Source organism: Phascolarctos cinereus, unplaced genomic scaffold, assembly GCF_003287225.1.
Source record: "Phascolarctos cinereus isolate Bilbo 61053 unplaced genomic scaffold, phaCin_HiC Scaffold_2;HRSCAF=192, whole genome shotgun sequence".
Taxonomy (NCBI): Eukaryota; Metazoa; Chordata; class Mammalia; order Diprotodontia; family Phascolarctidae; genus Phascolarctos; species Phascolarctos cinereus.
Window position 1 is genome coordinate 117,622,643 of NW_027555625.1, and position 72,089 is coordinate 117,694,731.

Here is a 72,089-nt window from a genome sequence, read left to right on the forward strand (position 1 = left end):
TTTATGGGAAGGATGAAGCAGAGTAATACTGTGTATACAGATGCATGTGATTAAATCCAGGAACCAGAGGGAGGAAAGATAATAGAAAGCCTTTGGATGAAGATGAAGATGAAGATGGGGAGGATGGGGAAGTGAAGAGAAAGAGGGAGAGGGAGAGAGACAGAGACAGGGACAGACAGACAGAAACAATTGTACAATGTGAACAAAAAGAACAATTCAAAACTTTTGAAAGTACACCACAAGCCTGAAGTGTGGTACAACATCATAGCCATGGGGAACTTCAGCTAGATAGATATCTGATGGAGCCCTTCTTTCTGACATGATAATGATAGTTTCCACCTTACGTATAGAAATTAATGAAGGGAACATCTATTGAGGGTTGGATTCTCACCAACAGGAGACTGTTTACTGGAGTTGTACATTTTGGAGTAAAATACCATAGAGTCATAAGAAGAGAGAGGAAACTGGAGCTTATGATACTTACTTTACAGAGCTCTTGTGAAAATCAAATGAGACAATGCATGTAATGTGCTTTGTAACTATAAAATTCAAAATAAATTTAAGGTATTGTCATTGTTGGTGTTGTTGTTGTTATTTTGATAAACTAGAAGGCTCCAAAGAAGTAATTGGAGCTACTTCCTCCAGAAAAAGGAGAGAGGATGAAAGGAGGCAAATGGAATTTAACTTTAAGAAGAAAACTTTAATAACTGCCACAAGTCTGCTTTAACAGCCTCAGAGTATTTGTCTTCCATTAGAAAAGGTATTCACAAATTTTTCTCACAATGAAAATGTAAAACTAGTTATTTAAAATTGCCTTGTGACGGTGATGGTTCTTCTGTGAACTTGACAATTTCATGGCCCTTTGGGACATGTTGATCACTCATTTTATAGGTCAAGCACAAATGCACTTATTAATGTATGCTCTGATCTATCCCACATCTCAAGATTAACTTCACAGTGCATGATCAACGATACCCAAATTAATGACTTCATCAGTGCTGCCCACTGAGACACCCTTGTCATTTATGCCACATTTCTTCCAATTTGTAACCAGTCAGGCAACCTGTCTTGTGAAGTATCAAAAAAGAAACACTCAAAACAGAAGCAAAATACAAATTTAAATCATATCATCTAGAGAGCTTCACTAGAATAAAGCTATAAAAAAATAAAGTCTACAGTCTCTAAAAAAAAAAAAAAAGAAAAAAAGGTATCCACAAGTTAAGCCAGATCTTAACTTCCCCCTCCACCCTGCCCCAAATTGTAGACTCCTTGAAAACTAACCCAGGATCAGCACAGTTTGGGGTTAGCACACACTCAAAATGACAAGTGTATACTTATATATCTTTTTCCCCCCAAAGAAAACAAAAATGAATTTTCAATTTTTAAAAAAATTTTAAATGTTATTGAAATCTTTCATTTTACCTCACCTTTATTTCTGACTATATCACTCCACTTCTGCTACCCAGAGAGCCACCACATGTAGCAAAAAAAAAAAAAAAGAGAGAGAGAGAAAGAGAGAGAGAAAGAAAAAGGAAGAACTTACTTCAGCAATGTTAACCAATGCAGCAACAGAATCTGGTGGTATATGCAATGTTTCACACCCATAACTCTTCACCTCAGCAAAAAAAGGAAGGGCATTGGGAAAGCGAAGGAAAGGAAAGTCTGTTGGCTGAAGAAAAACTTGGATCATTACAAAATGTTCTACTTGTATTGTTTTTGTTGTTCTTTCTATTTACATTGTTGTAATCATTATAGGCATTGTTTTGCAGGTTCTGATTACTTTACTCTTCATTTGCTCGCATCTTTTTCACCGTTCTCTGAATTCTTCATCTTCATTGTTTCTTACACAGTAATATTTCATTATATTCATGTATCATAATTTGTTTATCCATTGCCCAAGTGATTAGAATTACTTTGTTTCGTATTCTTTGTGACCATAAGAACACTGTTACAAATATTTTTTGTCCATATGAGATGTTTCTGTCTTTTACCTCCTTTGGATATATACCTAGCAGTGGTGTCTCTGGAACAAAGGATGTAAACATTTTATATCTCGTATCATTTTATATGCTATATAGATTTTATGAACATTCTTATAAGAATTCCAAATTGCTTTCTAGCATATTTGGACCAATTTCAATTCCACCAACAGAGTTTTACTTTAAATGTTGTTCCAGAGCCCCTCCATCACTGGCTTTCCTATCTTTTGCAATCACTTTCAATTTTCTAGGTGTGAGGTGAAATCTCAAAGCTGTTTTGATTTACATTCTTATGCTATTAGAGATATGGAGCAACGATTTTGATTGCCAAGAGTTTGCAATTCCTATTTGGAGAACTATTCATTCATAAACAATGACTATTTTACATTGAGAAATGGCCCTTGACTTTGTATATTTTTATTTTATTTCACTCTATAACTTGAATAGCAGGCTCTTATTAAAGATATCATTTACAAATTTTTACCCAATTTAAAGCTTCTCTTTTTAAGTTGTATTGATTTTATTAGTACAAAAGTTTTTGAATATACCTACACACTAGCATAGTGCCTGGCACATAGCAGAAGCTAAATAAATATTTGTTGAATGATTGACTTGTTGATTAAGTTAAATGGAATTAATACTATCTATTTTATCATTTGTGATTGCCTCTATTCCTCATTTGGTTAAGAATTCTCTGCCAAGTCAAAGCTGTGAAAGATAATGTCATTTAGCTCTTTTCTAATTTTTATAATAGTATAAGTTTTAATCTCCAGCACATGTATTCATTTCAAGCTTATTGTGGCCATTGGTTTAAGATGCTAGTTTATCTTCTCCCTAGTAAGATGTTAGTTTATCTTCTCCTACACTGCTTTCCAGTTTTCCTAGCAGTACTTGTCAAAAATAAAAATAAAAAAGGTGGGGAGAGAGGTAATTTCTCAAATAATTTCTGTCCCAGAAATTATTTCTGGGTTGATAATCCTTTTTTATGGGAGCAGAGCCAAGATGGCGGAATAAAAGCAGTGACTTGCTTGAGCTCTCCCCCAAATTCCTCCAAATACCTAAAAAAAAGGCTCTAAACAAATTCTAAAGCAGCAGAACCCACAAAAAGACAGAATGAAACAAATTTCTAGCCCACGACAACTTGGATGGTTGATCTGAAAGGTATATAGCACCGGCTGGGAGAGGAGTGCACTGCGGCATGGGCAGGCAGGCTACAGCGAACCTGAAGCAGGCCTCAGAGGACTGAATCTCGGGCAGCTGTGGTGGTTTCTTGACTTCTCAACCAGGAAAGCCTAAGACAACTTAGAAGGTCAGTGGGAAAAGTCTGTCTCTGCAGAGAGAGAAAGAAGCAAGGTGGTTTCAACTCCACTCCCCAAGCTTGCCCTGGGGCAGCAGCTGCCTCCTAAGCTTCTGGCTCACAGACTGAGGGGGAATCCCATGGCTGATCGGGGAGGGTTTCAGGGATCTTTTTGTCAGTGCTAAGGCAGGAATCTCTTGCTTTGCCTATGCTTGGATCTGGGTCACAGTTCTGAGGGGCAGTCCTGGGGTGAGGAGGAGCATTGGCCTGGTGGAGTTGGTAGTGGCAGTAAAGAGTAAATCCTCCTCACAGTTCCAGGGCAGAAAAGAGTGCTTGTGGTCACTAATAGACCAGAGCACAGGCCAGGAAAGGAGTAAACACCTCACTCTTGATCATACCACCTTGGAAGAACTGAAAATTTACAGGTCCCTACAAGTATCTCTGAAAACAGCTGTACAAACCCCTGAAGTTTGGGACAGTACATTCTCTACATTGGAAGCAGACTTCCACCTTAACAAAAAGTTTATAACTCAAGTAATTGGCTGGGATCATGAATAAACCTCAAAAAAAAGAGTCAGACCATAAAATCTTTATTTGGTAACACAGAAGATCAAAACATACAACCAGAAGAAGACAACAAAGTCAAAGCTCCTACATCCAAAGCCTCCAAGAAAAATTTGAATCAGTCCCAGGACTGATCAGCCCCAGGAAGAGCTCAAAAAGGATTTTGAGAAGCAAGTAAGAGAAGTAGAGGAAAAACTGGGAAGAGAAATGAGAGTGATGCAAGAAAATCATGAAAAACAAGTCAACAGCTTGCTAAAGGAAACCCAAAAAAATACTGAAGAAAATAACACCTTAAAAAATAGCCTAATCCAAATGGCAAAAGAGGTCCAAAAAGCCAATGAGGAGAAGAATGCTCTAAAAAGAAAAATTGGCCAAATGGAAAAGGAAGTCCAAAAGATTACTGAAGAAAATACTTCCTTAAAAATTAGAATAGAGCAATTGGAAGACAGTGACTTTATGAGAAATCAAGACACTGTAAAACAAATCCAAAAGAATGAAAAATTAGAAAACAATGTGAAATATCTCATTGGAAAAACAACTGGCCTGGAGAGAGAACTTAAAAATTATTGGACTATCTGAAAGCCATGATCAAAAAAAGAGCCTAGACATTATCTTTCAAGAAATCATCAAGGAAAACTGCCCTGATATTTTAGAACCAGAGGGCAAATTAGAAATTGAAAGAATCCAGCAATATCCTCCTGAAAGAGATCCCCAAAGGAAAACTCCCAGGAATATTGTAGCCAAATTCCAGAGTTCCCAGGTCAAGGAGAAGATATTACAAGCAGCCAGAAAGAAACATTCAAGTATTGTGGAAACACAATCAGGATAACACAAGATTTAGCAGCTTCTACATTAAGGACCACAGGGCATGGAATATAATATTCTGGAGGGAAAGAGATAGGATTACAACCAAGAATCACCTACCAGCAAAACTGAGTATAATCCTTCAGGGGAAAAAATGGTCATTCAGTGAAATAGAGGACTTTCAAGCATTCTTGATGAAAAAGACCAGAGCTGAATAGAAAATTTGACTTTCAAATACAAGACTCAAGTGGAACATGAAGAGGTAAACAGGAAAGAGAAATCATAAGAGACTTATTAAAGTTGAACTGTTTACATTCCTGCATGGAAAGATAATATTTATAACTCATGAGACCTTTGTCAGTATTAGGGTAGTTGGAGGGAAAAAATTATATGTATGTATATACAGATAGATAGATGGCACAGGGTGAGTTGAAGATGAATTGGGGTGATATCTGGAGAATAAAATTAAGTGGTGAGAGATGATTATACTGGGAGGAGAAAGGGAGAGGTAGAATGGGGTAAATTATCTCACAAAAAAACACAGAAAAGAAAAGGCTCTTACAGTGGAGGGGAAACAGGGGAAGGTGAGTGGAAATGAGTGAATCTTATTCTCATCAGATTTTGCTTAAGAAGGGAATAACATACACACTCAATTGGGTATGGAAATCTATCTTACCCTACAGGAAAATAGTGGGGGAAGGGGACAAGAGAGCAGGGAGATGATAGAGGGGAGGGCAGATTGGTAAAGGAGGTAATCAGAAGCAAACACTTCTGAGGATGGACAGGGTCAAAAGAAAGAATAGAATAAATGAGGGGCAGAATAGGATTAAGGGAAATAGAGTTAGTTTTTCACAACATGACTACTATGTTTTGCAGAACTGCACATGTATAACCAGTATTGAGTTGCTTGCCTTTTCAATGAGGGTGGGTGGGGAGGGAGGAAGGGAGAAAATTTGGAATCCAAAGTTTTAAAAGCACATGTTAAAAAACATGTTTTCACATGCAACTGGGAAATAAGAAATATAGGAAATGGGGTATAGAAATCTATCCTGCCCTACAGGAAAATATAAGGTGAAGAGGATGAGAAGGGGGGGAGAGGCAGAAGGGAGGGCAGACTAGGGGAAGGGTTATTCAGAATGCACACCATCTTGGGGTAAAGGGAGGGGGCTAGATGGGATGAAAATTTGGAACTCAAAATCTTGTGCAAGTGAATGTTGAAAACTAAAAATAAATAAAATGTGCTAATAAAAAAAGTTAAAAAGATAATGCTTTTTTATAAAACCTCCAGAGTATATATTATTTTAAAGCTATTACAATTAGACAGCAGAATAAATGAGAAGGAAAATCACCCCCACTATAAACATAAGAATATACTCCATGTGTCATTACACCATGATGAGAAAGGAAACATATAGGAAATACAAGTGGAGAGGCCACATGTGTGGTATAGGCACATGAGTGGAGAGGACACAGAAATGAGAACACATCTGCTCAGTGTAATTCACATTCTTAGGCAATCAAACCCATTAGAGCCCTTCTCTGCCTTTAAAACTGCTGTTTCCTGCTCTCTCCATAGAGCCATTAATGTCATCTATTGGTCCAATGATGCCATTAAGTTACAAGCTGTTGTGTGGAACTGGGTCACCACATGGTCAGAAGCAGCCAGAGATTTTAATATCTCACACCCCCAAATTCTGAGTCACCACATCCCTAGAAGTCCCAGAATTTTCCAAGGAAGCACTGAGTTCATGTACCCTGGGGTAGCTCCTACAATGTAATTAAATCTCTCTTACAAATGTTTAAATTACTACATACCGTGGCTTTTACTACCAGTAGACTATAAGCTACATGAGGCAAGGACAATTTTCACATTATTGTTGTATGCCTAGTATCTAACATATAGTAGCCAAATAAATAACTATTGAATACCAACTAGTCTATAATCCTAGGATACTAAACAAGTAAGCATTTTATCCCAAATTGAAAGTACCAAGTATAATGGCTATGACCAAGCTTTTTTCTTTGTCATGAATAGTCAAGCACAAGCTCCTTCTCAGATCCCTTCCTTTCAGCTTTTCTCCAATTGATCTTAAGACTTGGTTCATTTCTAATATTCCCTGGGGTCATCTCCAGTTGTCCTCATTTGATATCTGGCCACTGGACCCAGATGGCTTGGAGGAGAAAGTGAGGCACAGCCCTCCCTTACTCAAATTAAATTCAAATGCAAGTCATGCAAATCATCTCCCTGAGGTCAAAGTCCTCTTCGAGAACAAAGGACAAACCACAACCTATACTACTGCCTGAGCTCCTTTTGGGGACCCAGCTAGCCAGTTCCAGTTGGGCAACTCAGCTCATCTTTTCCCCTTTCTTCCCCTCCCCTCCTCTTTTCTCCTTTCCTCTCCTCGGGTATCTTGCCCTTACTTGAAGGTATTCTGCCCAAAGGAAGGTAAATTTTGATGGCTGAAACCTACCTAGTTAACTTGGGGCTTACTGGATAGATTTCTTTCTCATAAACCTAGCCTTTAACCCAATTCACCCTAGATCTCATTGAGTAGACCACAATAGGTAGGACCCTGCCCTGCCAAAGCACCACTTAATGGAAATTCCCTGGGACCTCCAGGCTCAGAGAAAATGTAATAGTAACCGTTTCTCTTTTGGCCAGCAACCCTGAGGATCTTCCCCTCCCAGTTTGACTTTTTTTTTTAATTTTTATTAAAGAGATCATCCCTTGACTCACTTCTTAAAGAGGCCTATTCACGGAATGGGCATCCTTCACTCAAACTGAGAACTTGAAAAGTCCTTAGCTTAAAAAGGCCAATGTCTTCCACTGCATTGTGGGCCATTTCCAGTTGTCCTGATGAATAACTGGCCACTAGATCCATCAGTCTCTAGAGGAGAAAGTGAGGCTGGTGACTTTACACAGCCCTCCTTCACTGAAATCAAAGTCAATTGCAAGTCCTGTCATCACTTCCCTGATGTCATGGTCCTCTTCAAGAACAAAGGACAAACCACAACCACACAACCTAATATTCCACTGCTCTAACTTCTGGTTCCCTTCTTACCTCTTATAATCTTCTTTTTTCCATTCCTGAAACATCTTCCTCTTCCCCACCACTCCTTTACCCATTCCCAGCAAATTTAAAAGCAGTGGCCTAAGGGGGTAAAAAAGCAATTGGTAAATGCTGTAGGCTAATTAGTGACCAATGGATTTGAAAGTTAATGCTTTTTAGTTAGTCTCTTTCAAAAAAATTAAACAATCCAGATTATTTTTCTTTTTGAACCATCTTTATTTCTTGCCCTTCTTTTCCCCTCTGAGATTTTACCAGTTGAAGCTCTCTACAGATGCACTGAAAAGAAAAAAGTATATACCACTATGATCCAAGAACCCTTTTCTTAAACGATAGAAATGCCAGAGATGAATGAGTCTATGTAATTTTGCAGCTCTTGACTTTCCCAGTGTTCCTTCTTTATTCTTCTTTAATATTCATCTTTATTAGGCAGCTAAATGGTGTAGTAGATACAGTGCTGGGCCTACAGTCAGAAAGACCTGAGTTCAAATCTAGCATCAAATATTGCTAGCTGTGTTAACTCTAGGCAAGTCACTTAACCACTGTCTGTCTCAGTTTCTTCATCTGTAAAAATGAGGGTGCTAATAGCGCCTTCCTACCAGGGTTTTAATGAGGATCAAATAAGATAATAATGGTAATGCACTTAGCACAGTGCCTGACACAAAGTTGTTGTTTATCCTCCTTTTTCAAAGAGAACCAGTGACATAAGAAGTGATATCTTGACTCACCTGTGAATTGGATTTCAGTGAAGCAGAGTTGTGCAAAGTCATCAGCCTCACTCTTCCAAAGTCATTGAAGTCCAGTGGCAAGACAAAAGTCAAGAAGACTGGTGATGGTCTAGAATGCAGTAGATGACCTTGGCATCTTCAGTGTCTGACCAAGCCCTAAGCACTCCACAGAACTTGCTTCAGCTGCCTTCACAGCTGTTGGAACAAATTTTTCTCATCTGCCCATTCCTCCAAGGGAAGTCTTCACAGGCTTGTGAAGCCTCAACTCACTGTCAGGTTTGAGGCTTGTCGGTTATCCTCAATATGGTTTAGCCCAGCTGCTCAGAGTTTACTGGCCACTGAACATGCTACAGCTTCTTAGAGTCACAGGTGAAAGTTGGGTGAAATGTATATACAAAAGGTGGATAAGCAGCCCTGAAAAAGGCTGAAGGAGCCCTCACACCAGAGGTATTAGTCCTTCTGGAACCTCCCATACAACCCTGGCACAGAGTAAGCACTATATAATTGTTAATATCATTATCACATACATAATGAAAATGGATGTTGATCACTAACAACAATCTACCACATTTTTTTGCCTTGGAACAAGAAATCAAAATGGCCCAGGAATTTTCAAAGCTGCATGTTAATTATCATGTCATTGCCCACTTAACTCAAAGCTGGATTGGCAGTTTCATCAGCTGTCATTGACTGCTACCACAGCTTTGCAAAGACACTGACAAATTGAGATTTTAAAAAGGTGTTCGTTAGTGAGGAAAGTATGCTTTGCATTGCATGCTATATAGTTGAGTTAAAGCTGTTTTACTGTTGTGCCTTAAAGGATTAGTTAAATAGGACAAGGTCTAAAATTTTTAATTACGCACGACCAGCTCACGATTTTTAGCACTTTACTCTTTAGGTGTGTTGTGGCAATGACAGTGTGCCAGTCATCCAAGCTGTCATACACCAACTAAGAAACGTTCTGAGCCAAAGTAATTTGCACTCAGATGAACACCTCCCAAGAAGTAATCAATTAAATTCTTATGATTTCAGGTGCAACTCATGGCTGGTAAGGTGGCTTCTATAATGAACCTGGGTTATCAGTCTCAAGGTCCAGGAATATTTTGAGTGCATAAACATAAATAAGATTTCTTCTACATATGTCCTGAGGAGCCAAATACTAATATTAAGTGGAAAATGAAGAAAGGAAAAGAAATAAATAAGGGAAACTTCTAGATCCTTGGGTTTTTTATCTAGTAGATACGATGAGAACTCAGACACCAAGCAAAAGATTTGTTACCATTAAGGAGGTTATGTTCTATTGGAGGATACTACACATACACTGTATAAGAATACACGAGATATATCATACAAGGTACGTTGGGGAAAGGACTGTAATCTGGGAGTATCAGAAAAGACTTAATGCAGAAGATGAGCACTGGGACGAGGTTTGAAGGTAACTAGAATTCCAAGGATAGGGCAACGAGGAGGGGGTACATTCCAGGAGTGGGGAAATAGCCTCTGCAAAGATACAAAGAGGAGAGATGGAATATCCTAAGTGAGGAACATCATGGAATCCAACTTGACTGGGCTGAAGAGCGCACGAAAGGGAGTGATATATGGAGAGCCTGGAGAAGTAGGTTGTAGCCACATCATAAAGGGATTTCAGTGCCCGAAAGGAGAGCAGATTGTATTTCACTCCCCAGGTAACAAAGGGCCAACGGAGTTTATTAAGCTGGGGAGTGAAATGGTCAGACCATGGCCAAGCTTAAGCAGATGTGTGGAAGGCAGATTGGAAAGGGGAGGGACTTGATGCAGAAAAACAATTTCGGAGGCTACTAACACAGTCTAAGCTAGAACAAGAGTGAACACAGGTGGTGACCCTGGGAGTAGAAGATGGACCCAAGAGGTGTAGAGGCACGTTGCTTAACATAAAGACAGCAATTTTATTGGAGCAATGAGGCTTCTCCTGATCTCCCCAGTTAGTAGCAGTCTTCTCCCTACCCTTACAAAGTCCTTTGCATATAATTTGTACCCACTTACTTGTGTGCATGTCGAATTAGCTCAGTGTACTATAAACCACTTAAGGACAAGGACAATTTCTTTTTTAACTTTGCCTCTCCAGTGTCTAACACTGTGCCTGGGACATAGTAGGCATTTAATATGTGACCAGTTAATTGAATTGAATCCAATGAGGTCGATATATAGATCGCAGTGAGTCTCATCTTGTCTTTTCCTTTTCTTTCCAACAAAGCCCTGGACACATTTCATCTCTGCAGAAGTATCTCAGTAGTATGCTACTTTGGAAGGCTGTCCTAGAAAATGATCATTTAACAAGGGAAAAAGGCACAAGAATGAAGCTGGTTTAGAACAGAAATCTGATGTCAGGAGATGAGGAATTGTAAAGCAGGGAGAGGGGTATACAATAAATAGGTGTCCAAGTCACAAAGAAAGAAGCACTGAACTGTCCTGACTGAAAAGTTAGCTGGAGATGGACATTTCAGTTATTATTCTTCCTGTTCAATTTCTTGTAGTCTACTAAAACTAAGGATAAGAGTTACTCTGTAGATTTAATCTTTGTTTTTCCTCACCATTATTTTGTTTTTTAGGGATCTTCTCTATCAATTGCATTGGCTCTGTGGATTCTGATATACTAGCAATCTCCCCTGGAACTGTGATTAATTCCATTCTTTGGAATATCTCATGAAACTTGCTGCAGAGGCATAAGCCCAAACCAAAGATCACCCCAACACCTGAATACATTCATCTCATGTATCTGAAAGGAAGGTAAAAACCTTCTAAAGTAAGCTGTAATATGCCTTAATTTTTTTTTTTTGCTTTTTCTTTATTCTATATTTGTTGTTGTTGAGTTATTTCAATCATGTCCAACTCTTCATGACCCCATTTGGGTTTTCTCAGCAAAAGTACTGGAGTGGTTTGCCATTTTCTTCTCCAGCTCATTTTGCAGATAAGGAATTGAAGCAAACTGAGTTAACTGACTTGCCCAGGGTCACACACCTGGTAAGTGTCTAGCCTTATTCTATCTATTTGAAATCAAATTTGACATTTGATTCTAGAAATTAAAAACTAATGTAAGCAGTATCCACATTTTAACTATTTTTAATCGTTATCCATGAATAAAGAAATGTCCTTGACATATTGGTTGAAAATCTAGAACTGGCAGAATTTCAAAAGTCCCTAGTATTCCTTAGTTGGTGAATCCTGTGGGCACAATAGGCAAAGAGATACAAGAGGACTCTCTGTGTTTCAAAGTGATGATAATTTTGTAAAAATAAAAAATATTAATAACTGCAAATATATTTAACAAATTATTATAATTTTCAGGGATAAAGAATTTCTATGTCTAGCTATAGTTTTAAACAATTACGGATATTTCCACAGAAATGGACATTCAGTAAGATATTATCAGGCTTACTAGGAGAAGTAATAGGCTAATCAGGTAAAATGACTTGGTTAACTAAGAGCTATACTCAATAATGTGATACCAGAATCATGACATTTAGAGTCAAAAGTGACCTCAGCAACCATTTAGTCCATGCTATATGTAAAAAAGAAAACTCAGTACAACTCAGTAAAGAAATGTTCATTCAGTCAATCCAATGTGGGAAAACCCACTGCCTCCCAAGGCAGCTCATTACACATTTGTATCGCTCCAATCCTAAAGAAGTTTTTAACATATTAAGCCAAGATTTCCCTTTTTGTTTCCAACCCACAACTCCCTTTGGAGCCAAAACAAACCAGTCTATCCCTTCTTCAAATGATAGCCTTTCAATATTTGGAGACTGCTAGTATGTGTTCCTGAATCTTCTCTGCTCCATCCTAAATTTTTCAAGTTCCTTCATCTGACCCTCAAATCGCATGTAATGAAGACCCCTTACTTGACCAGAAGGGGTATAACACTATTCTGTCTCTGCTTGGGGGGGGGTGAGAGGTGAGGTAGAGAGGGGGGTAAAGGTAAGGCTGGTAGATCTCTTGAACTCAGGAGTTCTGAGCTATAGCAGTAGGTTAAGACACATTATGGGTCTATACTAAGTCTGGCAACAATAATGTGAGCCCGAAGGAGTATGGAACCACCAGGCTGCCTAAGGAGTGATGAGCCAACCCCGTTTAGAAATACAGCAGGAAAAAGTATCAGTATTGTGATTAGGCCTATGGCTGTTGCATTTCCAACCTAAATAAGATAGGGTGACCTAGTCTCTCTCTCAAGAAAAAAAAAAGTAACAGATTTCTATCCTGGTTTTTCTTCTATGGATTTCTAGCTTTAAAATGTGCTTTCTAAAATGTGGTACCTAGAGCTGAATATAATAAATACTTCAGACACAACTGACCTGAACAGGGTGTAGTGTGATTATCATCCTTTCTTAAAGTAGTCCAGGGTCTTTTGGGTGGGGTAAGAGCACTGACTCACAGTCTTCTAGAAGTCCATTAAAATTCTAGATCATTTTCAGATAGGTTGCTGTCTAGACTTGCCTCCCCAAATTTTGTGCTTAAGTTGATTTCTTGGACCTTATATTTATCCCTATTAAATTTCATCTTATTAGTTTTAGACCAATGCTTTGGCCAGTCAAGATATTTTTGGATCCTGCCATCCAATGTATTAGCTATCACTCTTAGTTTGAGACTATCTACAAATTCAATAAGCATGGAATCCGTGGTTTTTATCCATGTAATTGATAAAAAATTATAAACAGCACAAGGTCACACACATTTCTATAGCCTTCCCACTGAAACCTTCCTTCCAGGGAAGCACTGAAAATTCAATGAAGCATTTGAGTACCATCCCTTCCTAATACATCCAATTTTATTAGTATCTAATCCATATCTCTCCATTTTTTCCACAAGGAATCCTTAAAAAAACACTAATCTGGGCACTTTTCAGCTTACTAATGTCCTTCATGAAATGTGGCAACCAGAAGTAAACACAACATTCCAATTTCCTAGCCATCATTATTCTCTTAATCCAACCCACAACCATACTTGTCTTTTTTGGTTGCCAGGTCATTTTGTTTATTCCCATTAAGCTTCCAATTCACAAAAAATAAATAAGTAAACAAACAGACAGATAGATAAATAAGTAAATAAATAAATAGATAAAAAATGAACAAATGAATAAATAGATAGATAGATAAATAAACAAATAAATAAATAAATGAATGAATAAATGAATAAATAAATAAATGAATCTTTTTCAAGAAACTATTCTCCCAAGCCAGGACTCTACCATCAGGTATTTTCCAACTACACAACTATCCTCTTTCTTTTCTTCTTACCTCTAGTGATATATCACCTACTGCCTATTGGACATCTTGAACTGCATTCCCTTTACACATCTTAAGTTCAACATGTCTACAACTGAAATTATCTTTCTCCCCAGATCCTCCACTCTTTCCAGGTTCCCTATTACTACTGAGAACATGAATACTCTTCTCAGTCACTCAAGGCTCACAACTGAGGTGTCATCCTCCACTCCTAACTTGTACTGTCCATCCATATCCAATTTGTTGCCAAGTCCTATAGTTTCTACCTTCACAACATCTCTTACTATAGAACCCCTTCTCTCCTATGACTTTGCTATCATCCTTGTACAGGTCCTCATAACCCCATATTTGGACTACTGCAACAGTCTTCTGGTTGGTCTCCTTGCCCTAAATTACTTCTCAATCCAGTCTATACTCTACTCAGCTACACAATTGATCTTCCCATAGTATATGTCAGTCCTCTACTCAATAAACACCAGTGGCTCCCTATACAATTTTGGAACCTCAACTTGACTTTTAAAGCCCTTAACAATGTGGCCCCTTCCTGCTTGTCTGATCTGTTGCCACTTTACTCCCCTCTACTTTACTCTGCAATGTAGGAACACTGACTTTCTTGCTGCTCCTTACAACAGTGACTCCATCTTCACTCTGTGATATTTCACTGACTTCCCCCAGTCTGGAATGCTTTCCCTCCTCACCTCCACCTCCTGGCTTCCCTAACTGCCTTTGGGGCTCAGCTCAACTCCCATCTTTTGCAAAAGGCTTCCCCCCCCATTTTACCCTATGTATATCTGTGTGTGTGTGTGTGTGTGTGTGTGTGTGCATACACTTGTATGTATGTGTACCTTGTTTTTGCTGTTCTCAATATCCCCAGCACTTAGCACAATGACTTCCTCAAACATAGTACATACTTAATAAATGCCTGTAGACTGTCTCAGAACCATTTCTAACTTCCTAAATATAACTTCTTTCTGAAAAGTCCATCACATTTCAAAACCTGTCAATTCTATCTTTTTGCCTTTGAAATCTTGGAGTATTTATGGGGTAATTAGAAGGCTAGGAACTTTCAGTCTGTTGTTCAACACCTGCTGTGTAGACATAGCCACCTCCTTTCTTCCCCTCTTTCTGACTACCTACATCACAACATTTTGATGTCTACCAAAGTATGGGCCCCTAGGGGCTAATTCCTATGGCAGTCAAGTTGACCCTGATTGTATCATCTGGTCATCTGATTGTTGTAGAAGGCAAATGAAGATTTCTAAAATACCAAAAGAAAAAACAGATAAGAGCACAGTTTAAGGAAACTGAAAAGCTTTGGACTTAATAAGTAGGTACTTTATGCAAAATAACTTTCACACTTTTGAGGAGTTTCAGAAGTCCATGACAAAGCAGCCAGCAGTAATTGCTGCACTAGCAAAAGTAGCCAGTCTGCTGTCATCAGAACGCACAATGGTTCTTTGTGCTTTCTCCCAGCGATTTAGTGCAATTTGGCCAAAGTGACAACAGCTAGTCAACATGGACTGGGCTGTTTTAGGAAGAAAAGGGAAGAATATGAACGGCTCCCAAGAAGTTAGTAAGGCAGTTCCTTATGCTACAAAGAAGACAATGGGGCATCTCCACAAAGGTCACCTGCAGAAAGTTTAGCACTGAAGAGCTACAGGAGCACCAGGGGAAACACAGTGATGTAGTAAGAGAAAAATTGCAATATTTTCCATCTCAGGGACAATATAACAATGCAGAGTCTGATGTTGTACTGAATGAACCAGAGGACATCATGAGGAATTCAGTAATGAAGTCTCATCGAGCCAAGTGAATCTGCCAAATCACAAATCCCTCAGATTGCCTACATTGTCCTAGACTGAAAGAAGGGACATCAAAATGTGAGGCAGATGTATTATTTCTGGGAGGTATGAAACTAACTTTCGATCTGCTATTTTAAATCCTTAATGAAGCAACAGGGCAGCTTAACCATTGTTAGGATAAAATAAGTTTCATTCGGGCATGGTCTGAGACAAATTTGGGGAACTGGAACAAAATGAAAAAATTATTACATGCCTCCTTTGACAGCAGATGAAATCTTGGCTTTGTTATTAAGGATGATGGGGTCAGCTATCAACCATTCACTGTGGGGGCTTCTTTTACAAGGAAATCATAAGGTAAAATTTCATGATAGTAAAATACCTCATTCATTACTAGAAACTTATTATCTCCCTTTTATCCAGGAAAAAAAAAAGGAGATAAAGAAGGTATAGTTGTGGACAGCAATATTGAGCATTAAGAAAACGATAGAAAATTGTCTATCAACAATTATTTGCCTGAAAGAAACTTCAATATCCCTTCCTTTCCCACCAGCTACCAACCAATCAAATGAGGAAATATATGTAAGGCACTTTGTGTAATTTAAAGGGCTATATACCTATCAGTTGTTATAATTTGGGAGGCACAGTGACACAGTGCTTACAGTCAGGAAATCCTGAGTTCAGATCCAGCTTCAGAAATTTACCTATTTATGTGAGTGACCTCAGGAAAGTCATTTAATCTCAGTTTCCTCATCTACAAAATGCAGATAATACTAACACTAACAACACTTAATAAAAGTGAAGTTGTTGTGAGATTAAAATGAGATAACATAGGTAAGGCAGTTTGCAAATCTTAAAGTCATATATAAAGGCTTGCTATTATTAATCTCCACCCCCCCAAAAAAAAAAACTCAGTAGGCATAAATTAAATGTATGTTGACTGGAACTGGATGTTTATTATAGCCTCTGCATCCTTCAAGTGCATTTGAATTCTTACAGAAAAAAAAAAGACCTCTTGAAAATGAAAATATAGGCACAGTGAAGTGCAAAGCATTACTAAGTTCCTTTGATCTAGATAAAAAATAGTACCATTTATATAGTGCTTTACATTTGCTATCTCATTTGAGCCTCACAACAACCCTGACATGTAGGCACTATTATTATCCCTATTTTAGAGATGAAGGAATTGAGGCTAGAGGTTAAGGGACTCAGGGACAGTCACATACAAGTTTCTTCCTGAAGCTTCAACCCAACCTACTACTTGAACTCAGATTTTTATGACTCCGAGTCTATGATTTTATCCATCATGCTACCTAGCTAACTATGCCAGTGAATGGAGGAATGAAGGACAGTGAAAAGAGTGACTATTTACTCTTAATATTAATAACATGTTTTAAAAGAAGTTTTGTCTAAGGGAGACTATATTGCCTATATATACACATACCCATGTATGTATGTATGTATGCACATACATACATACATACACACATATATATATATACATATATATAAAACCCAAAAAAATTAATGGCCACAGCTTCAGTAACTATAGGCAAGAACTCTGTGATCTAAAACTATTTCATATTTAGAGGGCAAATCTCTAAAAATAAAAAAAGGTTTTTTGTACTAAAGAAATTACTCCAATCTCTCACTGTGGCATGGAAATGAATCTAGTTCGTTTTGATGGATATACAAACAGAAGTCAATTTCTAGCAAGCTCCTACCAAACTGTGGCTAACGGCCCAAAGATGTACCATGTCTGCTGTCCAAGGAACAGTCTAACTAAGTTCAAAGAGAATCATCCAGCCATTCCATAAAGACTCTAAATTGTGGAGGGGTGGCAATTTGCATGTGTGAAAGGACTATTGATGTTAACATTTTCATTAACACTCCAAATAATCCTTTAAGATGGGAAAATGGCACTTATTACCATGTCCATTTTATAAGATGTCAAGCTCATGAGGAAAATGTTATTTTTTTCCCCCAAGAGCACAAATCTGGAGCTGGAGAGGAGATTAGATGTCAGCTACTCATTTTATAGATGAGGAAATTGTGGCTCAGAGAGGTTGTGATTTTATAGACTGATAGATCTGGACCTGGAAAGGAGCTCAAAGGCCATTGAATCCAACCCTCTAATTTACAGTTGAGAAAAGTGAGGTTCAGATAAGGGGAGTGACTTGTCCAAAGTCACAACTCCAAAGGACTCATGATGAAACATGCTATCCACGTCCAGAGAGAGAACTGATAGACTCAGGTGCAGACTGAAGAATCTTTTTCTGTTTCTTTTTCTTGCATTTTTTTTCTGAACAAGGCTAATGCAGAAATTTGTTTTTCATGAATTCATATTAATAACAGTTTTTGTATTCCTTACTTTCTCAATGGGTGGTGTTTGAAAGGGTAGGGGAAGGAGAGAATTTGGAACTGAAAATAACATTGATTTTTTTTAAATAGGAGTAACTCTTCCAAGAATGAAAAAGTGATCATTCCACTGTACGTTATTGAAGCTCTGTCTAGGGAAAGATGAGAACCTTAAAGTAACATAAGATTTTGGAAGTTAGGGGGAAAGATTATGGGAACCTAGGGCATATCACTCCAGGAGTAAACAACTGAAGCAACAATGAGGCAAGACCCTCCACCAGCAAAAGGATTATGATTGGCTGAAGGCTCAGATGATGGTTAGCATTTTTTAGCAATAAAGTATTTTTTTAAATTAAGGTATGTACATTTTTTAGACATAATACTATTGCACATTTAACAGACTACAGTATAGTGTAAACATAATTTTTATATGCACTGGGAAACCAAAATATTTATGTGGCTTGCTTTATTGTGGTAGCCTCCCAGGTAAACCTGTAATCACTTACCAAGGTAAATACAAAATTTCTTCAGAGGAGAAAATCTTTGGAGACCTCTCTTCTTCCCTTCTGTCCCCTCTCTTTTCTTCCTTTCTTCTTTCCAATTCTCTTCCCTCTCTCTCTCTCTCTCTCTCTCTCTCTCTCTCTCTCTCTCTCTCTCTCTCTCTCTCTCTCTCTCTCTCTCTCTCCCCCCATGCCCAGCAGGGACAATGTGGAAAGGAATAGAGGATATGATACAAATGATACAGATTTCAGAGAACGGCAAGTACACCACTTTGACTGAAACACAGATAATAGATGTAAAGTAAGCCTGGAAAGGTAGTCTGTACTTTATGGTTATGTTCCCACCATAATCCAGTCAACTATGAGACTCACCCTTGTTTGGAGATACTAGGGTTAGAGGTTGAGTGATTCAATTACACTCAGTTTCAGGACTCACCCTGAGGCAGAGTAGCTTGGATTAGAAGACAATTGAGTCACTGCTCATTATTGCCCCCCATAACTAGCCCTTCTCAGATCATCTATGTCATCCAGTCGTCCACCAGATCTCGCGCAAGAGCCGTAGGCATCTTGTTGTCTGCACACGCACGAAATCTCATGTACCACTGTTATTAGCACCACCTCCAACCTCTGCTTTCTACTTCTTGCTTGGAGAACAATAATCAAACGATATTACCGCAGCTTTTGAAAAGTATGATAATCTTCCGACCTAGGACTTCACTCACAGTCCCTGAGTCTGCCTACTTTCCCCCAGCGCAACCCTCTTATTTGTGGAGTCGCCCTGGCCCCCATGGGCAGGGGAATATAAGCTTCTTGAGGAAAAGGACTGCCTCACTTCTGTATTTGTATTTGTAACGTCTGGCATGTAGTAAGCACTTAATAACTGTGTATTGATTGATCAATTGATAATAGTTTTCCATATGTTTTCCTCTCAACAGTTCTGTGAGGTAGGCATCATAAATATTCCATTTCCCACTTTACAAATGAAGAAACTGAGGCTTATAGAGGTTATGTCAACTTAACCAGTGTCAGAGAGGTAAGAAGTAACAATCACAGACTTAAACTCAGCTTTTCTGACTCCATGTCAATAATTATATCCAATGTCACAACTCTTTTTGTCATCCCAAGACTTCATAATATCCTCAACTAATTTTTCCACAAATATCTCTCAACTAAATCTGAAGAACTAGAATTCTCCTGGTTCAAGTAAAACTCTCAGGATAAGAACAGAAATATCACTAAGCTATTTTGGGGATGGGTTTGCGATTGGGTTTAATAATTATACTAGCTAACCAGATATTCATAAAGCTCACAGGTTCAACTAAATATAATTCTGTACTTAACACTATGACCTCATCTGGCCAATATATTCTTTAATGTCAATTACCTTCCATGAGACTAATTTTTTTTCATCAACACCGCCACCCCACCCTTTTCCACCCCAGGAATTAATGATCATTTTGATCATTTAGCTTCTCTCTTTTCTCCTGGCTCTCACATCCCAAGAAACAAAAAATTAGAAAAACAAATCCTTGTAACAAATATACATAGTCAAACAAAACAAAGTGGGCCACACACAAGATTTCTTAAATACAAGATACTTTAAACTTTCCATTTACTTCTTTAGAAATGTGATACTCAAATGAATCTGTCATCTCATCCTTATGGACATTTTCTCCAACAATACAGGATACATCCCAATTATTCCCTGCCCATTCTCTGCAACTTTTGTTTATTCCTTGTATCAGTTCACTACAGGGTATCCACTCACCTTGTGGCAGGCTGTCCTTAATATCTGAAGGATATCAGAGTTATCCCTTGCTCGGCCTTACCAACATATGTCCTTTTTTGCAAATCCTTGATAACATCATTTCATTGGCTTCTTATCCATAGGTCTTTATGGGTTGCAGCCTCTTCCACTAAATACCTTTCCACTACCCCTGAGTAATACTCATTTTTAATTCTTTGGCAACTGTGGGGTTCTATAACTCACAGCTATCCAATATTACTGACTAGCTTAACCTAACCATTAACCCAAAAGATGTAGTGTTGTTACTGTTATTTTTTGTTTTGTTTTGTTCGTTTGTTTTTGAGGCAATCAGGGGTTAAGACTTGCTCAGGGTCACACAGCTGGTGAGTATCATATGTCTGAGGCTGGATTTGAACTCACGTCCTCCTGACTCCAGGGCCACTGCGCCACCTAGCTGCCCCTGTTGTTGTTTTTTAAGTACATCTTTTAATATGAAAATTTGGGATAAATATATACTATCTGAAGTCCACTTAAGGGGAAGTTCTATATCAGAATCATTTCTGCTTGGAAGCTCTGATGGCAGATTAGATCCTGCTGTTTCAAGGAGGGTCAAGGACAAGCTTTGAAATCAAGCCACCTTCCTGCTATTCAAAAAAATGAAAGCAAACAGCAGATGACTACATTCCATTATGGCCAGGAACAAAAAGTTATTTACCCTTAATTAGACATTTCAGATCTGTTCAGATTTTTTAAAATGTTTCACTTAAAGCAATAGACTAAAATGCTTTTTAGAATTACCTCCATGCCACCCACAGCTATTATTATGGGGTAGTATTTTCTTTTTTTGTAAAAACTGTAGACCAGATGGGGGCTGCTGGTACTTCAAATGATCAGTGGGGTTGAATTCAATTAGTGCTTTTGCTAAATGGTGCCTGCAGGAAGTTCAAGATGTAAAAATATGTCCCACTCCAGAATCATGTAGCTTTCTTCACTGCCATCCTCCTACTGACATCCAGGGCCTGAAACATTGGAAATATTCCACGGGGTCCCTTAGTTAAAAAGCCTTCTCCCTCCACCCCCTCCATAGAGCTTTCTCTCTTTCCCAGCAACCATCCAATTTCTGTCACAGCAAATTGTCTAGGGCTTTATTTTTTCCTTTAACAAGTACAGCATGACTTCAGTTTGAAATCTGAAAGCTATGTTATCCTCTTGTCCAGTCCTGGCCTCAGGCACATACTGAGTAAATAGGAGGTAAATGGAAAATTTGGCCAATAGGTTTGCTGAGGCAAAGTCAAATGACCTGGGGCTATTTAACTTGAAGAAGAGAAGGCTGAGGGGTAAGAATACTGTAGCAGTTTTCAAATAAATGATGAGCCCAAGGAAGATGGGAACTAGCTGTCCATCTTCAAAGGATGCAAGATGAAAGGGACAAATAACAGTAGACGGGATTGAAGTGAGAGAGTTTAAGAACTCCTTGCAAATGATGTTTGGGGGTTGGTTGGTTTTTTAATCACAGTGGGTTACTTGAGAACAGTTTTAATTTGTTTACTTTTAAGGATTTTGTAAAATAAAAATGTAATGGAAGCTACTTAAGTCAGTGACTGTTGTATTCTTCTATTTGTATTTCTTGTACCTAGCACAGTGCCTAGAACATGGTAGGTACTTAAAAGATGCACATTGAGTTATCTGATAAAAGAATCACATTTCACCAAATAATAAATTACCATAGCTAAAATGTAGACAACACTTGACAGGCATTATCTCATTCAATCCTCACAGTAATCCTGTGAGGTAATTACCAGAAATATTATTGTCATCTTCATTCTGTAGGTGAGGAAATAAAGTCTAAAAGGACTAGTTGGGTATCTAGTATCAGAAGTAGGATTTGAATCCACCTCTCTCCTGGTTACACAACTACTCAATAAACTCCTGTGGTTCCCTATCATCCCAGGATCAAATCTAAAATCTCCTAGCTGGTTTTCAAAGGCCATCAAACCTAGCCTCCCACCTCCATCTTTCCAGTCCCCTAACACCTTACTCCCCTCAACACAGTATTCAATCCAGTGAAATCAGCTTCCTTGTTGTTCCATGTATAAGATACTCCATCTCTTGGCTGTAGGCATTTTCTCTAGCTGTCCCTCATGCCTGGGATGCTCTCTCTCCCCATCGCTGAAGTCCCAATTATAATCTCACCTTCTAGAGGTATCCTTTCTCAGATTTTCTATTTATTCTGTATCTTGAGTGTTTGCACATATTTGTTTGCTTGCTAGATTCTGAGCTACTTGAGGACAGGCACTGTCTTTTGCTTCTTTTTGTATCCCTAGTGCTTAGCACAGTGCCTGGCACATAGCAGGTGCTTACTAAATGGTTACTGACTTGACTGGTCCACCATACTTTCCACTTTTCCACTATGTCTCTTAGTAATTCAAAGATAAAGTCAGAGAGAAATTATGTGATTTTTACAAAGGTAAAGAATATCATCAGGTTTAACATCAGAAACAGGTATAGTATTAAAAGCCATGTAGCTTTTTTCTAGATCAGGAGATGGCAAACTTTTTCTTTAAAGGGTTAGACAATAAATAAATGGCTCAGATTAGTACAATCTAGCCGATAGCTCACAGATGTTCGAATTCATTAAGAGTCTGCCTAATATGGTGGATCCTTAATAAACCTTGTATTTGGCTGGAAAATATTTAAATAAATAAATAAATTAGGTTTTGCAAGACAAAATGCAAAATTGAGGATATTCATGTAGGTACTTATATAATGAGAAAAAATAAATTTCCATAATTTTTTACTAAATTCAAAAGATGATGATGATGATGATGATGATGTAAAAAAAATTTGTAATACAGATTCACTAATGAAAAGAATTCCTTTTCTTTTTTTTTGGTGGGTGGGGAGGGAAAATTACTTTCAATTGGTAATCAAAATTAGTTTTCTCTATCATCAAAATCAATTGCAAATGTCATCTGTTAATGCTAATGTATGTTGAGATTTTAAGTTATTTTACCTTTGAAAATATCTTTTCACACAGAGTACTGACAAATACTCATATCAACCCACAAGCATGTGCTTTTAATTGAGCATATTCATTGCTTAGAAGACATTTATAGATTTCTATTAGCTCCTTCCCTTGATATTTGCTTTTTAGCATATAATTACATTGTAGATTAGCCACTTCCAATTGAAGGTCAGGTGGAAGTTCCTCAATTGCACAGTTAAATGGATTTTGAAATATGGAAATTTCTTTTGCACTTGCATCAAGGTCTAAAAAATGCTGCTGAAACTGTAGTTCAGCTCAGAAAATGTATCTGCTACTAATTTGTGTGAGAATGGAGATCTTGCTTCTTGTTTTAACTTTTGATAGCACAGAAAGCATATAAAGTGGCTTGATATTACTTGCAATTCAAACATCAGTTGTCATTGAATAGACTTTACTATAGGATGTTTAACATATAAAAGTTGTTTTGCTTTGTAATTAATTTAAAAATTGTCAAGTCTTTAGTACTTGTAGGTAAGTAGTTTCTGTTTCACAAGGTTGTTATAAGAATCAGATGAGTAATGTTTGTAAAGTACTTACTATTGTGTCTGGCACATAGCAGGCAATTAATAAATGTTTATTCCATCCTTCCTATAGGAAAAGCAAATTTCCAAAATCATTCAGTGTCTGACAAATAATGGTAAAAATTGTTAAATAAGGTAATAAAGGTTAAAGGTTAATAATGGTTAAAGGTGGTTCTTCAGAAAAAATTTCAATCTCAACCCTCATCTCAAAAATCATAATAAAGCTTTTTTCTCTTCATTTCTTCTTGTTTGGACAAAAAAGGGTTTGTACTAGTAACTAAAAAATGATAAAATATCACAGTGATGGTGATATGCATGGTACTCAAAATGCTGTCAAGTTATAACTGTGTCACTGAGATTGGTAGTGCCCCAAGCAACAGTGGGAAGCAATGAGAAAGGCCACATAAAGTCTTTGTTGCCAAAACAGGAAAGTAGTCATAGACAACACGTAAACAAATGAGCATGAATGTGTTCCAGTAAAACTTTATTTATGGACACTGAAATTCAAATTTCTTATCATTTTCATATAGCAAGAAAATGTATTCTTCTTTTGATTGTTTTCAACCACTTAAAATGTAAGAACCAATTTTAGTTGGCAGACTATAAAAAATAAGCAACAGGCCAGATTTGGTCCATAGGTCATGGTATACCAATCTCTGCTCTAGATCGTAAGCACTTTGAGGGAAGGTGTCATTTTTATTTTTAGGGCCTTTCATATAGTAGACATTCAATAAATATCTGATCAAATGAATGCTTTTGCCTATGGATTTTCTTGTCTGTTTACTTGTTCATATTTTTCAATATTTTAAAAAAATCCTTTAATCTAAATAATGAAATCCTTTCTAGTACTATTCACATTGATTCAGATTTGTCTTGTTCTGAAGATTGTTACTAGTGTCCTGCGGCACATATAACATATAGACATAAAGTATTTCACCACTGTGCCCCTCTTCCATGACACCTAGTAAGGTAGTAGGCACCAGTTAAGAGTATTACTCTTAATCCCAGACTGGTGGTTTTATTGCCATCTCTTTCCTTGAATTGTCAATGGGGCAGAATTGAACGAAAGTAATCATGTTTGAGAGTTACTTTAAGAAACTTACTTGCAAGGCTGTTAAAACTTTACTAACCTTATTACCTATTCAGCTTCCTGCCAATTTTATCCTGATGGATTTGGAGCTGGGGCTTAGTACTCTTTGTGTTAGAGCATTATGATTTTGCTGTTATCCCATGAAACAGAGTCTTTTCACAATTAGCCATTGATCCAGCAGTTAGTACCATAATAAGAGGACTCTAATTCCCCACTCCTTGAGGCAATCACTCCACAGAGAAACTCTTCAGCAACATGGGCTCTTTCCACCACACATCTTAACTGAATAATGGGCATTGAGTTTACAGACAATTTCCACAAGTGAAATGGGAAGGATTTCAAATTCAATTCATTAGGAGTCCTAGAATTTTCACTAAACCGGTTTAATTACCCTCCATATACATATTAATAACCAACATTTTTGAAGGGTTTCACAATTTGCAAAGCTCTTACATAGCACAGGTGGTATCCCCATTTTAGAGATGAGGAAATTGAAATTCCAAGTATTTAAGCAACCTGCCCACAATCACAATATAAGTATTAATTGAGAGATTTGAGATTTAAATTGAGCTTTTCCTAACTCTATCTACATATCACACTACCTTAGAGTTCAAGTAAAAGGAAGTGCTGAGGTTTATAGGTACTGAAGGGAATGAAATTTCTCTGAGGACTTATCACTTGATTCACAGTGAAACCATATTACTATAAGAAGATAGATATGAATTTCAGCAAGAAGTTAATCTGGATTAGACTGTGTACTTACAATAGCATTCCAAAAGATAATGGCTACCAAGTGTAACTGTCCTGGGTATGTTCAGGCCAGAAGCTACAGATGTTTCCTTATTTTATCACTGCTATTTCTCACACTGGTGACTTGGGAAATGGTAGAATATGGCCAATTATACAAAAATATTTACCATATGATTATATTTAATGAACTAATGTGATACAAAGGCTTACCACATGGTTGTTATGGTGACAAGGCTAACCGAATTCTTCATATACATTAATCATTGTATATGAGGGCAAGTTAGATACTTCATAACATGCATGAATTCTTTCAGGCCATCAAAATACCTAAATGTAGTTGTTGTTGTTATTATTGTTGTTTTTTAATGTACTAGAATTTTATTATTTCTTATTCAAGAGAGAAAACCGTGTGAATTGGAAAACATTTTTTTAAAATACTGAATTATGGTGTACTATTAAAGTTTAACTATATTGCCTTTAAGTGTATACAGTAATTCAATGAGCTAACAAAATGTCACTTCTCTAATCTAATCCATTTAGCATTTTTAAGCATGTTATAAGTATACTTGGTGAATCAATCAAAAATTTATTAAGCATTTAAGAAATTTTTCTTTTTGAGATTTAAAATTTAATTTTTTTTTAATTTTTAAAATTTCTTTTTTAAATTTAAATTTTAAATTTCTTAATTTTCTTATTTTTGTTTCCATATTCTCTTCCTCCATTCCTTCTCTACCTATTGAGATGGTAAGAAATATGATACTCACATACATATAAAGTCAAATTATATTTTCTTAAAGTTGGGGGAGACTTGATTATGTTTGACGACAATAGCAAAGAAATCAGTCCACAGGGAGAAGATGCAGATTTCAGAAAGAGAGATAATTGAGGATTGGCTCTGACAAGGAGAACAGGCAATTCTTTGTCAGAGACTAGGAGAAAGGAGGAGAGACCGGAGGATGTTCTCAAGATGTTTTGAGGTGAAGAAAATGGAAGAAGCAGAAGCTCACAAGGAATGAATTTTCTCAGAAAAGTAAGAGGCAAAGTCCTCAGCTAAAGTGTAGGAGAAGCTTGAGGAGGGAAGAAAAGTTTTGAAATAGGTTCTGTGGAAAGTAAGATAGGGAACCAATTAGAGAGGAATAACAGGACTTCCTAGCTTCAATAACGGTCCAGTTGAAGTGGGACAACAAGAATTTATAATGTACACAGCTGGCATAGTTTTGGGACTTCCTCCAGCTCTATTCAGCAACCTGTGAGTAGCAGATGAGGAGGCAGATTGTGCAAGTAATTCAGGGCAGAGGTTTGGCAAAAGATAAGCAATGATAAGATGAGGGGATGAGGAATTCAAAAACAGAGGAGAGCATGAAGGAACTGTGCCAGGCACAGGGAACATGCTAAAACAAACCAACAATTTCTTCCCTCGTAGAACTTAAATACTACCGAGAGGAGGGGGAATGCAACGTCTATGCAGATCCATGTTAATCTGGGGAAGGGGAGAGCACTTACAGTTAGAGTCCTTTAATTAAATTCAACAAGCATTTGTTAACTGCCTGGTCTATTTTCAGAATTGTCAGAAACAGAGAGTATACAAAAGCAGAATGAATAATGATAGAAAGCAGACATAAATTTTTAGCCTCAAGTTCTGTCACTGTGTGACCTTAAAAAACCACTTACCCCCTCTGGGACTCAGTTTCTTTATCTGTAAAATGAAGGGATTGAACTAGATGATTTCTTAAATCTTTTCTAGTCTAAAATTTTATGAGTCTGTGGTAGTTGCAGTGCTGAGCACAAAGACGAATAATGCACAGTCCTTGTCCTCAAGGCAACATACAATCTAGTATATTTGACTGACATTTCAAACTGGATAGAATGTCAATTCAATATATTCACATCAGAAGTTATTGTCTTTCCCTCAACCCTTCTGCCCCTTCTAAACGTCTAAGTCTCTGTCAAGGGTATCCCTATACTTCCAGTCACCCTGCTTTGCAACATCAGAACAAAGTTTGATGTGAGTTATATACCCAAGTTATAACTTGGAGAATTCCCTGCAGTAAAATTCTAGGCTAGAGGACAAAGAGAAGATCTGACCCTCTTGGAATCAGCCCATGACAGGTGTGGGCTCAGGGTCTTTGGGTGGGGGGGGGGATGGGAGAGAAGGGTGTTACTGAGACACATTATAAAAGATAGGCGTGATAAAAATTTGACAGGAGATACGAAACAGAGGACTATAGAAGCAGAAAAAGTATGTGCTACTTTTGAATTATTAGAAGATTGAGAGTGTTATTAGGGATAAACTTTTTTTTTGTAAACCACTGAATTTAGTCCTCCATTGCAATGTCACAAATTCGTACATCCAGTCACATCATAGGACTATTTAGCTAACATCCTGGCAAGCCCATCTGATGGCAGACTGGTGTGAAACTAAACGCTTCACAGAGTGCATGCCTTCCGACCGGCTAGGTGGTGTAACAGGAGTGTGGAATGTGGGGCAGGCTGTCAGAGGCAGTTGCTCAGTCAGCTGGTGTTGCTTAACTGTTTTTAACTGTTTTTCTTTGCACAAAGAAAGATTCACTGGGCTCAGCAGGAGGAAGGGAAAGGGAAGAGAAGGAAAACGTACAGAGAGCAAAACTTCAACAATTCCTTCTCTATCTTCACGGGATATCGTCCTACCCAGAATCCCATCATTCAACATTCTCTTATTTAAGCTATAGTCTGAAGAAAATAGGATTTTTATTTGGGCAGAGATGTTGTAATATTCATATTTGGCCTAAAACTAAGATATTGAGCTCCATTCATTCATTCATTTACTGTTTGATTGCTTGCTCTTGCCTGTTGTCAAAGACAAATATCCTCACATTGGAAAAGGCAGGAGGAGAAGACATTCAAAATGAAATCAAAAGCCCAAGATAAGTGAGGAAATAGGAAGAAAGCACCTACTTACTTTCAATTACTTCTGTCACCCAACTACAGATTACATCCCAGGGTTATGAAAGAACTTATAAGTGCAATCACTAAACCATTATATGAAACCTTTGAGAAACTTTGGAGCACAGGAGAAATACTGGAGGCCTGTGGACAATTTTCAAAAGGAGGGAACAGGTTGGATTCTACAAACTGGTAAGTTTGATAACCTTGCCTCGCAAAAATCCCATAACAGATATTAAATGGATGGACTGTGAACATTTAGAAAAGGAAATGGTGATCACTAAATTTGGAACAAATTATCACAAAGTAAATTCACTTATTTGACAGGATTACTAAATTAGTAGATTAGGTATATGAGGTAAGGAGTATATTATAGATTTCAGAAACACACTGTAAATCATCCTAATGGATCACAGATTTAGATCTGGAAGGCACCTTGCAGTAATCACCCAAGGTGAAGCTGGTAGTTAAATGGCAAAGGCAAGATTTGAACCTAGGTCCTCTGGCAAAATCTTTCATAATATCTTTGGGGACAAAATGGAAAATTACAGATTGTATGATAGTAAATTAGGGAAATTTATATCTGGTTAAATGATAGACCCATAAGATATTTCTTTAGATAGGGATCAGCATGATAGAAGCTTATTCGATAAGCATTTGGGGGGGGAGGCAATTGGGGTTAAGTGACTTGCCCAGGGTCACACAGCTAATAAGTGTCAAGTGTCTGAGGCTGGATTTGAACTCAGGTCCTCCTGAATCCAGGGCCGATACTCTATCCACTGTGCCACCTAGCTGTCCCCAAAACAAGATGAATCTTACATGCAGAAAGACTGTGGGAGGGATCCAGCAGTGACCAAGTAGCTTGGGGTGACTGGAGGAGGAGTCTAAGGAAGATCTGGATGGGAGGGCCAGTAAACTGGGGTGTACACAACTCCAGGGACCTGGACCACATGGCCAAGAAGAATGAAGTCTAGATAGGATTAAGGGTGGGAAGTAGCCAGGGACCATCAGGAGGGAACAGAGTTGGGAGATTGGGTATAGCCACAAAGAAAGGCCAGTTGAGTGGATTACAGCCTTAGACTACCGCCAGAAATTTAGGAAAGTCCAGGGATTTTCCTTTTTGGGGTCTAGATCCCAAAGACATAGTCCTTTTCTTTTAGGGGTTCAGATCCCATCCCCATCAGTAGGAGACGGTCCCCTGCACTTCAGTTGCATTAGCTACTAATAGACTAGATTTTACACAGAGATATTTACTTCAGCAGATATAATTACAAACATAAACATTCCCTCCTTTCACACATAGGAGTCATAATCCCCCTGCCCCACTCATCACCCCCACCATTCACCCCCACCATCACCACCTCTTCAGGTTCTGGGGGAGTGGGAGGGGATTAGGTGTATAGCTTAGCTCAGTTCCTATAGAGCACAATTCCAGTTCAGCACAGACCATAGCGACTTTTGAGCTATATAGTTTAAGGAATGGGGACCTACAGATTATCTTGGAAACTGTGAAAGTAGTCACCATCACCAACTCCCACCTCCATCCAACTTGCAAGTCCGTTAAATGTTGAGTTGGGGAGGTAGATTAAATGCTGGGTATGAATAGCTTTAAAGCTAAATGACAGAACAGAGAACACCCGAGTCCCTTGTTTTCTCATTTTCTAGGGGAAAAAAACTGAGGCCCAGGGAGGTTGTGATGTGTGAAAAGATTACACAGAAGTACAGCTGAAAAGAAGTGACTTGTCCAATGTCAGAGTGGGAATAAGTACCAGAGACAAAATTTGAACCTAGATTCTTTGATTGTAACTCCTATGTTCCTTCTATTACCTAATACTATCTCAATGACTGGAAGTTAACTTTTTTTTAAAGGCAACAAGGTGTATTGGAAAGATTGCTAACCTGGAGTTGGGAGAGACCTGTATTTGAACTCCAGGTCCAACTCTTGGCCTTGGGCAAGTCACTTAAGGATTCTGAATCCAATGTCTTATCTGTAAAACGGCTTTGAGAATACCTGCCCTGCCTATCCCCTGGGGTTGTTGGCTGTAAGTCCTGGCAGCACCACTCCTAACATTTATGAAGTACCCAGTTTGGTATAAAGCTATATTCCCTTCAGGTTAAGGGTGTGGCTTATTATTCAAATCCAACAAACATTTATTAAGCAATCTCTAAGTTGAGCAAGGCACTGTGCTAGGTGCTAGGTATATACAAAGCAACAAATACAAAACAGTCCTTATTACACTGTTATCATTACATCCACCATTACATTCCCAGTTATCTGGCCTGAATATCTTCCTAGATGGCCCCTGCCCCCTCCCTGACTCTCTCCCCTCCAAAAAGTCATTCCTACACTTTCTCCACTTTCCAATCAAAACAAGGCTATCCTTGTTCCTGCAAAGGGCATTCACCAAACTTGTGAAGGTTTGCTTCCCAGGCTGCAGTTCCTCTAATTATGTTGTGCCCTGCCCCGCCTCATGCCCCTCCCCCATTAGAATGAAAAGCTCCTTAAAGGCAAGCATGGTTTCTCTTTTGTAATTGTATCTCCAGAGTTAACACAATGCCTAGCACTTTTTCATTAATTTATTATTCATTATGATGGTCCAGAAGATCTAAAATTCTAAGATTCTGACATTTATCACGTATCTCTCCCTGCTTCAGTATCTAGTGAAAATTAACCATTCCCCATGAATCCAACCCTCTCATAACTTCTTTATTTCTTTCTCATGGTAACATCATCCACCCTGATTCCCAACCTCCATATTCAATCAGTTGATAAGTCTTATAAATTCTATCTGTACAATATCTCTTCCATCCATCTCTTCACTCACTAGCCACTGGTCTAATTAATGACCTCATTACCTAATGTCCTTCATTCATTTCAGTCCTGTCCAACTCTTCATGACCCCATCTGGAATTTTCTTTCTTTCTTGGCGAAGATACTAGAGTGGCTTGCCATTTCCTTTTCCATCTCATTTTACAGATGAGGAAACTGATGTAAGTAGGGTTAAGTGAATTGTCTAGGATCACCCAACTAGTAAATGTCAGGGGTCAGATTTGAACTCAGGTCTTTCCAAATTCAGGCCCAATGCTCTATCCTCTTTGACACCTAGATGAATATATAAATCTGCTTATAAATGTATGTGATCTGCGATCTCAGTGATTAGGGAGTTACTTCCAAGGATGCACATCACAATTAATGAATTCACTCTGAACATCACTGGGAAAATCAGAAGTCAGAAAATCACTCTGTAAATCAGATTTTCACAAAGTGAAAATGAAAATCATTCTGAAAAACCTGAAATCACTCTGGAAATTTGCCAAAGGTGGCTTACCTGAAGTTCTGGGGGCACATTTGTGCGTCTATATGAAATCACCAAAGCTGTAATTTCATCAATGTAGGTTCTGGGGAAGAAACTTCCTTTATCAATGCAGATTTTCAATTTCCCTAGAAATAATACTCTTACTTGAGTTACCTAGAGGCACATAGGGCTGCTGGGTGGCTCAGTGGACCTAGAATCTGGAAGACAGGAATTCAAATACTGTCTTCAGATAACAGAAACCTTAACCCTGGGCAAGTTACCTAACCTCAATCTGCTTCAGTTTCCTTATAGATAACAATAACACCTATCTCCCAGAGTTGTGGTGAGGGTAAAGTATTTCTAAATAATATAATACTTCTAAAGATAATATTTCTAAAGATGTGCTTTGTAAATCTTAAAGTGTGATATAAATGGTAGCTAGTAAGTTATTTACCCAAGGTCACTCACACAATTGGTACATAGGAAACAAAAGAGATATAAAACATTTAGGAAGAAAAATAAACTCTATGTCTTTCTGTGTGCAGGTTCATTTACACATGCATGTATATATGTAGGATGCGTATATGCAAGTATGTGGTATTCAAGGACTAGCACCTCTGGTGTGAGGGCTTGCCAAATCTTTTGCAAGGCTCTCATCCACCTTTGGCGTTCACCTAGCACTCAGCTTTCACCTGTGGCTCCAAGTAGCTGTGTGGTCACACCTAGTAAAATCATCTTGGCAGACAGTCCAAATCAGGTTGAGGGTAACCAGTGAGGTGAGTTAGGTGGGTATCCACCCCAAGCATGTGAGGATTTCCTCTGATAAAATGGGTGGATTAGAACAATTTGCAATATGAAGAGCCTAGAGCTTGGTCACACATTGAAAATACCAAGGTCTTCCATTTGCATGAGCCATCCACAGCTGTTCTGACTTTTTGTCCTGCCACTGAACTTGGATGACACTGGAAGGGAGAGTTAGACTGATTACTTTGTGTAACTCTGCTCACTTAAATACAATTCACAGAGTAGTCAAGACATTGCCCCTTGACGTCATCGGTCTTCAAAAACAAAAACTAAGGACAATTATACATGTGTATATAATATACATATGCACACACCTATAAATACCTATTGCCTGCATATAGAAAAACATACACAGTGTGTATGTGTACATAAGAGCTCACATAAAGACATATACATAGTATGGATGGATATTAGATATATACACACACACAAAGCTCTATATACTTTCCCCAACAAACTGTCAATTCCACGAGGTCTGTGACCATGGCTTGTTTTTGTATGCCCATTACAGCAAGTAAGATGTTCTGGACTCACCAAGACCCAGATTCAATTTCTAGCTGTGTAGCCCTAGTCAAGTGACAACCTTTGTGTGCGTAAAATTTCTCATTTTATAAAAAGCAGGATAACCACATAGCTAGAGTATTAAACGTGTGTATATTGTCTTGGGGGCGGGGCGGGGGTCGGTGTGACTGTGTGTTTTGCAAACTTTAAAGCTCTTTATAAACCTCAGCTATTATTGTTGTATTGGACTGAATAGTCAGCCGCAGGCGGCCCTTGGAATTAGGGGAGAACATGGCACGACCCACTCAGTGCCACCAAGCAGATGGGTGAGAGGATGACGGGGTCAGAGACAGAGAAAGGGGAGGGGTGAAGCGCCTTCTCCACTCTTCCGGCAACCTGAGAGAGCTCTCCCCCTCCCCCAGCAGCTCCGGGGTTGCGTGCGTAAGTCCGCACAACTCTGACGTAAGGCACTCGTCCCGCCTTTCTGCGAGCAGCAGCCAATCGTCAGCTTTCCCTTAAGCCGCCGGTCCGGTCAAGATGGCGAAGGCACTCGCGAAGGCCCCCGCTTGGTGGTAGTTTGTGCCGGTGTTTCTCCCCCGCCCCCACCTCCCGGGAAAGATGTGAAGGCAGAAGAAAGAGAAAGAGCGCGCGGCGGGAGGGGGAGGCCCCGGCTGAGGGACGATGCTGAGTCGGCGGAGGAAGCTCGGGGAATCGCCCGGCTCCAAAAGGTCGGCGGCCCCGCCGCCTCCGCCTCCGCCGACGCCGCCAACCCCCTTGGCCGGGGACGAGGAGAGGCCGCTCGGTGGCCCCGGGCGACGCCTGCGGGGTCGGCGGCGGGCGCTGAGAGAAGTGGCCCAGGCTTCAGAGAGCTGCGCGCCTGTCAGTAAAAGTGCCGAGGGTGAGGCCTTCGGCGGCCCAGCCCCTGCGGGGCCACTGCTGGTGCTGCAGGGAGGCAGGCCGCATGCGCGCCGCCTGGGTGCGGGGAGGGAGGCGCTCGGCTTGTTCACTCAGGAAACACCCGCACCCTCTCCCCTGCCCCAGCCTTCCCCCCTTGGATGTGCCTGTACCGCCATGCGGCCCCTCGGAGGACGGCGCGCCTGGGGCCCCGCGGCTTCCGGTCTGTCTGTTGGAGGAGGGAAGGAAGCCTCCCTGGCCGGCCGGGTGCACGAACCTGCTTACTCTAGACGCTGGTTTGAGCAACTTTGGGATGGGTGGGTCCTAGGGAAGGAGGGCCACATACCCGCCCCAGCCAACCGTCCCCCAAGTGCGAGGTGGGAAGACGCCTTCCTTTGCACCACTTAGTAGCAGACTGCCGACTGATGAGTGTCATCACTTGAACCTGTTTCTTTTTCTTTTTCTTTTAAATTGGCCTTAGTGAGCCATTAGGGCATAAATTCAAAGGTGGGGGAAAAAAATCCATTTAATTTGTATATAACCCTTGGTAAAAGACTGTGTCCAATTCTTAAACTGGGGAGAGTATCTTTTTGATTCTTGAAATAATAGAGTATTCCAAAATCTTTTTGAACTGAAATTTTCTGAATTGGCCCCAATGCCCCAACATTCGTTGATAATAAATAAGGAACTGCCGAGTTTTACACTTAAATAGGTACATATGTTTGATAACATGACTGCACTCAATGTATCTGGCTAGGGATGCAGAAATATTTAAATTTGCTCGGTGTTTATGCATTAAATATATTAAACATTACAACCTTCATCATTATAATGAACCTGTTTTGGAAGGAAATGATCAGCAATGATCAGCTTATCTACAAAGTAACTGAATCAAAGCCATTTAGTCGTTGTATCACTTTTATATGAAGTGAGTTTAAATGCAATAATATTTATTTTAACTGTATTTTATATTTATACAGAAATGTGCTTGTATAAAACTCCAAAGAGATTGTTGCAATCCAGTTTTCGATCACCTGTCTTCAGTTCCCCTTGTAATGATACTGATGGACAACAAGAAATATTTTGGGATCCAAATTCTCCAACAACTTGTCAATTAGGTAACTTGTTATTGGAAATATTTTATATAGACCTGATTTTTGATAATATTTGATAATTGGTCTTGAATGACAGTTTTTTGATAAATATCAGAAATTTGTACAGAGCAAATATTTTTATGACAATGTTGATCCTTTTCATCAAAAGCATACGATGGTATGGAGTAGTCATGGACTTAAGACATACTACTTAAATCCCTTTTCAAGGAGTCTTGGTATTAACAACTTAAATGTTCTTTTATAACTTAAAGAATTTTTTTTTCATTTTTAGATGAAAGAAGAAATAAACAGCTTGACAGGAGATGTAGTGTTGCAATTTCAGATATTGTTAACCGTATTGCTCCTCAGGTAAATAAAATTCAATAGTTTTATAGTTTATTACTAAAGCACTTATTAACTCAGTATCTCTAGTCAAGTCACTTAATCTCTGGGAGCCTTACTTCCCTCCTCTGTAAAATGGATATCATTCTCATGCTGTCTCCTTTGTAAACCATGAAACACAATATGGTTATTATATAGGAAAAGGTTTCTGAACATTGTGTTGCCCTTCATACAAATAATTATTTCCCTTCCTCTGTACCTTTCTTCACATTAAAATAATGGCAGGAAACATTGATACTTGGTAGATCAGTGTTCTCAGCTCTACTTGTAAGGGATGTTTTAGGATTCTTGTTTAGCTGCCAGTTGGACTTAATGACCTTTGTGGTCCCAACTCTGAAATTCTGTGATTGGCATATGTTAGTCAGATTATATAAACATTGTCAAAATCCCTCTGATTTTTAAAATTGATTGTCATGTTTTTCAAATTATTTGATAGAACAGCAAAAATTACATCGAAAATCATCTTGAAGTGTTTACCTACACTTAAACCAAATCCACTATCTATCTGCTCAAAGATGTTGTTCTTAATACTGATTCTTAAAGACCTTAGTAGTGTGTTAGGATCTATTATCAAATTGAAACAATTTTCAAAAAAATTGTATTTTTCTCTTCTAGATGTAGTTCCTGTTACTAGTATGAGTGAAGTTAAAGTTAAGTGCTAAAACTATAGACAACATAAAATGCCTGGGAGTATACCTGCCAAGACTAACACAGGAACTCTATGAACATAATTATTAAACTTTTTTTATTCACATGAAGTCAGATTTAAATTATTGGAGAAATATTCATTGGTCATGGATGAGCCAAGCCAATATAATAAAAGTGACAATTCTACCTAAACTAATCTTATTCAGTGCCATCTCAATTAAATTATCAAAAAAATTTTTTTGAGCTAAAGAAATAAAAACAAGATTCATTTGGAAAAATAAAAGGTCAAAAATATAAAAGGAATTAATGAATATGTGTGTATGTATGTATGTATGTATAGGAAGGAGGTCTAGCAGTACCGGATCTTTGACTCTATTATAAGTTAGTAATTATCAAAACTGTCTGGTACTGGCTACGAAATGGAATGACAGATCAGTGGAATAGATTAGATATATAGTACACAGTAGTAAATGATTATGGTAACCTTGATTAATGTAAAGATTTAAGCTTTGGGGATAGGAATTCACTACTTGGTTAAAAAAAAATTTGTTGGGAAAACTGGAAAGCAGTTTGGCAGAAACTAGGTATAGACCATTATCTTACCCCATTTACCAAGATAAGATCAAAATAGATACGTGACCTAGACATAAAGGAAGGTATCATAAGTAAATTAGAAGAAATAGAACATATTACCTATCAGATATACAGATAGAAGAATTTATGGATAAACAATAGAGAGCATTATGAGATACAAAATGGATATCAAATTAAAATGTAAAAAAATTAAGTGCTAAATATCTGTAATATCAGTAATCAATTAAATTACTTAATTTACATTCTATTAGATTGTCATAGTAATAGTAACAAGTCAGTGGAAGATGCCTTTTGTCTTACAATTAAGCATTTATAGCTGCCTTTTTGCAGTTTTCTGTAGGGCATCCACACTGAAAGAAGCATGGTGTATATTTACTAGTAGGCAATTCATGTGCCTCTTGTAATTGGTTATTGTATTTTGTCCATAAATCATAGTTAGCATCCTTAATACGTAGTTATAAGAGATCATTGGCAATTTAATGAGGAAGACAGGAGAGTGAAAGAATTTTCTTGAATCCTGTAAAATACCTGAAATTATAAATAAGCTCTGTATCCTATATTTGTCTTAGAAATTCATTTTACAAATAGTTTATTAGTTAAATAGCACTTATGCTATATTGCCATTTTCCCGATAAGTTAACAAAAAGATCATTAATTTTGTATTTCTCGTGAAACAAAGAAGCACAATCAAATGTTTTTGGACTGATCACCCTAAACTTTGATAGATATCTGAGTAAACTAATGGTTACCTTACCTAAATGAACCTGAAATTATAACATAACTCACATAAAGAGGTGGCAGCAGCATGGATTTTTCCTTTTAAATTTTAATTTACTTTATTGCTTATTTTTTATTGTTTTTTGTGATTTTTAAATTTATGAGCTTAAATATTAAAAAATAGCATTTTCATGTATTCAGAAGAACACAAATAGGTGATTGTTTATGAAAGTTTCAATTTTACTTTTTTTAGAAAAAGTTCATAATAAATTGTATACATTACTTTCAAAAATATTTGTGCTTCTGAAGTTCTTTCTGTTCTCTTCTGTGCATTTTTTTAGAATGTTTCAGTGGCCTTTTGGGGCCATCACTATTGCCTTTTTCTCTCCCATATTAAAAACTTGTAGAAAGCAAAAAAAAAAAGAAACGAATCTGGTAACAAATAATCACAGTCCAGCAAAACTAAAATACACAATAGTCATGTCTCCTTCTTCACTTTGTGTCATCACCTTTGTGTCAGGAGGTGGGCATTATGCTTCGTTATATTTCTTCTGGTGACATGGTTGGTCATTACTTTGATGAGTTTTTCTTTACCTTACTGCTAGCCTTATATAAGTTGGTTTTCCCTGTAAGATTCTGCTCAGCTTTTCAGGTTAAGTTATTCATAATTGTAATTTCAGAATTGACCGTCTACACAATGTTGGCCAATTTTCAGTGGCTCGTTGTTGCCAAGACTATCTCCCTAACTCTTTTTAGAATGATATGGTAATACTGCTCTCTTGGAAACATACAAGATTCCATAGCTAGCTGTGGGCCAATCTTGAAGTAAATTAAAAATGACATTTGCCGCCCATCCACCTATTCTACTTGGTCTTCTCTTAATACCCCCTTTATCCCCTTTGGTCATTCTTATTTAAATAAAATAAGGTGCTGTCTCTTATTTTTAAAAAGAATTTTGCTAGTTAACTCATCCAAAATGGTTGAGAGAATATCTGCCAGTGTTCAGGAAGTATTTGTAGGAAAACAGCCCATCACGTTCCTTAAAATGTATTTGTAAGTACATAGTTAATTTGTTCTGCCTCTTCTCCTTCCCTAGTTGGTATGTATACCAGTAAATTCCGTATGGAGGCACATAATTAACAGGTACCCACATACCTACACATATAAAAAAAGCAGTGCCTAAGAACCATTTTAGGGTTGATGACTTTTTTGTGTGTGTGTGAGGCAATTGGGGCTAAATGACTTGCCTAGAGTCACACAGATAGTGTCAAGTGTCTGAGGGCAGATTTGAACTGAGATCCTCCTGACTTAAGGGGTGGTGTTTGATTCACTGTACCACCTAGCTGCCCTAGGTTGAGGCCTTCTAAGAAATACCTTTCAAAAATGCTGCTTTTTGCTTTTAATGACCTGAGTTGCTTTTGTACTTGTTTAAGAGTTGTAATCTACTATTAAATTATAATCTGCTATTGTATCAGACACAAATAAATGGCAGCTAGCTCTCCAGTCCTAGGCAACTAGATTACAGTAGCTAGAGTGCTAGACTCGGAGACAGGAATACCTGAACTCAAATCCCACCTCAGATACTAGCGGTATGACCTTGAGCAAGTCACATCATTTCCAGAGTCTCAAATTTTCTCAACTACAAAATGAAGATTAAAAATACCAGTTACCTTATAAGTTGTTTTGAAGATCAAGTTAGCAGGCATATAAAGCACTTTACAAATGCCTTTGTTTATCATAAATTTTTTATCAACATTGGTTGATACAAAATATTCATGTTTTGTTTTGTAATTCCTATTTAGGCATAATTTTTATTTTAAGGGTTATGAAAAGTGTTTTAAGAACACATGGCAATTTATTGGCAAAGCTGAGACTAGAACTCACATTTCCTGACTTCTAATTCAATACCCTTCCTTCATTTTACTACTTCATTCTCTACTATTTTTTCCATCCGAAGTAGATAAACCCATAATGAAATACTTCAGCTGGGCATAGTGGTACATAATTATAATTCCTTTTAATAGAGAGGCCCAAGGTGGTGGATCGCTGGATCTTGGGAGTTCTGAACTACAGTAGGATAAAATGGATTGGGTATCCACTCTAAGTTTGACGTGGTTATGATTAGTGCCCATGAATAGATGCCTCCAGACTGCTTCAGTTGGCCCTGGTTGGAAATAAAGCAGGTTAGAGCTCTTAGAGCATGGGATTATTCACTTCTGTAGCCATTTCAGTGCCAGCTTGGTTGAAATATGGAAGCAGAGAGGGAGAGAGACTTAAGCTACATCAAATAAACTTACATTATGTTCAAGATTGATTTTACAAAATATGTATCATTTTTTTCCCTTTCTTTTTCTTTAAGGCATTTGGGGTTAAGTGACTTGCCCGACGTCACACAGCTAGTAAGTGTCAAGTGTTTGGTCTAAGGGTGGATTTGAACTCAGGTCCTCCTGACTTCAGGGCCTGTGCTCTATACACTGCGCCACCTAGATGCCCCTCCCTTTCCTTTTGAACATTACTTACATCACCACTGTTTCATATTTCTAGGGAATTCTCTTTTCATTATGTAAAAAAATCAGATATTTGTAATTCATACTGTTAGGACGTTAAATGCAATCATTGTAAGCATTTTTTAATCTAATTTTCAAGGGTGAAAAACCAACAACGGACTCCCTTCTAGACATGTGGATTGGTGAAGGTGCAATTCCATGTACTCCTGGTATAACAAAAATAAAATCTAGAACAAGAACAAACTATGTAAAGTAAGTTCTACTTTGTATTGTTTTTCTAAGCTAATAGGAACTGGATAATTATTGAAAATATCTGTTTTAGGTATTAGTATATTACCAGGTTTAATATTTCTCCTTAGTTTTCTTTTTTTAAATTTAGTTTGAAGATACTGAGGTGTTTAAGCTATACTAAAATATTTAACTAAAGTAATTTTTAAAAATTATGTTTAGACTAGTTCCTAAATATCTAAATTTTTCTTTATGCTTATTTTGTAGGTTTAAAGCACAAAGTAGTGAAGAAGAACTTATAAAATTGGCTAAACAATTTGATAAAAACATGGTGGAACTAGATATAAGACAGGAACGAGACAATGAGACTCATGATTTTGTCCAGACAGTTTCAGAAGCAAAGACTTTAAATAATTATAAAGATGATGCACAGATACAGGCTCTGCAGTCACTCTCTGATGAAGTTCCTGAAGCAAATATTGTTGTGACAGTAAAGGGGAACTCCACTATCTCTGAAGAAGAACAGTATAAAGATAACATTCATCCTAATTTTGACCCAAATGCTGAAGCAGCCCTTACTGCTCTTTTTGATGGTTCTACTCAAAAATGTAGTGGACAATTAAGCCAGGGTCTGTCAAGTGCTTCTTTTACTACCAGTCATAATATCCATGGTAAGAATAACACTTTGAAAGAGGAGATAGACAATTCTACTGAAACTGTGGTCACTGAGAAATGCATGAATAAAATTTCATGCCAACAAAATCTGACCCCAGTGATGGTTTCTGCTGCATCAGACTCTCTTGTAATGGCAAAGTCGAGTGTAACTTCCTCTATTGCAAAGTCAGAGATTAAGCCTGGGGAGATAGACATTGATTTTGATGATGATGATGACTGGGAAAGCATGCTAACTGATGATTCTTTTGTTATGCAAATTTCACAAGCCCCTGAACTTTTAACTACTGATACTTCTCAGTCAACAATTCAGAAAGATACTTGCTTGCTTACTGCTAGTAAAAGTGGTAAAACTAAGGTAGGAATAAATGGAGATTTGACTTTTGGTAAAAGTCTTTCGAAAAATTTACAAGATCTTCCTTCAGAGTCAAATAACAACAATTTCCCTGATGCTGCCAAAGCTCTGTTTCCTTCAAAGCCAAATAATGAGTCTATGCAGTTGGTACCTACTGAGAATGAAGTGGAATATGAGAGAAATTTCGGTAAGACAAGTTTTCCCACCAAAATACCTGGTTATCCTGAGCTTTCAGTTGCAACTAATATCCAAAAGACAAAGGAGATTATTTACCCTAGATTTGGATCAAATATGAAAGTTTCTGCAAAGGAGTCTGCTTTTGTCACAAGGCATACCAATATTCAAATACAAACTGGGCAAGATGGCAAAAATCCATCCAACTGTTATCAGTCATTTAATGTGTCTGCTAAAAGAAATCCTAATGACCCTACAAGAATGTCTAATGAAACCAATTTTTGTAACTTAAATCAGAAGGATGCACCAAAGCAGTGTTCTTCATTTGATGACTGGAATGATCCTAAGCTTGCTAGTGAAGTTATCAAAGCATGTCATGAATTAGAGAGGTCTTGGGATGCAGATGATGATGATGATTTACTTTATCAAGCATGTGACCATGTAGAAAAGCTGACCCAGCAACAAGACTTGAAAAAAGACAGCCAAGGTTCTGAAAATAAGCAAAAGGTCAATTATAATTCCTGTTTGGGGATGGAAACTAATTCAGTTACATCTGAAAAAGGACACCAGTCACTGCAATATAAACATTTGAATACAGATAATATTTCTGCACATGGAACATCATTGAGAGAAGTTATACAAACATGTAAAGAAAATACAAATTATGGAAGTTCTGCAAATTCTACAGGTACTAAAAATCTGAGTAAAGCTTACAAGTACCCACATTATCAGAACAGTAATCAACATGTTTCTTGGAATAATTGTAATGTTCCAGCAGGGGTGAACAAGTCATCAGTTCTCACAGGAAATTTACGTTTGGGAATAAGTTCAGGCCACACATGTACAGATAATCCTTCAAGAAATTTACAGACTCAGAATCTTTCTCATAGTGTAGAAACAACGCAGACTCTTTACCATGTTAACAAAACATCAACTCCAACATCCGCTGATGACTCTTTCACAAAGATTAGAAATCCTCAGATTCTTCCTCATCTTAGTCACAATAGTATACCATCAGGAAGCATATCTGACACCAAAATTTTACAGCATTCAGAGAAAAACAAAACTCATTTTGTAAATTCTTTATTTGGGGAGGCTGTGCCACAGCAAATTTTGAAGAGAGAGTTTTCTGAATCCTGTAAACTACCTACAAAAGGTATGTACAAAAACATTCTTGTAAGAACTGTTGTCTTAAGAGCATAGTTGTCACACGTGCTGGGGATAGAGGTGAGGTATGAGATTTATAGCTATAACAATTTGATCATCCAGCTATAATTATTTTATGTAGCAGAGAGAAGATTGCATGTTTTCTACAAAGAGAAATTCTATCAGGAAATTTTCTCCTTAAGACTTTCATTCAAATCCCACCACTAACTATATGACCTTAGAGAAGTCAGTTAACTTCTTTGTGCCTCAGTAAACTCCCCTGGGATCATGGTACCATGGGAAAAACAGTAGATTTAAAGTCAGAGGGCCTGTATTTGAGTTTTGGATCTACCAGTTATTAACCTGTATTGTCCTAGCACAAGCTCTCTGGGCCTCACTTTCCTCTTGCAGCACTTCTTAAGAAAACTGCTGATTTGAAATTGCTCTTGTATTAGAGATTAAGAGGACGTTTCTGTAGTGCTTTGTAGTAAACTCTGAGATAATGCACTTTTGTGATGTATATTATAGAAACTTAAAAGGAAGGGCTGAGCTGAGATGGGATGAAAATAATAAAAAATTATTTGTCTTGTACTTTTATTGATAGTTCCAAAACCAAATGTTAATAGCGTGCTGAATTGTTTGCTGTTTTGGATTAACCAGCCATCCCTGTTAATCCTACAAATATGGATGATTAAAAATTAACTATAATGTTTTTTTTAAACTTCTAAAGTTTCCTTTAGTATTCATTTTATGTTCATTACTTGGCACTGAATCATTCTTATTATGAAGATTGTGCTAATCTTTTACGGGAAAAAATTTACTTTTGACAGTAAAAGAAATAGACATAACAGGTATGGCCTGGTCCTGGTTGTCAAAGCTATTTACTTACCAAAGACTGGTCCAATTTGTATTAAAGTCAGTGGAATTTTGACATTGTTACCCAGATGTTAGTATAAATTGAATTATTTTCTTGCTGATAATATTAGGGATTTTTGTTTACTGCTTTGTAACATACCTGAAGTAGACAACTTTATTCAGCAGTTAAAACATGCATATTCACAGAATATGTTAAGCATTGTAGTCTTTCATCAAAAAGGAATATGCAAACCAGAAATATTTTTACTAATTTAAATATTATGGTTCTATAGAAAACACAAATTTCGGCCAGATTATGTTAATCCATTATTTTAAACTGTCCAGGATCTAACTTAAAATTAAATTCAGCTCACTTTATGTTATTGTGATAAACTTTCAGAATTACATACTTGACATCAAGATCTTTGAATGCTTACATGGTGGGGTTGAGTGTTAATTAATGGGATTTTTTTTTTCCCTTCTTATCTGCTTTATTTGAAAAGAGTTGGGCCAGTTTTCTAAAATGGCTATCTGAAGTCATATACCTAAAGTGTAGTGCTATATAGGAATACATTTATACTTCAGTATGGATAAAAACATTGTTTTAAGTTTTGCTTTTAGGTCTCTTAGATTTTTTTATTTTGTTTTCTGACATTAATTTTAAGATGCTATTATGTACATTATAGCTTTTGAACATCATTAAGTCATTCCAGGCAAGCGTTATCTCTCCAAAAATGTTGAAAAGAGTTGGAGTATATCTTGTATGCTTGCATAGTGATGTATAGTGATACAAAATATGATATGAAGATAAAAGGAATTGAAAAAGTGAATTAAAAAGATTTTTTAAAATAGATAACAGTGTTATAAATTTCACCTATTGCTTTGACCCTGACCCGGCAACAAGTGGTCAAAATCATAGTTATCAAGATAACTAATCTTAAAAATCACTCTAAACAATTCTTTCCTGAGCAACAAATTAATGCTTAATTTTGAAAGCATTTTAGAGAAAAAAGTTGTAAAAATAGTATCTCCTAACAGGAGAATATCAGGTTTTTTTGTTCTTTGTCACTGTTTTTTAAAAATCTCAGCACCTGGTGCAGTGTTTTGTACACAATGTAAGTGCACAAATATTGCAATTAAAAAGGTCAATTACAAATTGAATTTTCACCTTTTGTAGTTCCAGTTTTCATTTTTAATATTGTAGAACTTCTGTAGAACAGAAACTAGATGCACTTGGCTACAATTGGCGGGTAGTCAAATGTTTTTTGAATCAAATGAATGTTCCCATATTAGATGACTATGTCCCATAGCAATGCAAAGATTATTCATTGGTCTTCCTTTTTCCTGTAGCACTCAACCTGTGTTTACCTCTGTTAGGTAAACCAGTATGACAGATCTGACTACAGAATAATAGTATTTGAAGAAGTACTTTCAAAATTCATTTTAAAAACTTTTGTCTTTTTAATTGGCAGGGGAAGAAGAAAAAAATAGAAAGTATTCCCCAGAAGAGATTCAGAGAAAGAGACAAGAAGCTCTGATTCGAAGAATGTCTAAAGCACGGACATCATTTGTGAATGCAGCACGTACTTAATTTAATTTTCTGAATGGAAAAAAAGTAGTTTGAAAGAGAAGACATGTTAAGGACTTTACATCTATCCTTGATAGCAAATATTGTTTGTTTTTTGGTTTCTCTATGAGAAATTTGATACAGATTGATAAAGCATAGACTTCTATTTTATTATTTAATGTTTACAATTGTAAACGAACTTTTCCTTCAAAATATTCATATAGTAAACAAAAGTTTTGCAAGGTCCAGAAAGGTTGCAAGATTTAAAGTGTTCATGTACATCTTAATTATGTACTATAAGGTTATGAGCAGAATTGTTAATAATTGTAAAGCTGTGATTGTGGAGAATCATCTCTGAGAGAGATGAAACTTTTAAGTTTCATGAAACAAGTAGCCTTTTTCCTATTACAGAACTTGGGTCTTAGCAATATGATAAAGGTCTGGTTTTCTGATTTTTTTTTTTGTTCAGCATCTGATTTGCTTAATGTTTTTAATAAATTCTTGAATTTTCATTTTCCTTGTATTGGGGATGATAGAAATAAAGGATTTAATTCTGTTGTATGTAATTAATAAATATTTTCCATTTCAAACTTGAAATACATTTGAGTTTCAGAATCTCTTAAACATTGTTACATTTGGAATTTTTTTCCATTCCTTTAAGAAACTGACCAGTTCAGTAGTCCAGTTTAAGAAGTCTATGCTAGCTATGAAAATATTCTAGCCAGCAGCATATGTATTGTGAACCAGGTAGAATACAGGGAAACCATCATCTTGATGTTTTGTTGAAGGCTAACCTGATCTCTAGAGGAGGCATCCTTAGTCTTTTTTGGGGTTTTGATCCCTTTGGCGATCAATACTATGGACCTCTTCTCAGAATAATTTTTTTTAATACATAAAATACATTAGGATTACAGAGGAAAGCAGTTATGTTGAAATACACTTATCAAAATATTTATTTAGAAAGTTCACAGACCCCAGGTTAAGAACTTTGCTCTAAAGCGCTGGAGAGTCCATAGATCTTATTAAAGAGACACTGTAGTGTCCTAGGGCTTGATGCAACCAATACAATGCCATCCTCAAATAGGATCATCTGAAGAAACTCCAATAAAGAGGAACCTTTATCTGAGGTTTTGTCTTCCCTGTTTTTGCCTCCCTTGATATTCATTATATCATTAAGAGTAGGAGTAGGAGCTAGATTTGTTAATTTATTGGCATAGGGAAGTTCCAGGAGAAGAAACTCTCCAAATTGATGCAGTACAGCCTTTTCTCTGAATGTTCTAGTCTTAAAGAGTTGTCTGGACCCCGAAGTGCTTCTTAAACTTCTACCCACAGAGTGGTAAAGGGCTCACAAGTGGAAAAAGTTTAAGAAGCCCTAGTCTAGAGCCGTAAGAGGTTAAGTGATTTGCATGCCACAGTCTGTGTCAGAGGCAGTAATTGAAGTGAGGTCTTCTTAGCCTCTAGCTTTCTGCTACACCATGCTACACAAATACATTATATAATGTATTTCTGTGGTTATATCAGAATCTCCCGTGATATGTATGAATGATCCTTAGTTTGAGGAGGATCTTTTAAAGGCTGTATTTCCTCAGGTGCTTTAAAAAAATCAACAGGTGCAGCAGGATTATATTCTGTATAGCTGTCACCACATTTTTAGTATTTGCTTCAGTATCCATTGTACAATATGAAGAAGATCTTCCTGAGCCTGATTCTTCATATAAAATGAGAAATAATGTTACCCCCCTGACAGGTTTGTAAGGAAAGTACTCTAAAGTGATTATGAAAATAGGATATGGGAGAAGACCCACTTTTGCAGATGGCAGTCTATCGCAAACTATATTATCAGCTAAAGTACTGAAACTGTACATCTATTATAGCTAATTCATTGATTTGTAGACGTTAAAGACCACCTGATAATCTTTCTCTTTTGGTTATTTTTTTTCTTAACATCTGAAACTTGAGACAGAAATCAGACAAAGTGGCAAAAGGAAAAGAAGAGTTGTTTAGTAGTCACGTATTGCCTTCCAATTGCTCAGGAAGAGTAAAGATAGCTTTAGTTGGGAAATCCTGTGTACGTAGTGGTGTTTACCAATAAGCCCACTTTAGAGAACTGTTCATCTGGAATATAATATAATGATAATTAGTTGGATCCTTTTATAAAAAATGACAACTCATTTTAATTAAAGTTTTATTTATTAACAAATCTATTTTCTTTCCCTCCTCAATGAAATAGAAAAAATAATAAACTAACAATTCTGTGTAATGAATACGCAGTTTCCTCGTGTTCATCCTGACAAAGGGGTATAAAGATTATAATAATGCCTTATCATGGAAATAGAAAGAGTATATTAGAAGAGGCTGTTTGGGTTAGGTGGTATGAAATAAAAATGGTAAATTTATATGTTGATAAACTAATAGAATGCAAAGTCCCCACTGGTAAGGACTTTTTTCTCTCTGGTCCCTATGTAGTGCTGGCAGTTTTTCCTTAGAGACAAAATGAAGATCATCCATATTTCCAGCTGCCCACTTTGGTAGAAACTGACAGGTCTATCATAAAAGTTGAACCCCCTAGCATTAGGTACATATATACTTCTGACCTAAACACCTCCTGAGGAAGGGGAGTACTTGACGTCTGTTGGACATATTCTAATATGCCACTTTTCTGTTACACTTAATCACATGCCAGAAAATGTGAAAGTATAGCTTAGATGATTAGGACATTCCCCCGAAGCAATTTCCTCTTGTATACTAAGGTAAAGAGTGGTCCCAGTGCTTCAGTGGAGAAGAAAGCAGAATTCTATTTCATCACATTCCACCATACAGATGAAAGGAGAGGGAAACAGTGATCTCTGCCCATTCCCTTTGAGTAAGTTTAATCATCAACTGTCTAGAATAAAAAGATGATACAAAAGGTGGCAGGGGTGAGTAACTGTGACCAGTTAACTACTGAGTCATGCCCATCTAGATAGCTTAGTTTGAAAAGACTAAGTGAACTGACCTGAAGTTTATTTGAGTACATATTAAATGTTGGAATATCTGTAAGAGAAGCCCACATGTCTATTTTACATAGACCTCTGGTCCTTTAATCATTTTTTTAAAATTTCTCATCTTGCTGATGCTGGATGGGAGAGGTTGGGTTGGGTGAAGGCCCTCTTAAGAATGTTAATCTCCCCACCAAAAAGGCTTCTCAGGAAGAATAGGAGTAATTATGATTTATTCTGTCTTCAGTCAAAGATAGGTTAACCCTATAGTATGCTGTTATTAAGAAAAACACTCACCTCACCTTGAAGCATTCAAGGATATAGAATTTCAAAGATAGCTTTCTTTCTGGGGATCATGTGAGACTTATCAGAGAATTACAGTGGTCTCAGGGGGCCTCTTGGGGCCCTACCAGATGGAAAGATTGAAAAAGCCAGTAGAGTAAATCTGGTTTAAAATATAGGAAGTAGTCCAATCAAGAGTGAGACTTTGGTATTGGTAGTACACTGGAAAGAGTTATTAGCTGGTAGGCAACAAGCATTTATTAAGTGTTTGCTATGTGCCAGGCATTGTGCTAAATGCCTCAGGTAGAAACGGAAGTTTCTACCCTTGGAGGTTAGATTTTAATGGAAGAAGACAAAGAAAAAAGGAGGGAGGGATGAAAAAAGGATGGAGTCATGGTAGAGAAATCTAGAGAGTCAGAACGGTTGGTAGGGGAATGAAGTGTGGCTGGCACGGTCCTATCCCCAAAATGGAGGCCTCTGGAGGAAACTCAACAGTGATAAAATGAAGAGATATTTTACAATTTAGAGTGAGAAAGCAACTGAGTCATGGTAGCAAATTCCAGAAAATTGGGGGTGAAGGGGGAGTTGGAGGATAAAGGAAGTATGGCCATCCTGGAAAATGGAAACTCCCAGAAGGAATTCACCAATGGGAAGAGGTGGCCTGCATGATGGAGAGATGTTCCACAACAAGAAAATCCCTAGTACTAAAAGAAGTTCCAGGGTGAGAGAGCAACTGAGCCACGGCATGAGAGTCAGAAGCACAACCTGGAGAGGAAGTGTGGAATTTCCCTGGATTTGAATCCTGGTTGTGTTCCTTATTCACTATGTGACTTTGGTGTAGTGTGTTGACCCAAACAGACAACAACAACAAATTTGCATTTTAATAAACAGGAATTATGCTCACCCTTGGTCAAAGACACTGGGGTAATTTGTTACTCCTGCTTTCGAATTCTCTCTCTCAATGAAACTATGCTCCTCTTTAGCTTGAAAATGTTGCAGCACAAACACTTCTGTGTCTCTGGCTTGTTTAATGCTGCAACACATCAAGGATATATTCTCTATCGCCAAGTGATCTTTAAGCTGAAGTGTGGTGGTTCTTGCCTTCAACCTCATGCATAAATTTCAATTCTCCCCAAGAAGCATACTTCCAAGCCTGTGTAGGCACGTGTGGATTAAGACATCTGTGGGGAAAAGACAATATATGTGAAAGCTCAATCTTGGTGCTTTTACATTTTAGGGACCAAACTTTGGAGTACTGTTTTTCTCACTTTAGGATCCATGCCTCAAGGACTTTGGACACCATAATTGGTACTATTTTCTTCCCTCCAATTAAAGATTTATAGTATTCCTCATTCTTTCCCCATCTGTAAAGCATATTGGAACTCTTCAAGCTCTCAGATCTCCATCAAAGGTGGGGAGAGGGGAAAGGGGATCTTTTTCCCTTCCTCTGCCTTTCATTCAACAGTAAGCATGTGGCAATGAGTGCCTATGTTAGCCTTGGTGAGTCTGAGACTAGATCTCAAATCTATAGCTGTCTCTTTCACTTGTTTCCTTTCCCGAGCATTGGTAAAGGAATAGTGGTCCTGAGGTGTATGTTTTTAGGCTTGGTGTTAACCTCATGATTTAAGAAACTGAGAGCTTCGGGGTCTGGATACTGATAAGCAAGGAGAGGATCACAACTTCTTGGAGTAGATGACCGCAGATGAGAGGAGCCATGCATACATGATTGGCCAAAATCTATGTATCTTTAAGGAGTTGAGGAAGGGTATGAAACACCTGTTTCGAAGTTCCACAGTGGGGGCAGCTAGATGCAAGAATGGATAGAACACCAGCCCTGTAGTAGCTGTGTGACCCTGGGCAAGTCATTTAACCCCAATTGCCTACAAAAAAAAAAGTTCCACAGTGTTTCATGTAGCAATACTTTAAATATCATATTCCCAGGAGAACATAATAGAAGTTATGAGGAATTGTTTCATGTTTTGTGTATTTGTTGATGTAAGCAAAAAAAGTTTATATTTTAAGCATTTCCTTTTTGGTAGAGGAAATAAATAGCCATCCTATATTTAAAAAAAAAATCTATGTTTTGGAGTCTTTGGGTATTACAATTGGTTAACAAGATAAAAAGAGCTACATGGATTATGGTTAGCCTTCTGTCACTGGTCTAAATGATCTTTTACTTAAACATAACTTTATAGGGAAGCTGTAATGGGCTCCAGCGTTCTCCCAATCCATCTACCCCTCACTTCTTTCATAGGCCGTGACCTATATATTGGCCACACTTTCCTCCCTTCCCTATTTTTCAAATCTTTGGCGAATCACTTCAACACTATCCACTCTACTCAAACCTTCATCCTCTTCTCCTATTGTTGGTCATGCTTTGTGAAACACCATCTCCTTCATTCCTATTCATGTGCAGCTAAACAAGCTAGAGGAAATCACAAAACTAAGTCAACTACAAATTTGTTACATAAATTCAATTGGTCCTTCCTTGCAGCAAGGCAATTCTTTTACATCTCCCTACTCAATTAGCTATCTCACCACAGTGGCTGCTCCAAACGTTCATCTTTCCATAAGCCCTCACAACATCCTGTTCCTTCACTCCTTCAGCTGAGTACCTCACTTCACACTTGAAAAAAGAAAAATTGAGGCCATTCATTAAGCACACTTCTTCCCTCTTCTTTGTTCCGCCATATAGAAATCATCCACTACTATCTCTTCCTTCACTCCTCTCTGAAATGAATGAATAGGCCTTCTCCTTGCCAAAGCAAATTACTCAACGTGCAGCTTTGATCTCATCTCCTCCCTTCTTCAGCAGATTGCTACCTACCACTCTCATCGTCATCATCATCATCATCATCATCATCACTGCTCTCTCTAATATTCAATCTCCCTCTGCCTACTTACTCCTTCCCTGTTTACAAATATGCCATGTCTCCCCACTTACTCCAGCTCCTCTAGCTAGTCACCATCCTCTATCTCTCTTCCACTTTGCAGCTAAACTTAAAAAAGCTATCTACCCCAGGTCTTTCCACTTTCTCTCCTTTCACTCTCTTTTAAAACCCCCTTCTTCACCTGTCTGCAGCCTTGACATTGCTGATCACCCTGTCTTCCTGGATATACTCTCCTTACTATATTTTCATGGATCTCCTCCCCTGATTCTTTTTCTACCTGTCTCCTTCTTGGTTTCCTTAGCAGGAAATGTCTACTACCTGTGGGTGTCTCCAAAGGTATATCCTAGGTATTATCTTCTCTATCCTATCTCACTTGGTGATCTCATCATCTCCCATGGATTCAATTATCTTCTCTGTGCAGATGATTTCCAGATATAAATACCTATCCCTACTCTCTTCCCCGAGCTCCAGTTTCACATCACTAACTGCCTTTTGGACATCTCAAACTGGATGTTTCATAGGCATCTCAAACTCAATATGTCTTTCCCTCCAAACCCTTCTTTCTACGTAATGGTCCTATTACTCCCCAGGGCACCATCATTTTTGCAGTCACTCAGGCTCTTAACCTCAGTGTCACCCTTGACTCCCTACTCATACTCACCTCACCTATCCAACTTCTTGTCAAGTCTTATTATTTCTACCTTCCAAATATCTCTCATACACTCACTCTTCTTTTTATCCTCTGATACTGCCACCGTAGCCTCTCGCCTGGAGTATTTCAATCAGCTTCTGATTGGTCTTTGTGCCTCAAGTCTCTCCATATTCCAATCCATCCTCCACTCAGCTTCCAGTGATGTTCCTAAAATGCAGATTTTACCATATCATGCTTTTAACTCAGTAAACTCCAGTGTTTCCCTATTATCTCCATGATCAAATATAAAATCCTATTTGGCATGGCTTGACCCCTTCTTACCTTTGCAAGAGCTTCTTATACTTACTCCCATCCATTTCCTCTGTGGTCTAGAAACCCTGGACTACTCACTGTTTCTCACATTTGATACTCCATCTCCCAACCTGATGCCTTTGCAGTGGCTGTTTCTATTCCCCCACTCCTAGAATGCTCTCCCTCCTACAGAAGCTTTTCCTTGTTTCTCTCCCAAGCCCCACAATCATACACATACATACACACACTGCTAGTTCCTTCCCCCAAGATTACTTTCCATTTACATTGTGTGTATATGTTTATGTGTGTGTGTGTGTGTGTGTGTGTGTGTGTGTGTGTGTGTGTGTGTAATGTGCATAGTAATTTGCACATTACTTCCCCCATTATAATTGGGGGTGGGAGAGAATCCTTGAGGGAAAAACAAAACATGTTTTTGTCTTTCTTTGTGTCCCTAGCTTGGCATGGTGACTGGCACATATTAAGCACTTAATAAATGTTTGTTGACTGACTCCACTGACTTGGTTGCATGGTACAACTAGAAATTCCTTTGATGTCGTTCTTCAAAATCTCTTTCACCACACTCTTTGATAAAGCATTAGCTCTTCTCCTTGCCAAGACCAACCCCTCTATGTTCCCATTTGATCCCATTTCTCCTAACCTTCTTCAGCAGATTGTTCGTACTATCTCTCCATATCTATTGGCTCCTTTCCTGCTGCTTATAAATATTTCTATGTTCCCCTCATCCTTATGAAACTGTCACTTGAGTCTTCTTTTATTGTTCACTTTTGTCTTACATCTCTCCTTCCCTTCTCTGCTAAATTCTTTTCTACCTGAAGGTTATTACTTGTTGTCTGAGTATTAAATAGTCTGTTTTGTCAAAACTGATTTTTTTTTAAAGTTGTCAACCACACGTTTGCTCTTCAGTGCAATTGATCCTGTTCATTATGGGAATAAATGATCCTTTGAATGCTTGATTTTCCCATACCACTAACCATTACAATGTCTCTAACAGTCATTGAAATGTGCTCTTTAAGCTCTACAATTTTTGTCTGTTTCCTTGGAATAATAACCATTCTAAATAATCATGGAATTAAAAACAAAAGAAAAGAGGAATAAAACTTATGTATATTCCAGAAAATCTGGTGCTTAGCTGACAGAAAACTAACTAATCTAGCTTTATCTGATCAATGTCAGACTTCTAAATCATGCTAGGAACATTAAGAACTTAAGAGAGATGAAGAAAATATTTCATCATTATATAAATCATTGATGTTTCTTTGCCTTAATTACTACAGAGGAAAAGGTACATACAGTTCATAAGGATGCAACAATGAAAATTGAGGTTCAAAATTAAGTAGGGAAATTAGTTTTAAAGATGCAGCGTTTATTTTGATAGGAAATTAAAGAAACTTAATAAAAACTAAATTCTAAGTAATAACAACATAGATTACTTATGTGATATTAATTATTTTTATCATTTTTTTCTTTTCTAATAGCCACTTTAAATGGATAGTGAAGGAAAATTAAACAGCTATAAAATAAATGTAAGGTATTGGCTTTATATTTTGGGTATAAAATTAAAAGAGGAAAGCATTAAATGTACTAATTTATTATCATCTTTAAGGTGTCTCATTATGTGATAGGCAACTTCATTCCTTTTTTCCCCCATTTTACAGATGGGAAAATTGATCACAAATAGCTACATGCGTGCGTGTGTGTGTGTGTGTGTGTGTGTGTGTGTGTGTGTGTATGTGTGTGCACGTGTGTACACTTATAAGTGTTTTGGGAGTGGGGAATGAATTAATGCTTTGATCTCTTGGGTAGAAGGATCCTCTCTAATTCCAAGCCATAATAATTGCTGTCATTTATTATGCACAGTAAAATGACATTCACAGTGGAGGGCAATAGTAGAGCCAGGATTAGCATTCCATCTTACAGGGTCTCCAGCCTGCTAGCTAGTCTTTGTGATGGTATTCAGCCCCACAGGAACTCATTCATATAATCCAACAGCCTTGCAACCCTTCTATAAATTTCATCACAATGACATTTTCCTCAGTGGTTTAATAATGTTCCTTAAAATACAGGAACTGGCATAGCCAAGCTAGTCAATTACATGACTCAGTTGATTTTGCTCTGGTAATTCCACTTTGCTAATTTCTGGCATTGGTTCTAAGAACAGGAGCACATTGTGGCAATCCTTTTCAACTTTTTTGGATTGTTTCTGATGAAGATATGAATATTCATAGGAGTGGTAGTTGTTTTTTCCATCAGCCAAAATTTTTCATCAATTATTGGATATTTTAAAATATGTTCTGCAGCCAGAACGTCCATGTATTGCACTGAATTTTTCAGGATTTAGTTTTGGCCTTGTCGTTATAGCTTACAGGTAAGAAAAAAGTTTTAATGCATTTGTTTCTTTTTCTGCCACCAAATTGCTATATAACCTTGAGCAAGTCACAATATTTTTCCACCTCAGATTTTTGTTGTTGCTGTTATTCTGCACAATAGGAATCATTAAATTTATCATCCTTGTATCTATAGAAAGAGGGTCAGGTAGTGTAATATTGAATTATTTATTCAGCTTATATTTTTGCAAAATATTTGAATCTTCAACTTGTATACAGGATTTCCTCAGCCTGTTTCTGTGAAATACAGAATAGATGACAATGATAAGTTGGGGAAAAGAAGTCATAATTAACTGACATATGTCTCTATTTTAATTTTGGAAAAACTTTTACAGGAATAAGAACAGGGTTTTTTATAGTGCTTCCTTGCAAGTTCCTAAAAGGGGTTGGATTAATTAGAAATTTTGTTATGTGAGTATCCATTTTTATTTGCTTTTTATTTTTCACTGTTTATCTCTTAGACAACTAAGCTATACTCCTTGAGTTACAATTGTTTCCAGCAGTATTTTTTCTGGTTTCTCTACCCAATTCTAGTTTGTCATTTTGTTTAACAAAGTTCATTGATTTTACCTAAATCTCTACAAAAGTAGGTTATAACATTCTGAACAAATATTGCCAAATCAGAATGCTACTTTCAGAACGTTCTAAAATGTTTCATGTTCCACGAGAATCAAATTAGAGAATAAAATGCTTATCCATGGAAAGGCAAATTTTAATTCCCAAAATAGATGGAAGACCTGACTTCTACTCTTGACCTTTGTCAATAACTGTAGATATGACCTTGGACAAGTAAATTAAAAACTCCAAGCCTCAGTTTCTTATCTGTGAAATGAAATTTGTAAATTTGTAGACCAAATGATATCTAAGGTTCTTTTTAGCTTTATAATTCAATCATTCTCAATCAGAAAAGGGTCGTTATTTGAAACATTAAGTCCTTTTTAAAACTGTAATCACTGTTAAACCCTTTGTTTTGACATCACCTTCATCTCTGAATGTAACCCACTCTCCTCTCCTACCTAGTCAGATAACGAAAAATAAAAATAAGATAAAAAGATAGAAAGAAGGAAAAAAAGAAAGGAAGAAAGAAAAGAAAAGAAGGAAGGAAGGAAGGAAGGAAGGAAGGAAGGAAGGAAGGAAGGAAGGAAGGAAGGAAGGAAGGAAGGGAGGGAGGGAGGAGGTTCAGCAAAACTAATCAGTATAGCAGTTGAATCTAAAAGTATATACCAGTTGTGTCCAGAGTGGGGCCTGACCCTTGTGGCCTGATCCCAAGCGGTGTGTGATCAATCAGAAAGTGGGAAGATGGGTCAAATCCTACCCTCCTCATGATTGCCAGTTGTGGCGTTATCTCCAACACCATAATACCTACCTTTCTTCTCTAATACTCCCTTTCTCTTCTTCCTCCTCCACTAAGCAAGCTCCAAAAATCTTCTCCCCACCCTACCCCACACATATATACATACAAACACTTTTGAAACAGATATTGGCAGATATTGGTCACTCAGGACAGTGATAACCTCAGGGTTATACAGGCACCTAAAGCAGCAGCTGCACTGGTGTCAATGGAGAAATTCTAGTCCCTCCTCAGTATTTTCTCTTTCAAAGCACATGTGCTCCACAGAAGTGATCGCTAAGATCTCCATAGCTCTCCCCTTTGTTTTGAGTGGGACAAAGTGGATTTCCTAGGATGAGTAGGCATCGATGGGTCAAAACAGATCACAGATCTCATCACATTATCTTCCCCTCTTCCTTCTAAACTTCTCTGTTACTGTTAAACTCACCACATCCTTCCATTCACCCAAGTCTGCAACCTCAGAGTCAACTTTGACTCTTCACTCATCCAATCAGTTGTCATCTCTACCCGCACATTTTTCTTATCTGTCCCCTTCTTTCTACTCACACAGCCATCACTCTAATCCAATCTCGCATCACCTCTTGCCTGAACTATTACAATAGTCCTCTAACTAGACTCCCTGCCTCAATTTTTTTCTGTCACCATCTATTCTTCACATAGCAGTCAAATTGATTTTCTTAAAATAAAGGTCTGATCATGTCACTCACTACACTTAATAAATTCTAGTGGCACCATATTGGCTTTAAGATCAAATACTATTTCATCTTTTCCTCATCCTTTTAAAATGTCTGTTTTTGTGTAAATTCTTATAATGCACAAATTATTAATGTAGTAGTGTATGTATATAATTTATAAATGATTAAATTTATACATGTAGTGCCTATTCAAAAGTTTTTACTGACAGGAGCTCACAATCAAAAATAGTTTGGAGACCACTAGTATATGAATGTTATAGTCATAATCCCCAGCCTCTACAGTGAAGAGAAGGTACATTTTCTCATCTCTTCATGAACTGGGTCATTATAATTATACAGCAGTTTTTATTGTTACCATTGTTTTTCTTTGTATGTACTGACTCAGGTCTTAAAAAGAAATATTTGGGAAGGCATGGTGATGTGGTTTCATTTCAGAATTTGTATCTGAGAGGCAGCAAACAGGGTGAAAATTACTTTAGGTGTTCCTAAAAAAGGCTTATAAAATTTATTTTTTTAAAGAAATTGAAATCCACTGAGAGCTTGCTATTTCTTTTTTTGAAGTCCTTTTGAAATTCTTTTTTGAATCCTTTTATTTTTTTTTTCTAAATATCATGAAACTTTCTACCTTCCCCATTTATCTTTTGAGTACATATGAATTTTTATGTTGGGTCTGTTTTTATGTGAGATACACCTGCACTGTAAGTTCAGCTATAAATGATCAGATTTCTCATGCTGAATTTTATGATAACAGCACCCTATATGCTTTCCTCCCACCCTTTTCACTTCCAATGGAGATTTTGACCAGTAAAGTCTCCATATCACTTTAATTAATTAATTTACATATATGCAAACCATAGCTTTTCCCAAAGTTGACATTTCATTGTATACACCAAGATCTTTCACAGGGCATAAAGGGTCTATACAAACAGTGCCAACTATCTTTAAATACATTCTAAATTAAATTATGACTTGTCATGTTTCATTATAGCTTAATTTATGACTGTTTGTTTAAACCCTCTCTTCAATTCAGTACTGGTGTCATAATTCTTGATGTGAGCATTGTAGTCACTGATTTACTTCAATGTAAATGCAATTCCCTGTTTGCACATATACAGACCATCTTTGTCTATGGTTTCTGATTTATTTTGAGGTAGAAGCTGTTGTTTCATTACTCTAGCTATCAGCCACTCTATTCTGTCACCAAATTTAGCATCTTCAAAAGGAGCATAAGAGGAGAATCTTTTTCCTACTGATTTGCTACATTTAGACTTGTTTGAAGTTTTAAAAGTATACCAAAACTGTACAGCAGTTCCTAACATTACTTCCTAGAATATGTATGTATGTATTCATGTATGTATATATGTATATACATATATATGTTTTAGGCATATTCTAGGTATATTCTGTCTTTACATAAACACATATGTATATTTATGTATCAGTGGATTTCATCTTCTCATTCCCCAAAAGTTTAGATATTATTTATTGTCATTAGACTTTGATACCATGTAAGAAGTATTAGATGGATTCACTGACTGCACAGTTAATTTAGAGAAGCAATTCTCCAAGTGTGGTCTAGGAGGTCTGCAAGGGTCAGAATTATTTTCATAATACTAAGACATTTTAATTTCCAATATGAAAAATATTGATAGATATAATACACATAAACAAAAACTCTTTGGAGGCAGTCTTCAATCATTTTTAAGAATGTAAAGAGATCTTGAGACTAAAAAGTTTGAGAACAGCTAGTCTTGAGTTTTGCCTGTCCAAGAAAGGTAGGAGCAATTAATAGCAACCTAAATTGTGATACAGCAGAAAGGGAACTAAAGGAAAAGGACTAAAGTGCTTCTGTGTTGTCTGCAATACACGTCAGTGAGCCCTATGTTTGTGAACCAAGCCAAGGAGATAGCATAAGTAGAGCTGAAGATGACAGTCTGAATAAGTTGGAATCCAAAATGAAGCTAAGGGTAATCTGGCAATTACAATTTCAATGAGAGCTGTAATTCTTGTTCAAATATCTGGTAACCATTTATTCAAGTATTTTGTTGTTGTATCATTTTTTTTTCTGACTGGGGTTGAGTACATTAAGAAACCTTGGCTCATAAAAAAGTATTTTATCCAAATATGAAGTACTTCAGCAAAACAAAAATTAGTGTTTTTTGGATTGTCTCCTTTTGTCAGAAATTCAGATTCTAGTTTCAATTGTTCTTCACTGAGCACCGTAAATGAAAAAGGACAGCCAGTAAAGTTGGTTAACAAGCATTTATTAAATGCTTACTGTACTGTCAGGCACTGTACTAAGTCCTGGGAATGCAAAGAAAGGAAAGCAACCATGACCCATCCAGAAGTTTCTGTTTGCACGATAATACACTGTTTTGCAATGTCCTGGAAGCTTTTGGTCATAAAATTCTCTTAAACAAAACAAAACAAAAAAAAGTTTCTAACAAGAAATTTCTCTGTGTGAAAAAAGTGCTTCATATTTTTTTCATCCACTCAATCATTCATTCATTCATAGCCTAAACCCAAGAATTTGCTATTTTAATGGCTAATTTTCCAAAGTGGACTTATGGAATCTTTTCACAGAGCAATATCCTGACTCATGTGTCTACAATTCCATTCTAAGCATGGAAGCCAAGTCTGGGGTCAATAGGCTTGTTTCAGGAAGAGATTCAAATTTTCGAGCCTGTGTCAAGGAAGGCAAATAGTATTGATGAATAGCCTACCTTCACACAGCGGAAAACAATGACATGTATTGACATTTGGAAATTTTTGCACACATTTGAATGTTTTCTGGCTTCCTTATTTGAAAATATTTAAATGAATTGTTATTTTAAACATCATCAAGTATGAATTTTTCTCCTGACATATAGAATTGTTGACGTGTAAATTAATCAGTATAGTTGGCTCTCCTTAAGGTGAAAGAGCAGCTGGGAGCTAAAGATCTAAGAATTAGGTGAGGTTTCACTGAGAACTTCTTTGGGTAACATTCACCTAATACCTTTTCATCAGAGTTCTATTTCCCCCCTAACATCAAGATTTCCTCCTCAATTTAAGGTATTTTCGTATGGTTTTTACCATACTTCAACACAGTCTCCTTTTACTGAGAGTTGAGGATAAAACTGGGCTGATTCCTTTAGTCTGTTTTGGCCGTGCTAGGAAATGGAAGATTTGAAATCAGAAAACCAGGACAAGGTCTGAGTTTGGCTACTATGCAGCTTCAACCAAGTGACTTAAATTCTATAAGCCAGGGGTAGGGAGCCAGCAACCTAGAGGCCACATCTGGCCTTCTAAGTCCTTGGGTGTGGTCTTTTGATTCTCAGTCCTTGGCTGTGGTCTTTTGACTGAGTCCAAGTTTTACAGAACAAATCCTTTTATTAAGGGGTTTGGATTGCTCAAAGGGTGCACCTGAGGACCTAGAGGGCCCCATGTGGACTCAAAGCTACAGGTTCCCCACCCCTGCTATAGTCCTTAGTTTCTTCATCTGGAAAATGAGAGGGTTGTTTGGACTAGATCTCTCAGGTTCACTTCCAGTTTTTTTGTCATTCGATCAGAGGAGATCTGGAATAATAGAATGGGTTTTATTGGAGGGAAGTACCTAAAATGTTCATAATAAGCACATCTAAAGATAGGCTGAGAACTCTACCTCTTGGCATTTAGTGAGGTCATGCTGAATGCAAAAAGTGGTCTCCAGAATATGTGTGATATTTTGCGAAATGCATTTACTCTTTTATCACTAGTGGAAAATGAATCATATTATTCCAGTGCCCTGAAGTAATATAAGCCAAAGACCTGAAAGAGTTAATATGCTTTTCACAGTCCCTTCGTTACAACTCAGGAGTTACTTATTCATGGCAAGGGAGCTTACCATTCATTCCTAAATTCAGAAAAGAATGCTAAGGACAAAGTCATTTGTTTAAAGCAGCAATTGAAAGCAACCGATTTTCTAACCAGGAGACAGAATGTCCTTTCCTCCTAATTTCTCACAAGCCACAGAAACCATGTCTTTGAAAAATTCTTTGTATGAGAGGAAGCCTCTTCCCTCCACCCAGAAAAAAAAAATGTGGATTGTGCTTACTGGGGAGAGGGGGAGAGGGAGAATTTTTAATCATTCTTGGAAGTAGAGCTAGCAAAATAAGACTTGTAAGTATTATATGTACAAGAGAAAAATAGATCTAAAACACAAAGTGAAGTTAAAATTTCCTCCCATGACAAAGACAATAAATGACTGAATTGAAAACAATCTTCAAACCCATAAATTTTAATTTTGTCAGTTGCAAATAATGTTATGGCCTACAGCCGTAACCATTACCATGGATTATCATGCCTCTTGGGCAATGGTTTATTGGTTATGTTTAGCTTTTTAATCTGAAGTGCTATGATGACTCATAGTAATTGTACTAATTAGCCTCTTGGAAAAAATGACTCCGCATATTTCTATTTCTGGCTTAGTCCTAAGAAGGAATAATCTTTGTGCAAAAGACGGATCTGTTGATGGTAGAATGGATAATTAGCCAGCAATACAATTCCTTCAAGGAAAAAGAGCTATATGAAAATCTTGTTGCCAGAGCAAATTTTATCTTAGTGTAAGGATAAGGGGCAAGAAACTCTCTCTCAATGTGAATAAGGCTATAAGCTAGCTTAGACATGGTTTGATAAAGTTTTTACAGAATTTTCTTCACAACAAACCCTGCAAGGGTGTAATTTCTGCACTGTACAGGACAGATGAGGGAATAAAGCTTAGGTTAAGTGTAAGTAAAATTAGTAGAAAATTTGACACAGGATAGATAGATCTGAGAATCATCAGCATAGAGATGGTACTTGAATGTGTGGGAACTGATGAGATCACCAAGTGAAGTTATATAGAGGGAAAAGAGAGTACAGCCCAGGACAGAGAAAGCCCTGAGGTTCAGTTTCACTTTCTTGCTGTTTTTCATAGTTTACAATGCTCAGTACTTTCTAACTCCCAACTCCAACTCTTTTTTTTTGGTTTTTTTGTTTGTGGTTTTTTTTTTTTCAACTCCAACCTCTTGAAAAAATCCTGATGACACTAGATATGAAATTTCTGTATAGCCTTTGGCCTTTCTTATTTATCAGTCCTCAACCATATTTTGCAATACATTTTCACTGTTCTCTGCTACGCTCACTTTCTTAGGGTTGTAAATTATTATATATTAAAATATATACTGATTTAGTTGGGAAGATCTTACTGAGTTCTTTGTAAAATCTCTCTATGTCCTCATCCTCCATGACATATGTTTGCCACATAAGCCATAATTAGCTCTACAGTAGTCTTTTAGCAAATACATCAATAAATCAACCTATCAATTGATAAAATTTTATTAAGCACCTACTATTGTACCAGACACTGATCTATGTGCTATGGATACAAAAAGAGGCAAATGATGGTCCTTGCCTTCTAAGAGCTTACTGTCTAATAGGGGAGACAACAAGCAAACAAATAGAAGCCAGGGAAGTCAGTAGTCAGAATGAAGGAGGGAGAAACATGTAAGAAATCTTCTCCAATTTATGAATAAGGGAAGAGTCCATGAAAAAACAAAGGATAGAAAGGAAAACAAAATGAATAATTTTGTGTTTTTAAGAAGTTTTTGCATGCACAAACCCAATGCTATTAAAAATTAGAAGGGAAATGAGTAACCTGTCAGGAAATCTTTGCAAATAGTTTCTCCAATAAGGGTCTCATGTCTAAAATATATCAGGAACAGATTCAAATTTATAAAAATAAGAATCATTCCCCAATTAATAAGTGGTCAAGGTATATGAATAGATGGTCGGTTCTTAAAGGAAGAAATCTAAGCTATTAATAGTCGTATAAAAAATGCTTCCAATCACCAGTAAATGAAGAAATGCAAATTAAGCAATTCTAAAGTTCCACCAATTTGATTGGCAAAGTTAATTTAAAAAAATAAAGAGAACAAATGTTGAAAGGGCTGTGGGAAAACTGGTACATTAATTCATTATTGGGAAGACTTATGAATTGGTTCAGCCATTCTGGAATCCAATTTGGAACTACATTAAAAGTTTCTAAACTGTCTAAACCCTTTCTCCTAGTGATGCCACTACTAAGCTTATATCTCAAAATGATCAAAGAAACACACAAAGGACCCCTATGTAGAAAAATATTTATAGCTATTCTATTTGTGGTGGCAAAGAATTGGAAACTGAGGTAGTACATATCATTTGGGGAATAGCTGAACGATTTGTGGTGTATTAGAATGTGAAGGAATAGTATTGTTCTATAAGAAATTATAAAATGGAAAGTTTCAGAGAAACCTATGAATATTTGTATGAACTGATGGAAAGTGAACAGAACCAGGATAAAAATTTATACAATAATAACATTTTAAAAATGAACAGTTTTAAAAACTCTGATCAATTCAATAACCAACCAGAATTCCTGAAGACCAATGATGAAGCATGCTTCATCAGTGATGGACTCAGAATGAAATATATACCTTTTGTATTTGACCAATGTGGAAATTAGTTTTGCTTGATTATGCATATTTGTTAAAAGAGATTTTTTTTTCTTTTTCAAAATGGGGGAGGGGAGAGCATTTTTGTTCACTGAAGTAAAATAAATTTTAAAACAAACTAAATGTATAGACAGCAGAGTTTAAAGAGTTAAGAGGGGGAGGAGGAGGAGGAGGAGGACAGGGAGAAGGAAAAGTAAAAGGAGGAGAAAGAAGAGGAAGAGGAGGAGAAGGGGGAGAAGAAGAAAAAGAAAAGGAAGGAAAGAAAAAAGAAAGAGAGAGAGAGAAAGAAAGAAAGAAAGAAAGAAAGAAAGAAAGAAAGAAAGAAAGAAAGAAAGAGAGAAAGAGAGAAAGAAAGAAAGAAAGAGAGAAAGAGAGAAAGAAAGAAAAGAAAGAGAGAGAAAGAGAGAAAGGAAGGAAGGAAGAAAGAAAGAAAGAAAGAAAGAAAGAAAGAAAGAAAATCAGTTTTTAGAACTCAAGGCCACTTTGCTAACAAACAGGCTTTCCAGTGGGACTTTAAGAAACACATATGCTGTCAATAATTTATTCTAAAGTTTAGAAAAATCTAAATTACTGCTGAAAAAAACTTGGAAGTTCTAAAAATCATAGTTTTAAAGTTTTCTCAGTCACTTATGCTTATTGGAGTAGAGGCATTTTTAGTAAAATTTTGGAAATGTTGACTGTCCAGGGGCAGGAACTTTCCTATTCTCAGGCCACTTAAAGTTAGATCAGAAAGAGATTTTATGAATGAAAAATCACCTGGTTTAAGTGCACATTCTTGATCCCTGTTTTTGTTCTAATTGATGAAATGTTTTGCTAAGGAATTTTGCCCTAGGCAGTACTAAGCATTCAGAGGAAATTTGTGCAGCTTCAATTTCATCTGCTTTTTATCTTGAGTTTGATGTCCACTCTCTTGTAAAATTTAGAAAAGAGTATTGGCCTGGCATGGGTAGGTCCATAAGGCAAACAGCTTTGCCTTCTTCTGCCTCACCATTGCAGGAAGAAACTCTTTGCCACTTACTAGGATGTTGAACAAGTCACTTAACCTCTCTGAGCCTCAGTTTCCTCATCTGTACAATGAAGTCATTTGGGCTAGATAGCCTGTAATGTCCTTTCCTGTTCTATATGATTTTGGGGGGAGTAGTGCACTCAAAAAACACATTTTTTTTTCAAAAGTCAGGAACCCAGATGGAAAATAATCAGTTTTATTATCTTTAAATGGTTAGACTCATCAGTTTAAGGCACAAATGTGGGTCTTCTTTCCACCTGTGATATATCACCAGAAAAATGTCCTTAGTCCCCACAAATTAGTCCATGCAGTTTAGAGCTCAGGCCCTGGGGCTGAGTTGTGTTGATTAGAGAGTGAAGTCAGGGGAGACACAGTCATGTTTGTAGGAAGTAGAGAAGCAGCCAGGAAACCAGGAGAGCTTAAAATAAGTGAGAGTGAGAATGATGGAGGAGGCAATCTGCTGGAGAAGGCAGGATGGAATGGGATCACTTGTTTATGCAGGGGGGCTCACCTTGGCCAGCAGAAGGGATGCCTCTTCATGAGAGACAGGGGTAGAGAAAGGGAGAGACATCTGAGTGATACAGGACAAGGACAAGGGGAGAAGAGGGACCTCTTAGCAAATAGCCTCATTTTTTATCAGTGAAATATGGAGCAAAGTTCTCAACTCAGGCGGTAGAAGTAGGGGGGACTATGGGATGGTTGAGGCAGGATGAAGTTTTGGGGAAGGTGTTGTTATGAGTGGGATAGTGAGTCAAGTAGGGAGGTGGAAAAGACTTACCTTGCTGCAGTGACAACCAGTGGAGATTTGTAGTGGATCTATTCAGCCCAGTTTCGTGATTTTCTCCAGATTTGTTCAATAGTATATGAGTACAATTGAAGATAGCAATAAGGATAAGGGGGCAAGGGACTCAAGAGAAGACGGTAGTGTAGAGTTAAGCTGGTTCACTAAGGACACAAGATGGGAAAGGGAGGAAAGTATAGCCAGTGTAGGGGTGATGGACTGGAAAAGAACTGGAGTGGGTCAAGAGACTGGAGGTCATGATGAGGACTAAGAACAGGGCTTTGGGTTGCAGAGGGAAATGTACAATGATGACAGATTGTGATCAGAGGGAAATGTACAATGATAACAGATTGTGATCAGAGGGAAATGTACAATGATAACAGATTGTGATCAGATAAGGAAACTTCAGAGTTCAGGAACATAGAAGTAGAATATTTGTGGGTGATGTCAAGAGCAAGATACGATCGTTGTATGTAGGAAAGATGAAGTAGATGAGCAGGTTCTGGGAAACAAATAAATTGAGGAGATGGGAGGTTAGGAGGTTTGAGGGAGTATCAAACAATATGTTTGTTGAAGTCTCCTAGTATGAGGGCAGGAGTTGGGATGGAGGGAAAGGCTGAGTAGGGCACTGAACTCATTGATGAAAGAAGGCAAGTATCCTGAAGATTGGTAGATTATAATCACCAGAATTTTGTTTGGGTGGTAAATTGGATTGAGTGAGCCTCAAAGGAATAGAGGTTACTAGGTGATGGAGACAGAGGGAAAACTTAGAAGTGGCATTGGGGAACATCTCATGTTTCACCTTCTCAACCTTGAATGAGTTGAGAAGAATGAGTAGAAACATAATCAGTGTTGCAAAAAAAGGTGGTCAGAGAGAGCATGTCATAAGAAAATACTTAAAATTAAAGCAAGTTTGTCACCTATGAAGCAGACATTCCAGAGAGCACCAGTAGAAGGTATAGGTAGCTTTAGACCAGGACATCGGCAGGGAGTAGGGGAGTTGTGTTGAGGGGTACGGGAATGAGCTATAAGAGACAAAGGATGGGATTTGAATTATGACAGTTGGGGATTCAGAATCACTGGGCTGGATGGGGACAGGGTAGGAGTTTGTTAACCATTAAAGAATTAATTCAGGTAGGTTATCAACATCTCTAGGAGTTTGACTTCAGAGTAGAGGTTTTTCAGGGTGTTAGGAAGCTTAGACAAGGGGACCAGTGAGGGGAGGTGATGGAATGGTGTTTCTTTCCTTCCCTTTTGGGCAGGAAGAGGTCAGGCCAGTAGGCCAGAGGAGGAAGTGCATTGGAATGGTGTTTCTCTTGTTTCTCTCCAACTCCTGCAGGCAGGAAGTGGCAAGGTGAGGAGACTAACATTTGATGGAATACGTGCACAAACTCAAATCATACACTCTTATCTAGCAGAACCTAGACCACATTACCAGGCCTTGCTTCATATCCCATCCAGCCACCTACCCTGGTCATCTTGCAATCCACCTTTGCCATCATAGGTTTGCCTCTTCTTTTTTCCACCTCTTGCCTGGGTTTCAAGAACCAAATCAATACTACTATACTCGAATTGTTCCCTGAAAGGGCATGCCCTTTTTTATGCCCCTACAGGTCATCCAGCCATTCTGTTTACTTCCCGGACACTTCCTTCCCTGCCTACCACTCCCATCTATTTGTTGTCTTCTCTTGTTAGGGTGAAAGTTCCCTGAGAGCAGGGACCATCTCATCTTTTATTTATATCCCCAGCCCTTAGCACAGCAACACATAGTAAGCACTTAATAAAGGCTCTTGAAACAGCATAAATCAGGCAATGTGGTGTGGGCCTGGAGTACCTGTTTTCTCCTCTTTTTGTAAGCCATCTTTATATAAATGCGATATTAACTGACGTTCTTTTTGCAATGAAAGAATCAGATCATTGCAGGTATCGCTCACATGCCACATCTGGAAACAGCTTTTTTCTTTTGTGGATATCATGAATAACGTGAATGTGTGTGTGTCTATGTATGTGAGAAGGAAAGAGAGACAGAGACAGAGAGAAACAGAGACAGAGAGAGACAGAGAAGAGACAGAGACAGAGAGACAGAAACAGAGAGAGACACAAAGAAAGAGAAAGAAGGAAGGAGGGAGGGAGACAGAGAGAGGAGAGACAGTGAGAGAAGAGAAAAAGAAAGAATAAGAGAGAAAGAGAAGAGATGGAGAGAGACAGAGAGAAATGTCTTTTCCTCATCACAGCTTTGAACCTCCATTCTCTGGTGCTATATTCAGTGTATTTGTGTTCTGCTGGCATAGTTCACTTATATGTATAGATGACCAGACCCAATCCATGCTCACTTTTTAGACCTATACATTCTCTAGCAGACGGAAAAAAGTGGCTTCTACTGACCTTAGAATTTTCCTATATATAGGGTGTATTGTCCTTCCCTCGCTCTGTGCACAGGGGACCCTGGGACTAGTAGCTGACAAAGCAAAGGAAAGCACAAATTCCTCTGCCTGTTTCTCAAAGTATGCAGCCTATATTTAGCTTTATAACAAATAGTTTATGCTTTCTGTTCTACACAAGGCCCCAACTTACAATTAACAACTTCATTTCATCTTCAGAATCACTCCATCAGGGCAGCGAGGTGGTGCAGTGGATAGAGCACTGGCTCTGGAGTCAGGACAGTGTTAAAGTCCTAGGGCCTGAGCTATCCTAGTCTGAGCACCCATGGTGGCCATTAGCTCACTGGTAGCTGGTTGCTACTACCTAGGAGTTCCAAGGTTCTTACCTTGATGACTCTTTATTATCTCTAATTTCACATAGGGAATCTTCTGTTTGGCCCTTTGCAACTGATGGGGATGGGATCTGAACCCTTAAAAGGAAAAGATCATGTCTTTGGGATCTGGACCCCAAAAAGGAAAAGCCCTGAACTTTCCCACATGGCCAAGTCTCTTGCATTTGCCTGAGGCTGTAATCCTATCAACTGGCCTTTCATTATTGCCTATGCCCAATCTCCCAATTCTCTGTTACCCTTCACCTAGCCTAGCCTCCATTGTCTTACCTCCCTTTGCTTCTCCCTCATCCTATCTAGGCTCCATTCTTCCTTGGCCATGTGGTCCAGGTCCCTGGCATTCTATTACCTCACAGTCACCTCAGCTTACTGGCCACTCCCAACCAGATCCTCCTTAGACCCCTCCTCCAGCCACCCCAGACTATTTGGCCACTCCTGGATCCCTCCCACACTTTCTGTACATAAGATCCATCTCGTCTCCATTAAGGTGCTTAGATTCTTATAATCTAGCCAAGGGCTCAGATTCTTAAGATCTGGCCCACTTGCATTAGCAATACGAATGCTTAGATTCCTTAAGAGTCTGGCCAATATGGCAGATTCTTTAAATCTCACCTACCCAGGTCGATGTTCTAATAAGCCTTGTCTTTGGCTAAAAGAAGGCTTTGAGTCGAATTCATTTGGGCAGGACCTGCATGTCATGATTTTGGGGTCTCAGCACCTCTAAACCTGTAAACCTCAACACAAACTGTCCTGTTCCTACCTTTCCAGTCTTCTTAGTCTTCACTTCCCTCCACATATTTTATGATCCAGTAACATTGACCTTGCTGATCCTTAAACAGAATATTCCACCTCTAACTCCATGCCTTTTCGCTAGCTGTGCAGCATGTTTGTAATACTCTCCCTGTCTTGCCACTGGTCTTCAATGACTCTGGGGGAGAACGAGGCTGATGACTTTGAACAGCTCTGCCTACTTCAATCCAGTTCACACCCAAGCCAAGACATCACCCTTGTGCTGTCATTGGTCCTGTTGGAGAACAAAGGACAAATAATCTTCCTTCTCTCCTCTGCCTCCTAGCTTTACTGGCTTCCTTCAGGACACAGCTCAAATCCCACCTTCTACAGGGGGCCTTTTCAGGTTCCTCCACTGCTAGTGCCTTTCTTCTGAGACTACCTCATGTTTACCCTCGTTAGATCTTATATATCCATAGTCCCTCTCAGGTTGCCTCCCCTGTTAGAATGTGAACTCTTTGAGGACAGGGACCATGTTTTTGCTTTCCTTCCTGCCCCCCCCCCCTTAGCACTGTAACTCCCACACAATAAGCTCTTAATAAATGTTAACTGATTGTTCAGATGATCTGTGAATTCTTTCAATTAGTGCTGTGTTTTCTGTATTAAAAACTTCTGGGCAGCTTTCTTGTATTATTTCTTTTGTTGTGGTAATTAGATTTTTTGACTTCTCATGTTCTTTAAGGAGGTTTATGCTTCTTATTCCTGTCTTCAAATCAATGTTTTACTTTATGAAATCAGGTGTTATTTTAATGTTGTTTATTTATGCTTCCCTTCACTTTTCCTTTACTTCAGTATACTCATATTCCCAATCTGTTGTTTTCTCTCTCTTGCTTCTCTGAAGAGATTTGCCACCATGAATTCAAGTTTTTCTATTTTGCTAATTATTTATGCTGTGCATGAAGCCTATAATATTTTACTTCTAAGTTCCCTCAAGATTCTGATTTTTCTTTTTAACTGTTCCAGAACCTGCTGCAATTCCATGTACTCTTGGGAATTTGAAAAGTTTTATGTATCACCAGATGTTGGTTCCATTTCTTTTGTCTTGAAATATTTACTTAGAGACATTTGTAATCTCTTCAATGTCTCGCTACTCATCTTCCCTGCTAATTTTAGTATCTTCTCTATTCATTTCTTTGTGCTCTGGGTTTTTAACTCTTTTCTCCCTCTGGAAATCTTTGGCGGTTTTAGTCTTTTTTCTTCTTATGTTCCTCTGCTCTCTCTCACTTTCTAAGTTTTTCCTGCCTGATGGTGTGTTTACCCCATGCCTAGAAAGCTGCTTCAGCATCCTTCCACATTGAAGAATTTATTTATCCCAGGTACCAGGGATAGCACAGTCTCTGTCTGAATTCTAAACCTATTTTATTCCATCCTAGTATGGCCACCCAGGCTAGTCCTATATCACCATTTCCTCCAATTTCTAGTTCTCTGACCGAATCAGCATATGCTGCTTTTCACAAGAGTCAAAATAAGTGGGGTGAATGTTCTCATCAGAATATTCTGCTGCCTTGGAGTTTCCTGTCCTGGGGGCTTACTTCTGGGAGCAGGAAACCCAATCATTCCTCTGACCCTTCTCTCTTCAAATGGCAGGACAGTGACATGATCCAAAGTGAAGCAAAGACAACCAGAAAAATAATATACATTATGACTAGAAATAGAAATAGATGTAAATAGAAAGAACAACAAAAATAAATTGAAATGATATTTCAATTTTTTTGGGGGGGGATAAGCAATGGGGTTAAGTGACTTGCCCAGGGTCACACAGCTAGAAAGTGTTATGTGTCTGAGCTAGTTTTGGACTCAGGTCCTCCTGAATCCAGGGCCAGTGCTCTATCCACTGTGCCACTTAGCTGCCCCGATATTTCAAATTTTTAAGGAAAAAGTTTGGCCTCAGAGATATGTGAAAGCATAGTTATTCTTTGCAAGAGTTCAGGGCTATGGGTGTGGAACATAACATATAATGTTGGAATTCTTTAATATATCAATTTTGCTCAACTGTTCTTTTTTTTGTTCTTTGTTATAGGAGATAGTTCCTCTTTGTGAAGGTAAGGAAAAGAGGGGAGGAATAAATTAGTAATTGTAGATGATATAAAAACAAAAGTTATCAATAAAAATATTTTTAAATAGAAAAGAACTTTTAAAAAGTGATCTTTGAGGCTAGTTAGTTTCTCTAATCCTCAGTTTCTTTGTCAGTAAAAAGAAGTTGACCTCTAAAGTCTAGTAAATCAGTCAATAACCTTTATTAAGTGCCTACTATGTTCCAGGCACTGTGCTAAGCACTGGGAACCAAAGGAAGGCAAATGACAGACCCCATCAGTCCCTGCTCCCGAGGAGCTCGCAGTCTAAGTAGGGAAACAACAGTGCAAACAACCAGGTAAAAACAAGATGGATACAAGATACATTTGAAATAATAAACAGATGAAAGGCACTAGAATTAAGGGGGGCTGGGAAAGGCTTCCTGTATAAGGTGGGATTTTAGTTGAGACTTGAAAAAAAGCAAGGAAGACAGAGCACAGAGAGGAGGAGAGAGAGCACTCCCGGGCATGGAGGACAGCCATGGAGTTGGGAGATGAAGAGTGTGGGAAGAACAAGGAGGCTGGCATCACTGGACTGAAGAGTATGGGGGGAAGAGGGCTACAAGTACAAGAAAACTGTAAAGGCTAATGGGGGGGAGGGAATAGGTAAGGAAGGGTTTTAAATACCAAAAAGAAGATTTCACATTTGATCCTTAAACTGATAGGGAATCATTGGAGGAAGAGGTGATATGGTTAGACTTGTGTTTTAGGAAGATCACTTTAATAGCTCAGTTTAGAATGGACCGGAACGGAAGAGGCTTGTGGCAGGTAGATCAACCTGCAGGCTATTACAATAGTCCAAGACTGAGGTGATAAGGGCCTGGACCAGAGGAGCAGCATGTCAGAGGAGGGGGGGGGGCTTTCTGAGTAGATGTAATCTCTTTTTTTTTTTAATTTAATGTATTTATTTTTAGTTTTCAAGATTCACTTCCATAAGATTTTGAGTTTTAAATGTTCTCTACTTCCCACTTCTCCCCCCCACCCCCCCATGGAGTACAATCCGATATAGGCTCTGCATATACATTCATGTTAAGCATATTTTTTCATTAGTCATGATGTAAAGAAAAATTAGAACTAATTGGAGGAACCATGAGAATGAAGCAATGAAATAAAAAACCAAAGGAAAAGGAGAGCAAGTGGTATGCTTCCATCTGCATTCAGACTCCATATTTCTTTCAATGGGTATGGATTGAAATTTCCATCATCAATCTTTTGGAGTTGTCTTAGACAGGCAGATGACCAAGACCTGACACAAGGGGCACATTTAGGGCATGGGAGGCCCTGGGAGGCCAAGGAGGAGACATTAAAGAATATCTAATGGGACTGGTCAGATTATCATTTCAATATTATTATTAATAACTCATTTGTCTAATACTTTATTATTTCCAAAGTGCTTTCATCATAAGAGTTCTGTGAAGTAGGTAGTACATGTGTTACTAGCTCCATTTAGAGATGATGAAACCAAGGCTCAGAGGGAGAGAATGACTTGGCCATAGTTAAACAAATAGTAAGTAGTTCAGTCAGGACAGAGGCAAAAGTTTCCTTACTCCAAATCCAAATTTCTTCCCAGAATACTCTGCTCACCATTGCTATGTTTTGTTCAATAAGGTATGCTGGAGCCAGTTCCTACCAGCTCCCAGCAATTGTTAAATTTTTAATGCAAAGACTTACACCTCAGAAATCAGGGCTTCATTTATTGTTTTATTGGTTATCTAACTTAAGAAAGTGACGGAGAAAATGTTGTATACAG

General features: G+C 37.7%; 1 protein-coding gene across 3 annotated transcripts; it reads left to right on the top strand.

The window, feature by feature from the left end:
* Positions 1–33,532: 33,532 nt before the first annotated feature.
* ETAA1 (ETAA1 activator of ATR kinase) lies at positions 33,533–45,482 on the top strand. 3 transcript variants are annotated; one of them, XM_020985416.2, is made up of 6 exons: positions 33,533–33,930; positions 34,907–35,044; positions 35,313–35,389; positions 40,028–40,140; positions 40,384–42,473; positions 44,791–45,482. In XM_020985416.2, exons 1-6 carry the CDS (start codon positions 33,714–33,716, stop codon positions 44,907–44,909), a joined length of 2,754 nt encoding a protein of 917 aa, XP_020841075.1. In that variant the 5' UTR covers positions 33,533–33,713; the 3' UTR covers positions 44,910–45,482. The 3 variants fall into 3 exon arrangements, with proteins under 3 accessions (XP_020841075.1, XP_020841073.1, XP_020841076.1); XM_020985414.1 differs by lacking the exon at positions 33,533–33,930 and adding an exon at positions 33,937–34,243; XM_020985417.2 differs by lacking the exon at positions 33,533–33,930 and adding an exon at positions 39,741–39,780 and having other exon boundaries at positions 34,956–35,044.
* Positions 45,483–72,089: the final 26,607 nt, after the last annotated feature.

Bases quoted from the DNA above. Each gene is read 5' to 3' on its own strand.
- ETAA1 (XM_020985414.1), top strand. From the start codon at position 33,994: ATGCGCGCCGCCTGGGTGCGGGGAGGGAGGCGCTCGGCTTGTTCACTC. The intron at 35,045-35,312 runs GTAACTTGTTAT...TTTCATTTTTAG, and splicing joins TCCAACAACTTGTCAATTAG to ATGAAAGAAGAAATAAACAG. The intron at 35,390-40,027 runs GTAAATAAAATT...CTAATTTTCAAG, and splicing joins TTAACCGTATTGCTCCTCAG to GGTGAAAAACCAACAACGGA.